The sequence below is a fragment of the Protopterus annectens genome, chromosome 7.part0, assembly GCF_019279795.1.
Source record: "Protopterus annectens isolate FY-2018-M chromosome 7.part0, PAN1.0, whole genome shotgun sequence".
NCBI classification, from domain to species: Eukaryota; Metazoa; Chordata; order Ceratodontiformes; family Protopteridae; genus Protopterus; species Protopterus annectens.
The window spans coordinates 1,655,008,882-1,655,080,970 of record NC_056739.1 but is presented as its reverse complement, the minus strand read 5'-3'; positions in this window follow the sequence as shown (position 1 = coordinate 1,655,080,970).

Here is a 72,089-nt window from a genome sequence, read left to right as displayed (position 1 = left end):
TGATGATGGTCATATTCAGGCACAGATGGTGTTGTCAGGGGCTGAATCTGTGCCATCGGTTGACATCCCACAGTCATCCACAATGTCCCCACACACAGTCACAATGCCCACACATGCCCCGTCTCCAGCAGCCACAGATGATGGACAGTTGGCAAATGGTGGTATGGAACAGGCTACTGTGGTGACTATGGCAGGTGTGAGTGTAGACACTGTCCATAGCCAGAGTGCAGGTGAGGTCCCACACAGGCAGATGGACAGAGTTGCTCACAGGAGGACTGCTGCTCATCAAGCAGCTGTCACAAGTGCCTCAGCAGGTGGCACCAGACACATGTTTCAGGCTGTCATGGATGGACAGGCATGTAGTGAATGCAACACCAGACAAATACTCAGGGTGGTGGATGCAACTCTTCCTGATTTACGTGGTGACATATGTGACCTTCTTGAGGCCACATGCAAAAATACTGAGGTCATGAATAGACAGTTGGGTGAGACCTTGGCAATCCTAGACCATGGCATGTCTGTGCTAGAGCATGTTGTGGGAGATGGGCATCAGCCACTTGGACATAGGTCAGCATTAACATCAGCTGAGAGTCTATGGGGCTGTGCACCTTTGCACTCCCATAGTGGCAGTGACACCAGCACTAATGAAGGGGGGGTTGCTGTCCACATCACAACTGAGCAGGCCATGGGCATGTGGTTCTGGCCAGTCTAGCAGACAGCAGTTGCCATCAGGAAGCAGTACTGAATCTGGCCTTAGGGCGGGTGGTGCCAGTGAGACCCTCACAGGACCAGTTCATGTGTCCATGGCCTGAGATGGTGAACTGGACACCCTGCCATGTACTGTCCACAGCTGTCAAACATACCCCTGTGTAGGACAGCCACATGGTGTGACTGTGTGTATACATGCACACAGACACATCTGTAACACAGGCTGGTCACCTCCAGACACACACAGCACCTCTGCACAGCCCATCTATAGGATACCTCTCTAAACATACACACACACACACACACACACACACACACACACACACACACACACATGAATGTCAACCGTATGGCCCAGCCTAGGCCTCTGGCAAACCCACACTACACCCTGTGCATATGATGATACCTGTGCCATATCTTTGTCATCCATACCATCGATGCAGGGACAGGCTAGTATGGGTCTGATGCACAGGGTGAATTTAGTACAGTGTAGCTATGTGATACTGTGTAAGGTGCTGTCTGCTTGCAGTTGTTATGGGTACACATAAAGGTGTGTGTACCTTATTAGCCATGATGCATTATTGCTGTTAGTACCACTGACTAAATGTAGTGTGACATTCTGTATTCTGTGCTCCAGGCTGTGGCCCTGCAGAAATTACTAACATGGTGTATGGCAGAGTGAAAATACATTGGTTTGTGTTTCAGGTATATGTGTGTCTGCAGGCTGTGGCCCTGCAGACATTACCAATGTGGAGTATGGCAGAGTGGAAATATATTGACCATTTTGTAGCCAAGGTACAGCTTTATATGTACATCTACCAAGTGTAGATGCATGCAACAGTGTGTGATGGACACTATTGCCAGACAGTGTGACCTGGCGTACATACCCCTTATCACAAACAGGTAACCTTTAGACATGTCACCTCAGTGTTGTGTAGTACCACAGGCTCATACATATGGAACAGGTTACTGGAGTGCTGTCAGTCAGTCCCTCACCAGCTTAGCCATTAGATTGACCACAACAGATTCATGTGTTAGCACCTGTTGCCCCTGCCATTTCTTTCCCATACACTCAATCCTGATGCAGTTGGTGAGGGCATACATGGTACTATGTATGACAGGTTTGTGGTATGTATTCCTGAGTTCACAGGGTGGAACAGGGAGACAAAATGATATATCCTTTGCATACACACAGTAAATACTAACACAGGGGATGTGCATGCAGTAACACAAGCATAGTTGGCAATGGACAGATTTGTAAACCCTACATATCTACTTTAATGTACTATAGTGCTACACACACATGACATGCCCAACATAGATTATATGTGTGGGACATAACCCACTACCTCTTATAACACATAATGTTGTGAATGCCTTCATGGATGGTGAGATAACCCACCAGAAATAGCAATTGGAGTCATCTATTGCTCCTATAAGCCTGGACATTGTATCAGCATGACGTTTCAGTCAGATATGATATCTGATGCTTGCATCTGTGTCAGTATACTAACTGTGACCTGTTTGGCAACAATATCACACACATGGCCTTTGTTACGGGACACAGACCACATATGGGTTGTAAACATCCAGATATTACATAGACATCTGTACAAATGACTAGACTGGCCTGTACAATGGTTTAACATGCTGCATGTGATGCAGATGCCATTAACATGCAATATAAAGTAATTCCATCGGGTGGTGGTAAACAGGAATGGATGGTACACACATACAAATGTTATAACCCACACGGGATATGATTCTAACCTAAACACACACAGTTGCCATTATTGAGATTAGAACCCCTACCTATCTAGTTATGTCTATTATAGTGTTACGCAGTTATCAGACATGCCACAGAACTTATATGAATTCAACTTGTCCTAAGGTATGTCTAGGGTGAATGACATCAACAGACCTTGTAAAGGAGGGTGATGGGAAGTGTACAGGGTGGTACACAACTTAAAATGATATAACCCCACAGGATATGATTCTCAACCCAAACACACACACACACACACACACACACACACACACACACACACACACACACACACACACACACACAGTTGCCCGTACTCAGGTTAGAACTCCTACTTATCTAGTTATATCTATTATAGTGTTACACAGCTATCAGACATGCCACAGAGCTTATATGAATTTATCTTGTCCCAAGGTACTTTTAAAGTGAATGACATCAACAGGCCTTGTAAAGTAGGATGATGGGAAGTGTACAGGTTGGTACACAACTCAAAATGGTATAACCCACAACCGATATGATTCTTAACTCAAGCACACATACACACAGTTGCCAGCATTGAGATTAGAACCCACTACCTATCTAGTTATTTCTACTATAGTGTTACGCAGTTATCAGATGCACCACGGAGCTTATATGAATTCAACTTGTCCCAAGGTACTACTAAGGTGAATGACATCAGCAGACCATGTAAAGTAGGGTGATGGGAAGTGTACTGGGTGGTACACAGCTCAAAATGGTACAATCTACACATGATATGATTCTCACACACACAGACACACACACAGACACACACACACACACACACACACACACACACACACACACACACACACACACACACAAACACACACAGACACACACACACACCCATACTTACTTGCCACTATTGAGGTTAGAACCCCTGCCTATCTAGTGATTTGTACTACAGTGTTATGCAGTTATGGCATGCACTACAGAGCTTACTGAGCTGACAACTGGCCAAAGGTGCTGATAAGGGGAATGACATCAACAAGACTGAAAAAGTGGGGCAGTGGGTGGGAACTTTATCAAAATACTTCTTACACACAGACACACACATGCCCACATGCACGCAAACACACACGCCCACACACACACACACACACACACACACACACACACACACACACACACACACACAGACACACACACACACACGCACACACACGCACACACGCACGCACACGCACACGCATGCACACACATGCACACACATTCACGCACACACACACACACTCACATGCACATGCACACATGCACATACGCAAGCGCACATGCACACACACTTGCCAGATCTGAGAGTAGAACCCCTGCCTATCTAGTGATTTGTACTATAGTGTTACATAGTTAACGCATTCACTACAGAGCTTACTGGGCTGACAACTGGCCAAAGGTGTTGATAAGGGTAGTGACATCAGCAGGACTGATAAAGTGGTGCACTGAGTGGGAACTTATCAAAATACTTCTTCTTCTTACAAACATACACACTTACGTACATTTGCCAGATTAAAGAGTAGAGCCCCTGCCTATCTAGTGATTTATACTATAGTGTTACACAGTTATTGCATGCACTACGGAGCTTATTGTGCTGACAATTGGTCAAAGGTACTGATAAGGGGAATGACATCAGCATGACTGATAAAGTGGAGCACTGGGAAGTGTTGTGGGTGGGAATGGCCTAAAACTGTTTCACCTACAAACAAACACACACTCCTTCACTCCTACACACAGAACTGTCACACACACATAGAAAGTTGCCAGTAATGAGATGAGAACCCTTACCTATTTAATTACTTGTGCTATAGTGTTATGCAGTTATCACATATGCTACAGAGCTTATAGGGGTGAGAGGTGTTCAATGGTACTTCTAAGGTGAATGAGACCAGCAGATCTTGTGAAGTAGGGCAATGTAAAGTGAACTGAGTGTGAGCAGTCTCCTAATACTTAGACCTACGGGTACACATACACACAGGCAGGTGATGTGATATTATATACACACCCTCAGTACTATTACACAATGGGTCTCACCTTTTATGCTGGCACATGCAACTGTTTACAACTGGTATGCCACTGTCCACAGCAGGACATCACTGTATGCCATTGAGAGCATCTGTGTGTGTGACTCACTCTGTCTGTGTCCTCCTGTGTGTGTGTCTCTCTCTATCACTGTCTCTCAGTCCCCCGCATCTATGTGTGTTTATGCTTGACATATGTTATCTGTTACCCATATATATGTGTGTGTATCTCATGAAACAAATGCAGATATATCAAGTATGGGCCACCTACAGCTAGTTGAGGGTAATCCTGTCTGATGTGTGTGTGTGTGTGTGTGTGTGTGTGTGTGTGTGTGTGTGTGTGTGTGTGTGTGTGTGTGTGTGTGTGTGTTGAGATTAGAACCCACTACCTATCTAGTTATTTCTACTATAGTGTTACGCAGTTATCAGATGCACCACGGAGCTTATATGAATTCAACTTGTCCCAAGGTACTACTAAGGTGAATGACATCAGCAGACCATGTAAAGTAGGGTGATGGGAAGTGTACTGGGTGGTACACAGCTCAAAATGGTACAATCTACACATGATATGATTCTCACACACACAGACACACACACACACACACACACACACACACACACACACACACACACACACACACACACACACAAACACACACAGACACACACACACACACCCATACTTACTTGCCACTATTGAGGTTAGAACCCCTGCCTATCTAGTGATTTGTACTACAGTGTTATGCAGTTATGGCATGCACTACAGAGCTTACTGAGCTGACAACTGTCCAAAGGTGCTGATAAGGGGAATGACATCAACAAGACTGAAAAAGTGGGGCAGTGGGTGGGAACTTTATCAAAATACTTCTTACACACAGACACACACATGCCCACATGCACGCAAACACACACGCACACACACACACACACACACACACACACACACACACACACACAGACACACACACACACACGCACACACGCATGCACACACATGCACACACATTCACGCACACACACACACACTCACATGCACATGCACACATGCACACACACGCGCGTGCGCACAAGCGCACATGCACACACACTTGCCAGATCTGAGAGTAGAACCCCTGCCTATCTAGTGATTTGTACTATAGTGTTACATAGTTAACGCATTCACTACAGAGCTTACTGGGCTGACAACTGGCCAAAGGTGTTGATAAGGGTAGTGACATCAGCAGGACTGATAAAGTGGTGCACTGAGTGGGAACTTATCAAAATACTTCTTCTTCTTACAAACATACACACTTACATACATTTGCCAGATTAAAGAGTAGAGCCCCTGCCTATCTAGTGATTTATACTATAGTGTTACACAGTTATTGCATGCACTATGGAGCTTATTGTGCTGACAATTGGTCAAAGGTACTGATAAGGGGAATGACATCAGCATGACTGATAAAGTGGAGCACTGGGAAGTGTTGTGGGTGGGAATGGCCTAAAACTGTTTCACCTACAAACAAACACACACTCCCTCACTCCTACACACAGAACTGTCACACACACATAGAAAGTTGCCAGTAATGAGATGAGAACCCTTACCTATTTAATTACTTGTGCTATAGTGTTATGCAGTTATCACATATGCTACAGAGCTTATAGGGGTGAGAGGTGTCCAATGGTACTTCTAAGGTGAATGAGACCAGCAGATCTTGTGAAGTAGGGCAATGTAAAGTGAACTGAGTGTGAGCAGTCTCCTAATACTTAGACCTACGGGTACACATACACACAGGCAGGTGATGTGATATTATATACACACCCTCAGTACTATTACACAATGGGTCTCACCTTTTATGCTGGCACATGCAACTGTTTACAACTGGTATGCCACTGTCCACAGCAGGACATCACTGTATGCCATTGAGAGCATCTGTGTGTGTGACTCACTCTGTCTGTGTCCTCCTGTGTGTGTGTGTCTCTCTCTATCACTGTCTCTCAGTCCCCCGTATCTATGTGTGTTTATGCTTGACATATGTTATCTGTTACCCATATATATGTGTGTGTATCTCATGAAACAAATGCAGATATATCAAGTATGGGCCACCTACAGCTAGTTGAGGGTAATCCTGTCTGATGTGTGTGTGTGTGTGTGTGTGTGTGTGTGTGTGTGTGTGTGTGTGTGTGTGTGTGTGTGTGTGAGAGAGTGTTGGGGTGACAATTAAGGTGTACATAGCTGTCTGTATGTACAGACTTATATACACAGTACAATCATATATTCTGATATAGGTTCCAACATGTCCTGTGATTCTCTAAGTGTAGGAGCATGCCCAGTATGACCTTCTATAGTTAGGGTGGGACTCCATTCCAAAGATAGGTGTACTCCAGTCCAGGGTTTTGTGTGCTACAGCCATTCCTCTCAGGAGTACACATGACTTTCCTCAGGATACTGGGTTTGTTTAGCAGACATTTTTGACATATCTGTAGTCTGACACTGCAATGTATTGTGTCATTACCTAGTGCCAGACATCCTCAGATCATCGCAGTGCTTTACTAAAGGAGAATACTAGTTGTATGATGCATACACCAATATTATGAGAGCAGCCATGTACATTCTTGCCCAACAAGGTCATTTGTGAGGTGTGGCTACAGCCAGTTGAGTGATGATGCACTGTATAAACAGTTCAACAACCTGGTGATATACTGGCTGGGGATCTCCTGTTTTTGTGGTATCTTTCTAACCTGAGATGTCATGTTCTTGTGTGGCCATACCTCTCACCTGTACATTATTTGGCAGGTTGTTCAGGTGTTTGGCTAGAGGCTTCATCCTGTCTACGTACACTTGTGTTTTTATGACAAGTTAGTTACATATAATTAAAGAGCGATGTTACAAAATAATGACAGCCATTATTGTTTCAGACTACATGACCTTCAGATAATTCCCACTACTGCAAACCCCTCACCCTACCAAATTTCTCAGTATGTAAGGACGGTATTTACAACACATGCTTATAATTGTGCCTTTGTTCCACTCTTATTTCTGCCCTTGTCCAGACATATTGATGTCAGAGGTTGGAGGTTATGGGTGTGGGTACAGAGTGCATTCTACTGTGCAGGCATGTCCATTATATTTATTTATTTATTTATTATTTATTGACATTTGTTAACCAGGTTAGTCCATCTGGGTCATGGACCCTTTTCAGTGGAGAGGCAAGGAGAAAAGCTCTAGTTACAGACAGTTTAAGTATACATAACAGTTTAGTTTACAATTAAAAACAATTACTGTTAGCAGTACAGTTTAAAGCAATTCACAGTGATAAGTAAAGAGGCATAACAGAGGTAAGATCAGTAACACAAAAAGTACAAATAAGTACTGTACTTCAATATTTTTTTCACATAACTGATGTATAACTGATGTGGTAAGATTTATAGCAAGTTGTAGTATTTTAGGAATAGTATAAATTATGAGGTGTGAGACATGAGAGTGCATGAATGGGGTGGAAGGGATATCTAGAGGTGTAATGTGAAGTTAGAGAAAAATATGTGGGAAATAATATGCTGAGAAGATTGTATGTGACTGTGGTAAAAAGGAATAGTATTGGAGTGGTAAAAATATGCTGAGAAGTTGTATGGAATTGTGGAATACAGAATAGTATTGAAGTTAGGTAGGGCCATGACAAGTACAAGTTTTATTTCTTATAAAGTGTAGTCTGAGTTCTTTCTTAAATTGTATAGGGTGTGTAATGGAGAATAAGTGGGATGGGAGGTTATTCTAGGCTTGGGATAGAGTGGATTTATATAGTAGTCTGCCAATGTTTTTTTGGGTTGGTAGATGTCAAGGAGTTGTTGGTTAGAAGTACGAAGTTTTCAAGTTAGAGTGTAGATGGATACCAAGGAGGAGAGGACAGGGCAGGAGGATGATTTATAAAGTATAGAGTGAATAATTTGTAACTGAGATAGAAGGAGTTGTTGATGGAGTTCTAACCATTGTAGTGAGTTGAGTGTGAGGCAGTGTTGTGAGTTATTTGGGATTTTGTGATGACTCTTGCTAGTTTGTGGTAGGTTTGTTGGAGTTTGGCCAGGATAGTGGATTGAATATTAATTATTATTGGGGTGGCATAGAGAAGGGAGGGGGAGAAGAAGAGCCTGAGCCAGGCACAGTCTAGCATCAGAGGTTAGGAATCTATGGTTTTGGTAGAGCATACCCAGCTTTTGGTGATTTTTTTTATACTTTAAAGGATGTGTAGGTTATATTTATGTTATTCATCAATGATGGCACCTAGAGGTTTTGTGTTTGAGTCAGATTGTACGGTGGTGTTATTGGAGCATGAGATGAGAAATGTAGATTTTAGGTGATAGTACTTGGGAGGAATAGCAGAAGTTTGCTTTTTTGGGGGGTTTAGAATGAGTAGATTATCAGCTAGCCATTTTTCAACAGATGGAAAGGTGTCCTGGGTGAGAGTGTGAAGGTCAAAAATATTGTTGGACATGCAGATAAGTGTTGAATCATCAACATATTGGATTAGAGCAGATTGTTTGCAGGAGGTATGAAGTTCATTTGTAAAGATATTGAACAGGAGGGGACCCAAGATGGAGCCTTGAGGCACCGCAGTTGTCACTGGGAGGTAGGGTGAGCAGGAGGAGAGCCATCAAACCGATTGCTGTCTATGAGACAGATAACTAGAGAAGAAGGCTAGGGTGAAGGGAGATAGATTGAGGTTGGAAAGTTTAGTTAGAGGTAAAGGATGAGAGACAGTGTTGAAAGCTTTTGAGAGGTTGAGGAAAAGCTAGGAGGTTTTTGTCATGGGCCTCAGCTATTGTATGTGTAAATGACAGGAGGGCTGTAGAGGTTCTGGGATGGGAGTGAGGAGGTTCTTTTGGACAAGATAGTTTAGGAGTTGTGAGTGTATACATTTTTCCATAACTTTGGAGAGAGGCAAGAGGATAACAATTGGATGAAAGTTTGATGGGTCTGCTGAGTTCCCCCCTACCTACATAAAAGCAAACTTAAGAAAAAAAGGATTATTGAGAATAACCACTGGCAACAATACCTAAAAAGCATTTATATTCACAAAAGTCTTAGTATCTCAGCTACACATCCTTCAAGATGTCCATTATATGTGTAAAAGTTTCCACATAGCACTGTGATTTCCAGGTATGTCAGTGGCAGAGCAGTGGGTGTCACTGACATGCATAACAGTTGGCACTGCAGTTATCTGCACATGGCCCTGTCAAAGAGAGCACTGTACCTATGGCACTACAAGATGGCTGCCAGGAGAATGTGCTGGCCAGATCCTGACAGTATTAACCACACATACACATAGCTCATTGACCCCTGCATATTGTGGGCAGGCAACATGTTTTCATGTTTATTGGTACAGCCCTACCAATGTGTGCTATGCTATTTCCCTGAAAACATACATGTTACTGCATTTCTGTGGGTATATGGGGGGCACCTGTCAACTGTACACATTTGCACAGACTGTGCTGATATTTGCTTTACATTTTGGTTCCATTTACCATACTATTGTGCCCTCTCTTGGGAACTAGAGGCATGTCAGTAAAGAGCACAGGTTAGATTGTAATGGCATACATTTGAGTTTCAGACTTCTTACCCTTCATAACCTTACTGCAACTGCGAGTCCTGCTGTGCTATCACTGTGTGAGTCTGTAGGGGGTAATTCAACATTTTTGCCATTTGTATGCCTTTACCAGACATTTCTTTCTGATTTTCTACAGCTAAACAAACTTGGAACAATATACACCAGCACAGAAAATCCAAGAAGGTTCCACAAGTCACAAGCTAATGTCGAAATGCTCTCAATAGATAAAATTTATCATGAGCGCTTTCGTCCGCATAAATTGATGAACTTCTTCAGACCTGTCTGTGCACCATAGTGCTCCAATATGCTTACACCACGCATGGTACACCCCATTTTCATGTCTGTTGCTCCTCCTACTTACACAATCATGCTATAGGACCTACACGATTAGGTGCAGTTTGGCGCTTAGAAGATTTATGTGATTCAGTAAATTTCCTCTCATTTGCATACCCCACTGCCTTAGTTCATAGTTATTGCACTACCCCAGAGCCTTTCCCCTTATCAACCACTGTATTGTTTTGACATCTGCATGCCATAGACTATTATGGAAAAATGCAGATTTCCCTTATAATTGAGTTTTCACTTTTTTTTTAATTTTGGCACAATCCCATTTTAGTGGTGCTGCCTTATGCTTAAATGGCCGAGATCGGCCAAAAAAAAAAAATTTATTTTTATAAAACTTAAACACATTTCCATGCCAATGGCCATATATCTGGCCATTGGCATGCCTAAAGATTATAATACATGCTTTGTTTTGAGCTGCCATGTCTCCATTTTCGTTTTTGCAGAAATGTATTTGGCTAGTAGCTGAATACATTTCTGCAACTAACACTACTCTTGCACTGATGCCTGTCTGTTGCTGAATTGCTAATTCACCTCATTTACATGGCTTTCACCAGCAAATGAGGTAATTAGCATTATGCAGTGGTGTTCATACAGGAATAGTGTAGGCAGGCTCATGCACATCAAAACAGTAGTTTACTGAATCGCTCGGCAGCCATATTCCGTGCAGGAGCAGCTACACTGTTCCTCCATGGAGAAATTAGTTTAATGAATCCTAGGGCATGTTACAAAGACATTATTGAATTTCACCAAGTGAAACATTAGTCATCACCAGGACATATCCAGCCCACACTGCAATTGCATACGTTTTGCAGTCTTTTCAGTATGGCACTCTACATTTCAGCATTCCTATACACAATAAAAGATATAAAAACACATATTTTCATTCAGACACACACACACACACACACACACACACACACACACACACACACACATATACCCACACACACACACACACACACACACACACACACACACACACACACACACACACACACACACACACACACACATACCAGTCCCTATCATGTCTGCTCTCCCATTTTACCCCCACTCCACTCCCATGGTACTGAAGTGCTAATAGTCGCTGGAGGAGGATAGTGTATCCCCACAACCCTGATCACCATATTACTGTTGGTATTGTTAGGGAACTTTCAATCACAGTATTCCTTAGTGTCTAGTAGTTCCCTATCCCCTGATCCCATCACTGCCATTGGTGCCATTACAGTACTTAGGAGTATTCCCTGGTGCCTAATAGTCCGCCCACACTGCCGAATATCTGTACTACCATTAGTATCATTATGGCTCTTTAGGATTATTGCCCTGTGGTCTACTGGCTCCCCTACCATGTTCGTGGCAGGAGGTTGAACACAGCCTTTTGACCATGTTCAGTAGCTTGATGTGGTGCTGATCTACATGGCCAAATGATTTCTTGAATTGCTCAGCCATGTAGATGCCCTCATGGAGGTGGTTCTGGGGAGAAAGCACATGATTAATTATCATATACTACATCCCCTGGAATGTCTCATTCACGCTTAGCATGGCCGCCGGGCCAGCCCTTCATGTTGCTGCATATCTTTGTGGTAGAGGATTGTGCGGCATCATGTTTGGGAGATTGCAGAATTGGAGAAAGGTGCTGAGATGTGTTTAAAGAGGTGTATACATCATAGTACCTTCTTCAGTCCCCCCATAAGTTTCTATTTACTTGGTGCGAGAGTTTTTTTTTTTTTTTTTTTTTTTTTTTTTGTTATGCTGATTGTACATTTTATCTCTGTATACTAATTTGAGGTGCATGCATCCCTTTGGTGTGTGAATATTTATATTTAGATCTCAGTGATAAAGTCCATGATTTTGAAGTTAAAAAACACCCTCCAATGCTGCTAACTTTATCCCAGTGTTATTTTTCTCCATATAGTATTACTTAGATGGTTGTAAAACCAACACAAATGCACAGCTCAGCAAGCGAGTCTTCTATTGAATAATTTATTACTTAAAACGCATTTCGTTTGCACCAAAGCAAACTTCTTCAGAAGTAAAAAAAGGTTGCAGTACACATGACTTTTTAAACAGTGGAAGTGACGTTTATGCATCAGCAATCACAATCAATTAAAACCTCATAACTGCTTAAAGCAGTATGTAAGTATAAATACATTAACCAAGTTACATCTCCAAACTAAACACCTATAAAATAGCATATTTCAATTTCAAAATAATAAATAAATATATTCAACTGTAACACAGTTAAAATACTGAATAAAATTAAACTACACTAAAACACTAACCCCGGGATTCATGAAGCTCGGCGCAAGAACGGCATTAGGCTTGTGCTGACCGTGCAGCGTAGAGAGGGCGCAATAGTGCCATATGCATATTAATGAAGGTGCGCTGCCACCACATCCATGTGCATAGGAAACGTGCGCGACTGCATGGGGCGTGTCCAAGTGCTGCACGGAGGCGTGGACATGTCGGCTGTTTATGTGCAACCTAAATGCTGCATAGTACAGCCTGCCTCTAATAGTAATCACACCTGTCAGTGTCCGTGGATACTGAAACATATGCAAAACAGAAAAGACAGTTTTGCGAACACAAAAATAAGAAGCAAACACAAATGCATGTAGCTGAATATTGAGTCCCCATCCCTCGAACAAATGACATTTAAAACCCCGTGCCCGTATTCCATTGTAGTATCGATAGTTATACCAAGTGGAAGCGAAATGCATAGTGTTCACGTGCCACCAATAGCTAGGCCTAGCCCAATGGTCAGGGTTACCACCTGTCCCACATTGTGAGGGACAGTCCCCCTCTGGCCAGTTGTGTCCATACCAAAGCCATTATAAATGTAAAATATCCTGCGATCGTAGGACATAATTATGTCCCACATCTTATGTAATAGTAACATACAATAGTTATTTCCGAATGTAAAATACCTACATGTTACAATAAACAGAATAAGCAAGTAAACGAAACAGAAGCAGCTAAACTGCTACAACAATAAGCTTACGTTTAGGCATAAAACAAAATTACTATCTGTTGTACTGACCGCGGGGATGTGTTGGCCTGAAAAATCTGGTGTGTCCTGAATATATCCCATCCTGACCATATGAACAGGTGGCAACCCTACCAATGGTCAGAGCATTCACACAATAACTGGCCAGCCTCTTAATCCCCCCTAAATCCAGTGACCTTTGGAGGAAAGGTGGTGAATTGCACTGAATGAATAATGACAATAATTAAGAGTAATAGATGTCTTTTACTTCAGAAAATAAGTATTAATACATATGCTCTGATTCTGTCAACATTTCAAGTTAACAGTACTAATATTTTAAAAGTGTCTGTGATTGTCCCTGATTTGTCCTTGCCTTGTCCCTGTTACTGTTGAAATTAGTCCCTGAGTGGTTGAGAGGTCTGTACACATATGTACACCAACCAACTGTCACATTTGTTGCCAGTACTGTTGAATACCTGTAGTGAAGTCATATATCCTAGCTACCATCCATGCGGAATGTACCACGGATGGTGTAGTGGTCAAACCAGTGACTAAGGTGTGTCTGTTTCTGGGTCCAAGCCATGCAAGGGCCGCTAATTTTATGTGATACCCAGAATAATGTCCGTCGGATATAGGGAGGTAAAGACACATACAAACAGACATAAGCGGGGATGCACGGGGACATTCAACAGTATGGGAAATGTAAATAGGTATGTAGGTGTATATGTATGTGTATGTACAGACAGAAATATATATATATATATATATAAATTAACATGGTCACAATAAAGCAGTCGTAACGAATGTGAAGGGAAACACCAGCGGAACCCCACACCCCACATTATGTAGTGCCGACATATCAAGCTGGTCAGAGGTGGGAAAACCCCTGTGTCTGTAAACATAGGTAGAATAGTAACATTGGGACTAACTCTGTCCACGTGCTAATTCTGACTTTCAAATGGGTACAGGGCTGTTCCGGTCTCCAGTCGGACAAGTCGAAACCCGGATGACTACATGAACACCCTGACAATCAAACACACGTATGTGCCAGGACTATAAGCTTTGGAGTTCTGAATATCCTCAAAGTGAGTAAACATGCAGCATGGGTCCAGAGCAGTAGGGAATAGGGAATGGTGCATGTATAGTACTGCGGTTTTCCCAGCAGAAGACTGGATGCCTGCTGTGTAAGTGAAGTGTTGAGGCATGTGTTTGGGTAACTACGAACCATGGGTACACATATAAATGAAGCAGAACACCAATAGTGTAGTGGTTAGAGCAGCCACCTAACGTAAAGGCATTCCCGGTTCAAGTTCGACTATAGCACATATCATTTTCCTTGTGGAGTGAATGTCGCTGTGCTGTAAAGCCAAGAGTTAAACATGTAAAGGTGAACGTGTGTTTCGCATGGGTCCATTAACCAGATTCCTTCAATCAAAGGGGTACTGTCATAATGAATAAGGCACACGTAAGCACAAATAAGTGGCAGTAAACGTATGTAACTCACAGTAAGCATATGCGAGTGCACCAGCATGGGTGTAAGCAGCTCCCAGCATAGGAAATGTATGTTTGTATGTACAGATGTAATTTATATACATACATATATGTATATATATATATCTATATATATATATATATATATATATATATATATATATATATATATATATACATACATATATATATATATATATATATATATATATATATATATATATATATATATATATATATATATATATATATATATATATATATATATATATATATATATATAGAATGAACGCTGTAAGAATAAAGCATACACAAGGGTTGTGAAGGGAATCGAGAGCAACTAAGGTATTATATAGTGCTTGCAGCGTATGTCAGGTAAAGCTGCCCAAGAGTGAACAGAGCACCGCTATTCACACCACAGGCAGGGTTCTACCAGTGGGCATAACATTGTTGAACTGCTACGTCTAGATTACACACAGATGGAATGTAGTCCATGTTGGGACCACCTACACTTGTAAACCGCAAATGGCCATAATCCATAACTCCCGGAAAGGCACGTATGTGCAAATATAAATGGCGGGAAACCCTGTGAATACACGAGGCAGGACAAAATGTGTGTAGGGCCCCAAACACTCTGGAGAGGGCAATGTGTAAAGGTGTGTCATGGCTGCGATATCAAGTGGATAATGGCTGTTACGTGTGGAAACTCAACACGGGTGGTGTGGAGCAACTATGGGTATGCGATTATGGATCCAGGAGTGCCAGGGTTGGTTGGGCCGGTTCCATTGGACTGTCCCATGTAGGTCAGCTAGTACGTAATAGGTTTATATGCATACGCACATGCAGACAACAATATGTTGAAGTACATTCTCTGTAACACATGCACTCCATTTATTGACATAAATAATATGAATGTGCACAGACAAACAAAGACAGTAGCTGGAATTATAGGCTGTGCAGATGAGGAACAGGTTAAATGACACTGTATCACATCACAATTACCATCGCTAATCCGTACAAGAACATATTGCAACATCTGTCCGCTGTATAACGTGCTAAATACCGATTACAAGATAACCGGAGTGAAGTGCCGGTGTCATAATGACTAAGGCAATAGTATGCTGGTGAAGCATATATAAAACCCAATACGCATGTGTAAGTGCATATGAGTGAAAAATGTATTGGTCAATGGACACACAGATGTATATATATATTCATATATATATATATATATATATATATATATATATATATATATATATATATATATATATATATATATATATATATATATATATATATATATATATATATATATATATCTATATATATATATATATATACACACACACACACACACACACACACACACACACATATATATATATATATATATATATATATATATATATACATATATATATGTTACTGTAAATATACACATGTACATACCTAGGTTATGTTACAGCAATGTTCAGACCGGGCATATGTTAGTGGGAGGTCCAATAAACAAACGTTTACCTCCCACACACCCCCAGCTAGGCCGGTGAGACATACAGACATGCAATAAAGGTAAATACACCGCTGCTTTCCAGATCACCAGCAGGAAACTACCAGTGGGAGAGATCTGCAAGGTCTACATTTTAAACATGGATCACGGGGTCCCTTGTGGGATACTAAAAATTCACCTTGTGGGCAAACCTGTGGTGCTTGACGCGACCAGGATGTAGCTGTACATGGAACAGTAGGTTGTGCAAGTCTGATAACACATGGGTTGACAAAACGTACATGTGTCCCAACACAGGGAGAGTGGGCAGTGTGTAGGGGTGTGTTCATACCCCAGCTGTGCTCACAGTAAGGATGAGTGCTGTAGAGGGGTGTCAGGTAGGGGAATCATGGGTATGCAATCAGGGGCCTAAGTGTGCAGGTGTTGGTTGGCAGAGATGTATTAGGCCCACCCCGTGGAAGTAATTAGTATTCCGATGTGGGTATAGCAAATGCCCATACCTCCCTAACCTTAAGAGCACATCTAATGGATAGTCCGTAAACCACTGGGGGAACACATAGGGACCATAACAGTGAACTGTACCCAATTAACATGGACGTCCGTGATTATGAATCAGACTCTAACACAGTCCCAACTAAACCCTTCTAGAACTAGTGATATTAGGTGGACACGTGGCAGAATACACATAATGAATAATGACAACATGTATGAGTCATAAACAGCATGTACCTCAACAAAGGTGTATGAATACATATGCTCTGGGACTGTCAATGTGTCAGGTTAATAGTACCAATCATCTAAATGTGTCCCTGAGGGTGTTATGCAGTGTCCCTGATTCAGTGTTCATTCTCTCCCATTTGTATGTGAGGTCTGCTAGTGACGGAAAGCACATATTCCGCTGACTACCTTAGGTAGATGATAGCATAATAGGTTGGAGTTACCACCTGTTCACCTTTGCTTGGGACACCCCCTTTTGGGCAGTTGTGTCCTGCAAAATAAATGTTATTATGGCACATGGCCTGTGATTTAGTGCAAAGAATCCATATCTTATCTGTAGTGGTTGCATAAAATGATTATGTTGTATCTGAAACACCTAGATGTTATAGGAAACAGTATTAGCAACTATAATGCTACAAGAATAACCTTTTATTTAGGCAAAACAGTGAAGTACTCTATTTTCTACTGGCTGTGGGTATGTGTTGCCCTACCAAATCTGACATCTCTACATATAGGTCCTATAGGGCTGCCACCTTTCAAAATGGCCAAAGTGGGACCTGTTCCGTAGAAATGTCAGACGTACCAGGTCAGGACATACCTACAGCCATGCATAGTACAGAACTATACATATTTGCACAAATAAAAGCTTAATCTAGTAGCAGTCCACTTGCTTATGCTATTTCACATAACATATAGAAGTGTCATATATACAATAACTGTTACATGCAACTATTAGAGAAACATAGAATATAATATTGTCCTGAAATCAGGACATTTGCTATGTCTTGATTATTTTTGCATGACATATCCGCCTAAGGAGGGACTGTCCCATGTAAAGTTGGACAAGGGTTAATCCTAAAGTCCCACCTTGGCCAATTTAAAAGGTGGCAAACCTACAATAGGTATGTGGTAGTATGACCCGGCAGATGGATGTGGGTCCCAAAACACATTTACTTGTCTGCATTGCAGAGTATTGGTTCCCATGTATCAGCCAGATGGAAGCAGATTGTAAGAGGAACACGTATATAATATGATTAACTCGCTGGACAGGCCACCGATTCCATACAATCGAACGTCATGCAGTCGCCTAATGGTCAGCCATACCCAATACTGTAGTCATGTAGTCCGATGTAATAGGCATCACAAGGGATCGTGCCCACCCAGTGTGAGTGACACATGCAAGCACCAATGTCGATGCATGTGCAAGTGAGGGAGTAAGCGAGTGTAAGCATGTTTGGCTACCAGTATGCGAGTATTGCACTGGTAAAGAAATGTGGAGGCTAACCAAGTGTAAGAAGCTGTAACCAGAGGTCAGCAGTGCTTAACACCACGCAATCCCATGCACAACCACTCCCAACTGCTTCAATGTGCCTTACTGCCTCCATATCCAATGGGCTTGTTCTGCCCGCAAACAAATAATCGTCCTTTGCAAGTGTTGGTAGCAACACCCTGCACACACAGCTAATGTGAATTACCAATACACCATGGCAAATATACAGACACTAGACAGTACCACACACATACCATATGGCACAGTCATCCAACAGTATAGCAATGTACCGGCAGATATGTCCGGACCACTGGTGTTTGCAGACGTGGCCTTCTTGTGTTTACATGTGTGAGCATGTCCAGTATGACCATTCCACATGTTGTTGACTGACATTGCCATCATACCTTCATGTGTTTGAGCATGCCCAATATGGCCAACTGTATCGCATGTGTTACATGTCCAGGTAGTCTGTACTGTGGTGCTGACCTCTGCATTGTACACTGACAGGTGGAATGCTGTGTCGGCAGGGTATCCATCGGTCATGTGGTATTAACTGTTGCTACATTTCTGCACAGCATGGGGAGACATCCAACTGTATCCACATTCCTACACAGCATGGGGGGGCACTCCTGACTGTTGCTATATGTGTACGTTGGAAGGGGGGCACACCTGACACTTGCATACTTTTGCTACTACTGTTCTGGTATGGCAGGTACTCCATTTCTGTGTGTAGACCTACCTATTGTGCTGGCTAGAGGCATACCAGTGTACTCCATATCTTAGCTTTAATTACTAACATATTAGTTTCAGACATCCTAGCCTTCACAACCTACATCCAACTACCTGGACTGCTGTAGTCTGTCTGTGTGCGTCTGTGAGGGGGGTCATCCATAGGGCCTATTCAGAAGCCATAGTACAGCATTTTTCTGTGTTGGTCTACACCTGCCCTGCTGGTTGAGACTTGTGTGGGCTGTATAGACACACATGATGCTCAGCCCATTACCCTCAGTGGGTTATGACACCCTGTGTACTACTAGCTATTATTGTGACCCCCGTATGTGCTACAGATGTCATGGTGCCACTATGGACATCTACTGTCTGTTGCCTTAACATTTGGCCACCAAATTCCCTTGCATGCTCACATCCATGCCATAGCTACAGGTACCAACACATTCTAATACAACTGCCAATTGGTAGGGTGATTGACATACCGTGAGGATGTGTCAGACCTGAGGATGGTGCTGGAGGGCTGCCTATGTTGGATGCACATAGTGCCCTTCCTATACATGGCTGAGCACAGGTAGTGTCATGTTTGGCATCCCTTTTACTGTCTGAGTCAGAGAGGGTGACATTCCTTGGGTCCCTACTGTGTCAGTGCATATGCTATGCATTGCCTCTTTGCCAAGGCCAGGTCATACTGGGCATGCCTCCTTCCGCCTACTGGGTCCAGCTCAGGTTGTTCCTCCCCCAAGTCACTCTGTGCCTGTACAGGCATTGGCATTGGGGGGGGCTGTGTGGCCCTGCCCCATGCTGTTCCTGCTGCAGCTGTTTCCGCAGGATCATATTGTGTAGCATAGCACATACCATAACAATTTGGGTGCATGTAGCTGGTGAATAATGCAAGGCTCCACCAGATGTGTCCAGACACCAGAATCGTGACCTAAGCATCGCAAACACATGCTCTATTATATGTCTGGCCTGTACTTGTGCCTCATTATGGCGTAGTTGTTCAGGTGTGTGTGCATTTCTGATGGGTGTCATCAGCCATGGCTCCAGTGGGTACCCAGCATCCCCCACTAGGTGACCGTAGGGGATGTCCATATTGGCAAAGCTGTGGTACAGCTGCGTCAGATGCCATATATCGGAATCATCATAGCTTCCAGGGCAGCCAGCACACACATTCAGTATAATGCCCTGGGCATCGCATACGACCTGGCAGTTGATGGGGGGGGGTATGCCCCTGCGGTTAATGTAGGCCCTACCCTGCTCAACGGGTGGTACTTTGATGCATACGTGCGTGCAGGCTATAGCACCCACTACCCCAGGGTAGTCTGCCATTTGGTGGAAGAGAGGCATATTGCTGGTTAACACCTCATGTGTGTTGAGGAAATGTACGTGCTCACTGGCATGTGGTGACATGGCATCCAGGAACTGGTGGAATACCCTGGATGCAGATGCCAGTGAGATCCCCATGATATCCCCAGTTGTGCTAAGGGAGGTACCTGTGGCTAGTATACCTAGGCTTACACATACCTTGGTGTCCACTGGGATGGGTTCCTCTTGGCCTGTTCGATGTGTAAGGTGTGGCTGGCACAGCTCAACAATCTGCTGAAGGAGGCCTCTGTCCACCCCATAGTGGTCCACTATCTCCAGCTCATGTAGACCCCGGTAGGATACCCTGGGTCTGTATAGTCTTCTCTGTCTCCTCACTGAGGGTTGTTCGGCAGCATTCACATCCTCATCACCCTCAGCCTCCTGCACATGGTTGGTCTATGTTGCCTGCTGCAGCCCTTCTCATTTCATAGGATTGTTTGTTAAAATTTCCCTGCATGTATACACCGGTGGTGTAGAGCGTGAAAAAACCTGAGGGGGTGGTGCTTGCTCACTTTATTGTAGTGTTCTGGGCCGGGCTGGTCTGCTGGACCTGTAATCTGCTAATTCGGATAAATATCACATGTTTGCCCAGCTTGTTCACCTTGACTACTCTCCTATTGCTGTTGTCCCTCCCAATTACACTAGGCAGGTATAGACACACACCTAGCTTAGGCATGCTAAGCTAGGAGCAATCCCGAGACAAAGGGCTCCAATCTACGTACAGTATGCCTGACACACCCCCACCCATGCTTTGACCTATATTCGAGTCCTGCACCCGGCTATCTACACACAAACACTCTTGAGACTCTGCATCACACCCTAGGGATAAACAGAATTCACTATTTTCCACCTCGTTTGCATAGTATCGCATTCTAGTGCATAGTTACATGACCCATACTGAGCCTCCGCAAAAATAACCACTGCTTACTATCACACAGACCCACACACAACTGGTTAAAATTGCCTTACTATCACCGTATTCAATGTCCCTTGTTCTTCCCAGCAACTAAACAACTGGACTCTGCACAGCTCGAAACCGGGACCCTGCATACCACAGACATTGTGCTTTACCACTAAGCCATGGCAGATATACATACATCTGAGGTTATCATGTACAGATCATCCAGCATAGGCATTCAACAGTATAGGACATGTATTCCATCATGTAGATTTATGTGTGCTAATGTCCATATATATATATATATACATATACACACCCATATACATATACACACATACGTAGATATAGAATAGATATCTCAACAGCGGACCACGTGACACCAAAGCATTAGACAAGAATGAAAAGGAAACCACATGCACCTCCTGCATTATGTAGTGGTGTTAATTTCAAGGCAAGTGTGTTTCTGTGCGTCACATGCGTTCAGACTGTATTAAGGGTAAGATTAGTGCTGCTGACATTACTCACCAGACCTATTGCCGAATGTATGTGTATGTCTTGCCAACCCAGTCTCTTGGCCGATTGTGACATTTATGGCCACTATATAGGAAAACAACAAAACACGCTCCTCAACACAGCCAGTAGCTAGCCACTCACAGACACCAACACATAGGATATGACTGCCAAACACAAGCACCTGTCATGTCTTGGAATAGAACACCTACCTGTCTCTTCTATTACACTACAGCATTACACAGTTACAGAGCACGCTACTGAGATTACTGGGACACAGCACTCCCAGAGGTGAACTTCTAGGTGGGTGACATCATCAGCATTGGCAAAGTCGGCGATAGGGATTGTATGGAGTGTGAGCAGTCTAAAAGCATTGTTCCATCCCCAGGCAGATGGACACACACACAGTTGGTATGTCTGGGATTAGAACACCACCCTAACTACCTTATCACACTACAGCATTACGCAGTTACAGAACATGCTACCAAGATTACTGAAGCACAGCACTTCCAGTGGTGTACATCTAGGTGGGTGACATCATCAGCATTGGCAAAGACAGCGATAGGGATTGTTTGGAGTGTGAGCAGTCTAAAAGCATTATTCTGTACCCAGGCAGATGAAGACACACACACACAGTTGGAATGGCTGGGATTAGAACACCGACCTAACTACCTTATCACACTGCAGCATTACGCAGTTACAGAATGCACTACTGAGATTATCAGGATGCATTACTCCCAGACTTGTACTTCTAGGTGGATGACATCATCAGCAATGGCAAAATCGGCAATAGGGATTGTATGGAGTGTGAACAGTCTAAAAGCATTATTCTGTTCCCAGGCAGACAGACACACACACACACACTCACACACACACACACACACACACACACACACACACACACAGTTGGCATGGCTGGGATTAGAACACCACCCTAACTACCTTATTACACTACAGCATTATGCAGTTAGAGAACATGCTACCAAGATTGCTGGGACACAGCACTCCCAGAGGTGTATTTGTAGATGGGTGACATCATCGGCCTTGCTAACAGTGGATATAAGAAATGTATGGAGTGTGAGCAGTATAAAGGTATTACTCAGTCCTCAGTGAGGCACACATGCCAAGTGTGGGACTAGAACACCAAACTAATTACTTTATTACACTACAGCATTATGCAATTACAGAACGCACTATCGATATTACTGGAACACAGCACTCCCAGAGGTATATTTGTAGATGGGTGACATCATCAGCCTTGCTAACGGTGGGTATAAGAAATGAATGTGAGCAGTATAAAGGTATCACTGAGTCCTCAGGAAGAGACACACACACACACACAAGTGTGGAAGTAGAACACTGACCTAACTACTTTATTACACTACAGCATTATGCAGTTACAGAACATGCTACCGAGATTACTGGGGCACAGCCCTCCCAGAGGTGTATTTGTAGATGGGTGACATCATCGGCCTTGCTAACAGTGCATATAAGAAATGTATGGAGTTTGGCCTATCTAAAAGCAATTTAGAGTCTACCGGCAAATGGAGACTGACATACACACACACGCCAGTGCCGGGTACGGAACACCTGCCTATTTACAGATTACTATTACAATACTACATATATACTAATCGCGCCACACAGACTACACATGTCAAGGCTGTCAGTATGACCATCTGGGAATGCGGACATCAACAGGGATGCTGGCAGTTAAGATGTACATACCTGTGAACCTGTGTGTTTAAAGTATGAATCCATCTTGACCTGGAGTATGCCCATCTGTGGAATGGACAACTACTACCACTATACAGGGTTACAATGGCCATGCCCATACACCGAGGCACTTAGCCAACACAAGGTGTTACTGGGCATGCTCACATACATAGTAGCACAGGGCTGTTCAGAATGCACTGTGCCCATCTACAGAAGGATATACTGGGCATGCTCATACACTTAGTAGCACAGGGGGCATGCTCCACACACACTTAGTAGCACAGGGCTGGTCGGAATGCACTACTATGTGTCCATCTACACAAGGATATACTGGGCACTCTTATACTCCTAGTAGCACAGGGCTGACTGGGATGCACTCTGATGCTAAACATGGAGGGCCACAGTGGCCATGCTATTACAGGTAGATGTAAATAACACATTGTAATGGGCTCTGGTGTTGGTTGTTGTCATTGTTAGCAGGAACGCTGCTCTACATATATTTGACACCGGTCTTTAACAAATCAGCTGTCATTCTGGGATGACATGGCTGACAGTAGGCAGGCCTTTGTCACATATCACATGCATCCATGATACAAGGGAGTGTGGATATTACCCAAGTCACATCCGCCCACACAGTGCCATTCCAAGGCAAATGTCCTAAACACAGGTTAACTCCCATACACCTACAGGACAACTGCATTGTTTTCTTATGCTAACCAGTGCTAGATGTGTAGCGTCCATATTCACATCTGGCCACTGTAGATCCAACAATGGGGAGTACTGACATCTATGCAGTGAAGAACACCTGGCTGATGTCTCTATAGTGCACAATAGCACTACCACCATATACCTCAGAACCTAGCACTATCACCATATACCTCAGAACCAGACATGTGGGCCATAACACAGGTACGGACCGCTCCAGGTGGTGTACCCACATACATAAAGGCCACTCACATGTACTGACTGGTCCCCCAAGAAAGGCATCACAGATGAGTCATGTGCAGGACACAGTGTCACATGCTGCATTCTAGGATGTAAACTGCAGACACCACCATGCCCTCGGACCACCACCACGCAACCATACATGTTGTATGACAGATGAGTACACCACCATGTGACCCTTGACCTGTGTACTGTACTAAGCTCTACATCAACTGTAGACAGTACACATGCACTGACACAGTTGCATCATGTGTTATGCAATGCAATGATATCACTTTCTGTGACCAGGTCAGCTGTACACATACCAAGGTCCCTAAGTACTGTCCACCATTAGCAGATGTATGTGGCTGTACACCAGTACACACCCTCATGTATGGATATGACATACATGTACCTGCCCTGGGTATGTACATACCACGCACACACACAACATACCTGTAAATAGCATAGCTGTTGTAGTCCTTTGTGCAAAGAGGTGGCTACAGCCATTACACACATGCACATGGAATGTAGGTCCATGGCTGCTGAATGCTAACAGTACATAAGGTGTGATATCAATGTTCAAATATATATTGGAACAACTGGTAAGCTGACAAGTCACTCAATAACCCGTTAGAAAACTGGTTTGTTGGTACCACTTTTTAATGAAATAAAAATAAAAAATACAATAATGCAACAACAGTTCTCCGTACTAAGCGCTTTCACCCACAATCGTATAGGGCATCTTCAGAGTACAACACAATAAAGCCATCCTTAATATAGTTGGAATTAAATGAATGAATTAATTAATTGGTTAATGATGTAATTGTATAATAACATAATTACTAGTAAAGACACTGGAGAAACAGTATAAAAGAAACATCTAGAGAAACAGTGTAAAAACACTAAAATATTTCAGAGTCCCAAAAAGTGTGTCCAATACTGTAAACCTTATATAAAACATAACTTTCATTTTCTAGTTATTATTTGATAAACACTAAATATAAATAAAGATTAATCAAAGTTAACAGTGTTTACCAGTGTTTAACAGATGAAAATTGTTTGACAGATAAAAAAGTTTAACAGATAAAAGTGTAAAACAGCAGACACAAAAGGCGAAATTATAACATGCTGTTGATCTCACAAGATATAGATCTCACAGGTTCTACATATATTATACACATATTTAAAATATAAAATTCATATACATATACTAAAAATATAAATTAATAAATATAAATTATGAATTATGAATTGTGAAATAAGTAGTGTGTAATACTACCACGATCCATCTACATCAGTAATATCTTGAAGAAATTATACTTGTATTTAATTTATTTATAATTAAATAAATAAATAAGTAAATAAATAAATAAATAAATATATAAATATATGTGTATAAGTCCATTCTTCAATAATTTGCTTTTCCAGTAATAATCGATCGTTAAAAAGTTAAAAAATAGTCATGGATCAAAATTTATAATATTAAAAATGTTTAAATGATACTTAAATAAAACATGATTTTAATTTAAGTACACTAGAAATAGAAACAGAATCATTGATGCCTGGCAGCATACAGGCATTAAGCCTAAGTTACCAAAGGCATTCCTTGGCTTCCAAAATGATTTTTTCGCCACCCCCCCCCTTCTGTACATTGTGTGGAGTTCTGTCAATAATAAAGAATAGAAATCTCTTAAAATTTGAACATTTTACGCTATGATTATATAAGGCACTGGTATTTTTGTGTTTTTTAATATCTCTGGCATGTTCTGCTATACGTACTCTGAGCTTTCTATTTGTTTTACCAACATAGAATGCTTGACATGTGGAGCAAGTAGCTACATAAACCACCATAGTTGAATTACAATTACCGTGGCCTGGACATCTGATTGTTTTTCCAAAATTCATTATAGCAACATAAGAGCCATCGTTAATGTATTTACAAAACTGACATGCTCCACATTTACTCATTCTTGACCTTTTGAAATTGTCACTGTTGGTACTAGTTTCAAAAATATCTTTCAGATTTCTACCTCTACTATATGTGATCTTAGGATATGTTCCCACCACTTCCGATACTTCTCCATTATTACTAATAACACTATTCCAAATTTCATGAATAATGCTTGCAGTTTCAGATGTTTTGTTATAAGGTAATATAAAGGTGTCCTGTCTAGACTTAGCTTTTTTATCTTCGATTGCGTTACTGACACCAAATATAATAATAGGTCTGTATAATGAATGTCTTTTAACATTAATCTCTTTCTTAACATTAAAAACTAAGTCATTTGGATAACCCCTATCCAAAAACATCTTAGATAGTTTTTCCATCTCCAAATTAAATGCTTCATCATTGCTAATAATTCTGGACAGCCTCACCATCTGACCCTTAACTAAATTTTTTCTTTTGGTAATATGGATGACAGCTGTCAAAGTCTAAAAAGGAGTTTGAGAAAGTCTTTTTCCTAAATATATTAGATTCTATGTTGTTATTCTGGAATGAGAAAACTATGTCCAAAAATGCACAATCATTGTTGTATATTTGATTCGTAAATTTAAGAAAACTAGATGTCTTACCTAAATATTATACAAATTCAACAAATTCTTCCTTACTACCCTTCCAAACAATCAGTATATCATCCAAATACCTTAAATAAACAACAATTTTATTCCAAAAAGCAGATCTAAAAACATACTCTGTCTTCCAGTGTGTTAAAACCAGGTTTGCATATATTGGGGCACATCTTGCCCCCATGGCCACACCAGTTTTTTGTCTGTAATATTCTTCGTTCAGATATAAAAAATTGTTTTCAAGAACTATTTCCATCAGTTCTGTCAAGAATCTACATTTCGGTCCTTCCATCCCACTAAATTTAATAGGGTGGCCTCAAACATTTCCAAACCTTCTGCGTGTGGAATTACTGTGAATAAATTCACTACATCTATGGTCGCCATAAAAAAATTAGGCCCTATTTTTTCCTTATTTTGTCTTATTAATTCTAGACAGTGCCATGAATCCTTTAACACATGTGGTAGTTTATTCAATGCCTCCCTACAGTGAAAATCTATATATGGCCCAATGGCCTCTGTCTTGGATCCTCTAGCTGAAACAATAGGACGGAATGGGGAGTTCTGTGGATTCTTGTGTATTTTAGGAATTCTGAAAATGGATGGAATTACTGGAAACTCAACTGATAAATAAGAAAACTCATCCTTATTAATAATGCCATCTATTAAATATTCGTATAACAACCAATCACTTTTTATGTATGCTCTATACATTTCACTTTTACTTACTTTTTCGTAGGTGTTACTGTCATCCAACATATTAGTCATCTTATTGTAGTAATCTGTATTTGTCATTATAACTACACCCCCTCCTTTGTCCGGTTTCATGATTCTATAATTGCCTGACGTAGTTATTTCTCTCAGACAAAATACTTCCGCTGAAGTCAAGTTTTGCATATTGTATGTTTTTTTTATTTAGTAGTCTCCTAATCTGACTTTCACATAATGCTTCAAAAATGTGGATCATGAAGTTCTGTGGGGGTATAAATGTGCTGCTGCATTTTATAGTGAAGTTGCCAGAATCAGAAGTGTGATTCATGCTGTTTGAAAAAAAGATTTTTAAATTCAAAATTCTAGTTTATAGTTTTAAATTAATTAGTAGTTTACCTATATCTAGTTTAAATGAAGGCACAAAGGTAAAACCTCTTCTAAATAAAGCTAAAAAATCCTTGTCAAACTTTTTGTCCATAAAGTTATATATACTAAAACCCCCCCTCAGTAACAATGGAACAATAATTGTCACTGTCAATACTACCAGAAATTGCTGCTGTGTCATAGTCTAATGCTCGGTGTCCATAAATTGTTGTGTTAGAACAGTTAATATCTGGCAACTGAAGGGCATAGTCTGATGTAATAAAACATTTTTGTCAGTTTGATCTAATAAAAAGCATGGACTTATCTCCGCCAAGAATTGGCTCTGTGCTGTTCTGTTGTAATTTCTGTTCTGCTGATAATTGTGACTGCCATAACGCTCTCGTATCCATTCTGTCAATGTTGACAGAGGTAACATCCCCTCTGTACTGGTCACCCATCAAATCATACAACAGTCCATGTGTCATGTATGTTATTACACATATCCACTAATTGCAATGCCTACAAACATGACCAAATGTCAGGATTGTAGGACCTACACACCTGTACACGTGGTGTTGTGCATTCAGATAACATGCATGTGCAGTTGCTGATGTATGCAGGTGGCATGTATCCTAGTACATCATGCAGCTGCAATGCAGCCTCAACATTGCCAACTGTATATGGTGATATGCTGAATGTACAGAAAGATGTACCACAGGTATGGGCAGATGTGTTGAAATAACTAAGTGGCGAGGCATCTTTGCAGATGGATGTTTGCTGTGGAAAGCTCACAGGTGTGTCACAAGCGGTCCTACAATACCCTGTGTAACTGGTAAGCAATGGTTTTGTTAATTGAAGGACATAACACACAACTTAGACAGCAGTCAGGGTGATAGCAAAGGTAATTCACTTGACACCGGTTAATAGATATGATGTCCCTAGTGCATATATCAGCACTGTTGTCACAATCGGACCTACAATACCCTGTGTAACTGGTAAGCAATGGTTTTGTTAATTGAAGGACATAACACACAACTTAGACAGCAGTCAGGGTGATAGCAAAGGTAATTCACTTGACACCGGTTAATAGATATGATGTCCCTAGTGCATATATCAGCACTGTTGTCACAGGAAGCATCAGTACAGTTTGTAATGCGTGCAATACTGCTTTACATCTGACATACATAACATGAGCTAGGCAGGTCTGAGATTCACAGTACTGGCATGTGTGGTTGCGTGTGTGTCCATATTTGTCACGTATTGGTGGAATACATCTCAATTGTTACTCACTCTCCTGTACACTAGTGTACACATCTGTACAGACTGCACTGTATAAAGCAGAAAATAAGCAGGGGCATGTATCTCACACATGTGAGGTATCTGTATGTGCATGACATAGTTGTATTAATTACTGAATGCCACAGTATGTGTATGTAGGGCTGACTGGTCCCTGGGGTGAGGATGTATGTTACCATACTGAATTGATAGGACCCCTCCCACCATCCAGGCGATGCATTCAACTATCCATGTTGATATCCCCATTCTTAGGCCGTACTGACTCCCTGTAGATGTGTATTCTCTGTGGTGCATCATGTAGGTGCACAGTACTGTAATGATGATTTGCACATAGGCAAGGGTCCTCAGCACACCAGTAGCAACTGTGTGCGAGTGTGTGTTACTGTGTTCGTGAAGCCGTGAGTGTGTGTTTGTGTGTGTGTGTGTGTGTGTGTGTGTGTGTGTGTGTGTGTGTGTGTGTGTTACAGTGTCACTGAATACATGTGTGTCAATGCCTGAGTGTGTGGGTGCAGTTGTGTGTTGGCATCCTGTCATGGGAACGTGTATTACTGATTCCCATTGAGGCATCACACTTCCCACTAGCCTCTACCCTTGTAATCAGCTAGACCTCTCTTTTATCTCACCACTCCATGTAACTGTATCTGTGATGTCACCCTTTCTGGATGTCACGTCTCTGGCCACAGTAGCTTAATACACAGCTATCATGCTCTTGGAATGGTAGACGTGTTTGTAACGTGGGACATTCTCACTGGTATGTGGCAGTTACATGGTGCATGTTGGTATATTCATACATATCTGTGAGTAGTCCACATTGACATATGGGACACTTAACTGCAAACACTGACATCCACCGGCACGTGCAATTAGACCTGAAGAAGGACAGCAGAACAACATGGCCAACATGCATTTACTGCTGTTACACAAGACACTTACTTTTATCAGCATTGTACACCTGTACTACATGGTATATCTGCTGACTGACAACAGTCCTCAACATTTGTAAACTACACATCACCCTAGTCTGTTCATCCAGTGTATCAGACCATATGAGCATGTCCCTGCACTGATGGTGTGGATGTCAGGGATGCAGCACAGGCATCATCATATGCACAGGGTATTAATGTTTGCCAGAGGCCTAGGCTGCACGATTCGATGACATCATGTGTGTGGGTTTGGGCCTTTGATCTAATTGGGAGTGTGTGGATGTTATGCATGTGTGTGTTGCGGTGCCCTACATATGTGTCCAGTGTGTGTGTATGTCTGCACACAGTTCTCCCATGTGTCTGGCCTACACAGGGGTATTATTGACAGCTGCAGACTGTACAGGTGAGGTATTACAGTTCATGGTGTCCCACCATGGACATGTGACCTGTGCCTGCCAGGGATTGCATGGGCACTACCAGACAGAGGTGCAGATTGGGTACTGTCTGATGTCACTAGTCCACTGGAACTGTGTCCCTGTTGGGACCATCCTGGGCGACATGCACATGGCCTGCCGTGTCGTGGTGTGGACAGCACAGCACCAGATGCACTGCTGCTGCTACCACCACTATGGGAGTGGGCATGTGAGGTAGCTCGTACACGTAGACCTGACACAGGTGATGTAGCAGGCCTACATCCACGTGCCCGACGCCTCACTCCTACCAGATGTTCCAACACAGACAGCTCACGCTCATAGATTGTCATGCCATGGTCAAGGACTCCAACCATGTCACCCAACCGTCTATCCAAAGCATCAGCAATCATCTGTTGAGCATTTACCATTGCCTGGATGCTGTTGTTTAAAGAACAGACAGAAGCCCTCTGTAGCCTCTGGTCTTCTCTGTTGCGCCATTCAGCACATGCGTGTGCCTCCATTACAGCCTGAAACATGCATCTGGTGACACCAGCTGCTGTGCTCTGTCATGCAGGAACATGTTGGCCAGAGGTCCTCCTACGAGCAGAACTGACCACGTGCCTGTGTGGGGCACCACCAGTAGTTTGGCTGACACCATGGTGTGCAGGCACACCTTCCATAACATAACCCCTGCACTTTCCTGTTCCAAGCTACCACATGCCAACTGACCTTCCTCTATGGCCACTGGTGATGGGGTATATGCTGGTATGGGATCTGTGTGCAGGGATGGGGTGGATATACATGGAATGGCAACCAATGGCACAGTTTCAGTCCCTGATACCTCTGCCTGTGATCCAATCATACGTTCATCATCACTGCTAGAGTATGTGGGGACACTAACATCTGATGTACTGCAGGAGGGCAATGCATCTACATCACCTGTGAGGGCAGACAATAACTGTACATTACAATCTATACAATAGACACACACGCACACACGCATGTGATATGACAGAAGGCATGCGACATGCATGTGATAAGGCAGACGGCATGCAGCGCAGACAATGATAGCAGTAGTTATCATACATACCTAGGTTGCACACAGCATGCATGTGTGAAAGCAGATGGCATGCAAATTACACAATCATAATAGTGGTTAGCATACATTCCTGTGTTACATCATGTGGACCAGCACAGGTTAACAGTACACCTACCTGATGTGTGGCATATGACCTTGATAATCACATGTAGTTTGACATGTGATCTGCTGACCTGTGCAATGACATGCATACATGTTTAACACAATGGTATCCTGTCGAATATACAGTGAGGCAATGGTGTACCAATTCAGTGTTGTCTGTCTACCCTACAGATATACTGCAAATTTAGCTAATGTGCATGGCCATTGCAGGGAATCATGAGGAGTCTCTAGTGCTATACAGTGTGAGTTGCAGACAGGGTTCATAGCCATGACTGTATTCAGATACAATGCATATATACTGTGGAATGTGACCCACATCACTAAGGTGTATACACACTAAACCATGATGTGGAAGTTGTGACACAGGCCACTGATGGGTATACGGATGACACCCCTGCACGTCCGCAACCATATTGCTGCAGCCTGGCAACTATGGGCAGACGTGGCAAACACGTCTATACACCATGTCCTACATGACATCTGTGTACCACACACACACACACACACACACACACACACACACACACACACACACACACACACACACACACACACACACACACACACACACACACACACACACAAACACAAGGAACTAGTATGGCATTTATGTCCATCACCAGCAATGGGAATGTACTGTATCTCTGGCCTGATGTGGATACTGTACAGATAACTGCTGTCATGTTGCAACACCCTTAAGATGTTCAACACATCCTATGTGGTGGACTGATGTTACGCCTACACAAGATGTGCACAGGCCTGTAGGATGTCTAGTGTTCTACATCTACATTATGACCATTATACAAAGGCCATGGCCGAACCATGTGTAGCCATTGTATGACAGGGTGTACACACAAGCACAACACTTCTAGTGTGTGTGTTGCTCCATGTCTCTGGCCATCCACCATGGCCATGTGTGTACATGTGTTGTCCAAATTATATTGATGGGTATCTATTTCACATGTCTGTGTTGTCCCATATGACATATAAGCTCCACTGACAACAGGGTTATGCAGATAGAGGGTGGTATGTGGGATATGTTTTCAGGTTAGGTAGGCAGTGTAGCAGCCAGGCCAATAGATGTCATGGACATGTCAAGATAGCACATCACATTGTGTGACATTCATAGCAGCCCACTGTGTAGTACTGTTTGTATTCACCACATGTGTAGATCAGATCCGTTGTGCATTCCTGAAGTGAACAGCACCTCCACCATTGTATGCACAGCTATCAACACATCTGGCAATAAAGTTTGTGAGGATTCATGTCGGTGAGATGATTCACCTAGTTTGCAAGTGTGGCACATGGATAGTCATTGTGATGCCTTGCAAGTCCGACCTGTATATTGTGACAGGACCACATATTATGTGTACATGTTGTGAATGGCCACATGGCAGATAGATGTATGCATTACAGTTCCTGATAAATAATAACACTCTCACCTGCAACGGGCTGCTGTTGTCACGGAATGCCAGAGGTACCTAAATAGGAGTAACACAGCAGTATGAGCATAATCCACTCCTGTATAAAGGCTACAAGGAGCAATGTGCATAACACATACACCAGTACATTAGACTATACTATGGTGTATGCACATGTGTGCATACACAGAGTAGCATACTATAGTATGCTCCATGTGTGTATACATGCCTTGTATATGATATTACATTACAATATGTAATGTAATATCATATACATGCCTTGTATATGATATTACATTACATATTGTGCAGTGACACATGCAGCTGTATGGAATAAAGTTGTTATAGGTGCAGTACTGACTTACCAGGCAACTCCAGGCTCAGTGGTTGAGAGAAACCCACCTCCACAATATTGGCTAAGGCTTGTGGATGTGGTTTTGCAGGTGTCCCCAAGTTGCCCAGTAGCTCCTCGGTACATGTGAGTGGGGGCTGGGTTGGTGGTCCACCATCTGTTGCACCTTGCTCCCTAGCGATTGCATTTGCATGCTGTTTTGCCCATCTAATGAGGTCTTTACATTGTCTGCGCACCTGCTGGTATGTGCAGTTGTGGCCACCCACATCATTAACCCTCCTGCGAAGTTCCATCCACAGGGCATCCTGCTGCCGTGCATCCTGTGGCACAAGGCTGAACAGGATGTAGTGATTATCGAGTAGGTGTGGGATGATGGCCTCATCCTCCAAGCGTGTAAAATGGGGAAGCCTTGCACACGGCATACCTGGAAGACATAATGATGGAGACAGGTCACAGTACCTCAGAGACATACAGAGCTACAGCTGAACATACATGCGTACCACATTACTTCAGTTTAAATAGTTGTATTTGCAATCCTACATGACACTGACGTGTTTGTGTCACACACATGTGACACTCAATGTTGAGCGGATATTATCACCATATATATATGTGTGTGTGTGTGTGTCACCTGATTACATTGCTTATACTTCATGTGGTTTCTGTCTTGATGTGGGCATGTCTGTTTGCCTGTACTGGTGTTCCTACCTATCAGCACATGGCTGGATGTGTTCACATTAATGCAGTTGACCTTGATGCAATGTATATTTCACATATAAGGGCTTACGCTGCCTTAACAGATATGACCTGTGACCCTGCAGACATGCACACATAAGGTTTTACATGTATGTGTTCTGCCATATACATCTACACGGCACTGTACAGTGATTCAACATCCTGCCATGTATCACCTGTGTTGCACATGTGATACACATGTGACACTGGCTAGCCAGATGGTATTTGCTGGGATGGATATCAACTATGGCATGTAAAGTCAAAGTCAACTAGTGAGCTATATGCCATGGGCCATGTATGCATCTAGGATGAAAGGTTACCTGGCAGTAGCCGACAGGCGAGTCTGTGGGGCCAGGTGGAGCACTGCCACATTAATGATCCACAGGGTTAATGATACATATACTATGCATTACCATGCAGTCATCACACCATGTCTGAGAGGGGAGCGATGTGCAGCTTTGACAGACAGGAAGGCATAGTATGGCAGGACTATGTCAAGTGTATGGGACAAGGATCTGTTCAGCATGTAGTAGGTGGATGTCCATGAAGTATGTGTTCGAGATCAGGATGAGTATATGTAGCATGTCCAACGTCACTGGGTTGGACATGGATTTATTCAGGGTATGCATCATCCTACATAGTGGAGATGGGGAATGGGAAGGCTGGTGTAGGCCATCTGCACATGGCCAATACCCCTTAAAGGAAATATGTGATCTGATATGGGTCACTTGAGTGGTCTGTATGGCTGGACAATGATCTCTATATTCATGAATGGCACCCTATAATTATTAGAGTTACCACATATGACTCCCTGATGGGTGTGGTGATGTAGCTATCAGAGGAAAGACAACTGCCCAGCTGCATCCCTCACACAAAAGTGTCCATTATGATGACTGCTGCCTAAGTGGTAGTTCATGGGTACATGGTTATTAACATAGGGGTGACAATACGAGTCAGCTATTGCTCCTAGGTCATACTCATTCGCATACCTCAATAGGCAGATGCCTTCTGTTTTCCTGTGAGGTATGGACTACAATGAGGGGGAATAGAATTCATTAACCCTGACATACTGTAGCTGCCACTGGTGTGATGATCATGTATTACTCAGACACATTCTGTAGTGTTGTTTATGCCAGCAGTCCTGTTGCTAAACACTCCTGTGACATAGGAATGTACATCTAGTATACTGAGTGTAGGTGCTACACAGTATGGGTGATGATGTCCTATGACCTGGCAAGGTTATGATATGCAGTATGACATCAACCATACTGTCATCTACATCTGTACTGCTGACATCACTTAAGTGATCAAGGTTCATGGCCTTCCAGACCAGACTCAGCAGGGTAGTATTGCAGTACTTCCCATTATCAGTGGTGTCCCCCCCTTTGTTGGGTTGTGATACCTGTTGGTGTGCACCATTCAGTGTGTACACAACCTGACATGGAGCTATGTTTTACATGATGTGTACATTGAGAGCATCTTGTTTTGCCATACGTGTATGATACAACCTGTGATATGGGCAGGTCCCATGCAGACTGAGTGCAGCTTGTACCTGCATAGTTGTGGGTACAGGGGCCCTGTTGTGTACATGGATATATGCTTGTGTATCTGTTGGGGGGAAGGGGCTGTGTTTTTATATTATCCAAGACCCTATCTGAATTGCTTATTCATGCTAAGCACTTGTTCAGGACTTGTAAACAGTAAGTAAGCTAATGATTACTATAGCACTCAATCTTCCACATCACCTACAGGTAAGGGTGAACAGGTTTTGTACATACTTTTCTCACTTGCGTAGAGTAATGTAGCTGTTGTATTCACTTTCCTCAGTTATCTAGGTGAATGTAGTTCTATATTCAGGCATGTCCAAGTGTCAACTGCCAGTGTTCTCACCTGTCTATCTGATGAATCTGGACATCTTGAGGCAATGTACACATTGCCTCATGTACACAGACAAGCCTCTCCGCCTACGACCCAACACTACAACCTGTGAGAGATGCACTCATCTAGCCAAACTGGAGGTAAAGGTCTTTCCAACCAAGCATGACCCTGACTGTCATGTGGAGAAGGTACACAGTCGCACAACACCACACTCATCACATAAGCCTCACTGTATCTACCCCACCAATAACTGGGAAAACTACTCATGTACCAACACATTAGCTCAACGGTTTCTGGAATTCATAAACACCAATGTCCTGACTCAACATATCCACATACCCACCAGGGGCAACAATATCCTAGACCTAGTCATTACCAACATGAGTGACTGGTGCTCCACACATGAAGCCAACTCCTCATTGGTCCGATCAGACCATGTGCTGAACACCATTTATATCCACATCCCTCACCTACCCCCCATTAAGCAAACCACAATATAATATGTCTACAAGGCCAACTACATGCTTCTTTAGGCAGACGTGGTGGACGTCATGACACCCATGCAGATGAACAGTACTGTTACAACTGCTGAATCCTACACAAATGCACTCTATAAGCACTTACAGGAGTGCATGGCTTGTGCCATCCTAAACAGAACCAGGACGCTATACTCATAATTAACTAAACCAATCTGGTGGTCCCCTGCCATAAACATATTGTACTACAGGAGGAAGGCACTGTTACAAACAAGAATACAATACCATGCGTGGAGGAGATCCTTGGCCAGCCTCAGTAAGATGGTGAGAGCCCTTATACGATCCTCCAAAGCTAGGTACGAAAACTTTAACACAACTAATACCAATAACAACCACAGAGCCTCGATGTCAACAACCAGATCTGTTCTGAGTTACAGCACAAAGGCATGAACATTACAAAAACAATGGATATTGGCAACATCCTGGCAGATCCCTCTCAAAGCTGCACACTCTGAAGGCAATATCACAGCATCCATGGGACTGGACAACATCCCAGGCTACGTTTTACATGAACTTCGGATCGTACTGTCTCCTCACCTATGCACCATGTTCAATAATAGCCTCACATCAGGCATAGTGCCCCCTGAATGGCACACAGCAACAGTTATCACACTCCACAAAGGTGGCTCCACAATGGACCACGGGACCTATTTCCCTATAGGCCTGACTAGCCTGGTCTGCAATGCTATGGTGCACATAATGGATCACTGTCAGAGATATTGGGTACCTCCCAACCTTTGACTCCTCCCTGTTTGGCATTGTTAAGGCCAGACCATGCCTCCTAAACCTGGTGGGCTTCTTAGAGACAGTTACCAATGCATTAGATGAGGGTAAGGAGGTCTATACAGCCTACTTAGATCTCTCATAGGCTTTCAACACCATTCCTCCTTCTGGTATTATCAACATACCCATCTGCCTGAACATTAACCCCTACATCACATGATGGTTTGCAAAGTGGCTCATGGACAGAACACACACAGTAGGAGTTGCATACCCTAGGTCCTACTGTATACCAGTTACAACTGCCATCCCCCAGGGCTCAGTCCTAAAACCCCTCACGTTCTGTATATACTTCTCTGATGTACAGACAAGCACAGGAGGGCTTTGGCTGAAAAGGTTTGCAGGATGACTGCAAACTATGGGACATAATTGTTTCCCCAGCTGTTACAGACACCGTCTGGAAGAGTCGCACTGAGATGGATACCTGGTGTTAATATCATGGCGTCAAGCTGAATGCCTAAAAGTGCATAGTCATCCCATTTGAATAAAACTAATTACCCATGGACTACCACATAGGTGCTAGTCCCCTACATACAAAAAAGGTAATTCGGGATCTGAAAACACCAGTAGATAGCAATCTCTCCTTCGATACCCATAATGACAAGGTGGTTAGAATGTCCTTCTCCATGGCCCCCCTAATCTCTAATGGGTCTGCATCCAGATCAGAGGGGCCATTGTGACTCTATACATGTCATATCAGACCCATTAATGGATACAACACCCCATTTGGGATATACCTTACAAGACAACTGCAACAGCTTGGAAGACCATACCAATACCACACCAAGAGGATTACTGACCTCAAACAGATGACCTATGCAGCCCAACCTACCAAACTCCATCTGTACTCAGTTGCATACCGCATGCTCACAGGTGATCTCTGCTTGACATACAAGGCCCATGTCCAACCCTGTATTGCTGGATATGCTCCACATAAACAGAATCCCCTGAGAGCCACATGCTCTAGGGATATACACCTAACCACAACGATGAGCAGGAAGTGCTGAACAGATAGATTCTTGACCCGGACACTCCCTATGCTTTGGAACGTGATTCCAATGTAAATCAGGCAGGGCCCCTCATGAGCACTCTTCCAGGGAAATGTTGCCGTGTGGATGGGAGACAGACATGTACCCGGGGGTCACTGCAGTGGCTCTGCTGGACAGAGGCACAGGGAACTATTGGCTCTGCCATTCAGAGTCACAGGGAACCAACCTATGAGGGTGGCAAAAGACAACACACGCTAGCTAGGCTGACAGATACCCTTGGTAAGACAGCCTAGTACCTACCTTTGCACATATTACATGTCTTATGTGCATGGATAGTTAAATAGCTCTTCCATTTTACTTTGCTATCATGCTGATAAACTGTCAACTCACTAAAAGACATATGTATCCTGTTATTGTGTATTGTAAATGCCGATTGACATAACTAATGTTTGCCGATCATTACAGTAATGCTATGTAGCTTGTAATACATACCTGCCTACAATACTGTACATTACACAGTTATTGGCACAATATCCCACAATGCAAAACATACTTGCACAGTAGCCCAACTTTCCACATGTTATTCTATGTATTACACCCATACATATGGCTACAGTTACAGTATATCAACATATACTATCCCCTGTTATAGCACATACTTGTTGGACCAACCCTGTCACTGACGTCAGCTGGTGAGGAGCATTTCTGTTCAAAGCCCTTGTACAGCATCCCTTGTGGTGTATGCGGTGTTTGCCTTGTGGCCTACAGCAGTACACACAAATACTACAAGCGTGACTATGCTCAACAATACATCACTACAAGATAACTGTTTCCACTATATGGATTGCGTGCACTTTAAATACTACAGAATAGTACTACATACACAGACATACTGACTGTTCTACATACCTTATTAGTAACCCGATGACAGCTGATTCAGTCCTTTTTGGTTTGTGTTTCAATGTTATTTGTAATGTTCCGCTGGTATATACGGATAGTTTGAATGTGTGATGACACATCCTTTTCTACTTACATATCGGTAACATGTGGTATCCGGTCCACCAATTGCTGTTCCAAAGTATTTAATTGGATGCACATCAGCTGTGCAGCTACTCCATTAGCCGATACCATGGCAACAGAGGTGTATAAGTGAGTACTCCTTTTAGCATTGTCCATTTGCCTTACTTTTGAGGGAGACGGCCTAGATGTGTTATTGCGATATATTTCAACAGCTACATGGAGACACACAGAGCTATATTAGCTTCATGACTCCCGTGGACTGTGTGTAATGGCTAGATGATTTAGTTCTACATGTGAGTACAGCTGTTATATTTCAGAACAGTGCTACTTATGCAGGGTTTGTTTGTACCTGATACTTCTGCAGATGTTTAAGTCTGGCAAGGATGTTTGGCCAGCTCAAGGCCATATGGCTATGCATGAACTGTTATGTGGTGTACAGTCTGCTCACCAGACATCCTTGATTTGGTGTACAAATGTAGCATACTGTGCTGTTACTCACTAATTGCTAACACATCCCGGTGTACGCACAACCCTCTGAAACGGGATTAGTGCAAACAAACCCTATTACATCAGCAGCTGTTCCATTGTATAACAGCCATTATTTCACTTAGGGCCATGTTAGTGTGTCTCTGACAAGGTATGTTAAGGCTTCTGAAGATGTCATACAGTGTGTGAATGATTTGTGATGTTATTACAGTTTGTATTGTAATATGTTTGGGTGTGGGGGTGATGTTGGTGGGTGTGCTTAGCAAATGCAGGTGTGTAGGAACTGGTTTTATACATAATTGCTATGTGCGTGAGGGTTCCTTCCCTATTTGAACACCTATCCTTTTGTGGACTAATACAATGATATTTGCAGGCTGATTCATTAAGGCACTGTTGTGTGGTTCCTGTATAGCATGCAGGTGATGTTAGTCCTTAAATCCCTTCGGTAATACATCTGAATGTAATAACGTGTTGCTACATGATAGCTGTGTATTTCTGTCCTAGGTATTTGCAGTCATCATAGTTGTGTTGGTGACTGACCCTCTTTGGCTAGGGTTGCCACCTTTACATATGTCCATAGTGGGTCCTTTTCAGGACATACATCTGATTTTACAGGCTGACATAAACCCATGGTCAGTACAAGGGATAGAACTTTCCTTTCTTACCTAATTATAAGCATATTCTTGTAGCAGTTTAGTAGTGTATCCTGTTTCCTGTACCATGTAGGTACTTTAGATTCAGAAATAACTATTGTATGCAACTATTACAGTACATATGGGACATAATTATGTCCTACAATCCCAGGACATTTTCCACGTTTAATATATTTGGTCAGGAAACAACCACCCAAAGAGGGAGTGTCCCTTGCAAAGTGGAACAGGTGGTAACACTGTTATTGGCTCATGTCCATAGCACATATTTGTAATGGTGTATAGGCATATACTCTCCATATCCTTTTTTTCATAAAAGTTGGTAGTGGCGGAATGTGTGATTGCTATGGTCTATGTTATACACATATGTGAACACTTCAACTGCTGTATATGGGAGACCTATGGAATTCCGAAACCACAATGTTCCGACGCACACAGTCCCGGGAACAGACTCCCATACCCCACATTACCGACATCGACAGTAACTTGCGAAGGTAACATGAACATGGAACACACACATGCACACACAGGCACACTGCTACCCAACACATCCAAACAAACCATCCTACACTACATATGAGCAGGTGGCCAAGCCCCTCTACACACCCCATGTAGATGTCTGTGCCCCACACACCACCCACTACTTTAATATTCTACATACTAGGTCGCACAAACAGATGCACAAAGCTAACCCAAAACCATGCATTACAGTCCCCCAACAACACACACCACACACAGAACACACACTTACACACACTACAGCCCTAAGAAACACACGAACACATAGTAACCTACCCAAACCGCAACACCAGAAACACTGACTAACTATCCATTAACATCATGAGATTACACCTCGTGCATCTGGTGTTTCGGTACTGTGTTCTTTCGGACCTGAAGCATGGGGATTATGTGCGTCGGTATGTAAAGCAGTCGGTATGTGGTAGGTATCCCATTTATATATACCTCCATTGTTATGTAGATGTTGTTAACCTATCTATATATCTACATATATATGTATATCCCCATATATCAACATATCTCTCTCACTCTCTCTCTCTCTATATATATATATATATATATATATATCTATATATATATATATATATATATATATAGATATATATATGTATATATATATATATATATATATATATATATGTGTGTGTATATATATATATATATATCCTATTTCAACACATTCCTACCTTTTGTGTTTTATCCTGTCAGTATACACGACTGCCATTGGAACATCTCAGGTAGCTTAGTGGTATGTTATTGTGATGAATGTGTACAAGGTTGCATGTTCTAATCCTGGTAGTGATATCTTACCTCTCAGAGCAGGCACTGGTAGTGCAAGGGTGATGAACGCACATTTCAGCTTATTATTCTGTAGAGAACTACCTATATATGCAAGCTGTGTTTAAGGTATACTATGTAACATGTACACATATGGGTTGGGAGGGTGGCCTAATGGTTAAGGTGTTTGCCTTGAAAGCACAAGGTGTAGGGTTTGAGTCTTACAAGGGATAATTGGCTAGGCTTAAAATGGCTCGCAAGGGCAGTTAGCTTAGTACTAATCTATGAACCTAATCTATGAACATCTGTGAAGATTCCTGTCAGGGATACTCCCCATTATTTGGAAACATATCCATGATTACATTATACAAAATCCCTCATTAACACTCCGGGGAATCCTTGCAGGGTGGGTGGTGAACAGTAGCTACACCCCAGTGATCCCACAAGTGGCTCTGCTCCACAGAGGGACAGTTAGTTGATCGATGGGGTGGTGACAGCAAACATGTTTTGCCTATGCTCATGAGTGGCCTCGGCAGTTGGGCATGTACCTACCTATGTATCTATGAACCTGTAGATACAGTATGGACACATGCTGATAGCTTAATATACTGTTCAGGTATTGACTTACCTTGTGCCAATGGTGGTTGTGTGTACAATAGTTGAGGGCTACCTACGTAGGATGCACACAATAGACCACATATACATGACAATTTACAGGTGGTCGTGTATGTGTGCCATCCATGTTTGCTGTGTGTGCAGGTAGAGGAGGGTGTCAGTCCATGAGTGCCTACACTGTCAGTGTGTGTGCTATACATTCCCTCTTTGCCAAGGCATGGGCATACTGGGAATGCCTCCGTCTGCCTACTGGGGCTAGCACAGGGTGTTCATGGTCTGAGCCCCCCTGTGCCTGTGGGTCCCTTGGCAATGGTGGTAGGCTGTGAGGACCTTCACCATTCTGTCCCTGCTGTAGCTGTTTCCACAGGATCATATTATATAGCATGGCACATACTATGAAGATGTGGGCACATGTTCCTGGAGAGCACTGCAAGGCTCCACCAGATATGTCCAAGCAACAGAATCACGATTGTAGCATCCCAGACATGCGCTCTGTGATGATTCTGGTTTCTGTGTGTGCCTCATTATGGCATTCTTGCATGGCTGTGTGTGTATTTCTGATGGGTGTCATCATCCACAGTTCCAGTGCATAGCCAGCATTCCCCACCAGGTGGCCATATGGGATGTCCCCCTGGAAAATACCTGATACAGCTGTGAGGCATGCCAGATGTGGGAGAAGTGATAGCTTCCAGGACTGCCGGCACACACATCCATGATAATGCCCTGGGCATTGCACATGATCTGGCAGTTGATGGAGGGGAATCCCTTGTGGTTTATGTAGTGCCTACCCTGCTCACTGGGTGGTGACTTGTTGTGTATGTGCGTGCAGTCTATTGCACCCAGTACCTCCGGGTAGTCCGCCACACGGTGGAAGAGATGCATATTGCTGGCCAACTCCTCCTGTGTTTGTTGGAAGTGTATGTGTTCATTGGCATGTGGTAACATGGCATACTGGAACTGGTACCCTGGATGCTGATGCCTGTGAGATCCCCATGATATCCCCAGTTGGACTTTGGACAGTACCTGTGGCTAGTATTCTCAAGCTTACACATATCTTCATGTCCACTGGGATGGGTTCCCCTCTGTTACTTCTGGCTCTGAGGCGTGGCTGGCACAGCTCAAAATGTTGCTGTATGATGTCCCTGTCCACCCTGTAATGCTCTACTATCTCCAGATCATGTAGCCACTGGTAGGATAAACTGGGTCTGAACACTCGTCTCCTCCTCCAGTGTCTGAGATGGTTGTCAGCATCATCCTCCACACCACCGTCAGTCTCCAACACATGCTGGTGAATCAAAGCTATGGCAGCCCCTAACAAATACATATTAAAAGTTCCCCGTCTGTATACACTAATGGTGCAGAGTGTCTGGGAATACACAAGTGTGTGTGTGGGGCTTTCACACCTTATACTATTGTGCAATGGATGATGCTGGTGTAATTGGGTGTGTTTGTGCTATTCCAGCTGCAGGGTATCTTAATTATTGGTTTTACAGCAGGTACTGCTATTGTGGGGCTTTTGGTGTTGACTTACACTTGTCTGCCATGATTCATCTATTGCTCTTTACTTATATTTTCAACCCGATTCACCTCTCATTGTCAGGTATGCATCCAGCTGCCGCCTTTTTGTTTTTTGCTTCCACAACCCAGGATTGTGTTGGGAAATGTGTTATGTAGCTGATCTACAGCAAGTTTGCTTTGTTCTGCTGTGACAGTTCTCTTTTCTTTGCTGTACGGCATCTCCCTTTTCCTGTTCTGCAGATAGCTGCTAGCAGCCTTGTTAGCTGTTGTCTATTGTAAGCTTGTAGGTGTTAATTACTCATTTGTAGTCCAATTACCATGCTGCAGCATTTCCTTATTGTCTTCCTGTAACCTTCTTGTTTTACCTGCACCCGGTTTCTGGCTTTTGAGCATTTTTTCATCCATGTTCACATGAACTTTCAGTCACCTTGTGTGTTCTCAGCTAAGCATAGCTATGGTTAGGTACACACCCCTATCCTGCGGCTTTGCTTAGCAGCAGGCAACCCAGATTACCAATGCTCCAATGTGCTTACAGCTATGGCAGTGCACACCTCTCATGATGTCATGTTTACCTCCAGGCCACTCCTTGGTGTTGTATCGCTGCACTGTGTGGTACATCCTTACGCCGGCGGGATGTTTGCGATTCAGTATTACTTGACTCATTTGCATGGCATTGACTAATTCCTAGTTACCGTGCGGAACACTATCACAGACCCTTAGCAACCCTTGTGCCTTGGTTGTGGTGTAGCATGTGTACCATTAACTATTATGGCAAAATCATGATCTGTGTTACATTGCAGTTTTATGACATCTAAATATATTTTCCTTGTGTTCCCGTTTGTGCACCCATGCACTGCGGTTGTACTTTGCGTCAGTGTGGCCATGACATTAAATGTTATTTTTTATGTGTTGTGCGTGTTTTTATGCTATTGGCTGTATATTTAGCCATTGGCATATGTTAACATTGTAATACGTAAGTTTGGTCTGCTTTCATGGCTCCGATGTTCTGTTTGAAAAAATGTAAACCATTTTTTTTTGGTTTACATTTCTGCATGCTTACGCTGTGCCTGCATAACTTCATGAATCGCTATATACCTTCATTTGCATGCTACACTGCTGTACATGGGGTAATTAGCATACTAGCGGCTTATGTTGGTAGTGCACGTGGAAACAGCTCTTACTTGAATCGCTCGATGGCCATATTTGGCGCTAGATTGCAGACTCTACTCCGGCACATGGCGCAAGCTTCATGAATCCCAGGGTACATTTAATACTGCTGTTGTTCCAGCTTATCTTTTGCCAAAAAGACAATAACCAGACGAACAATTAATTTTGAACAATTATATTCAGAAATATATGAGAAAGCAAAAACAAAATATTACAGTGTTTAATACATTTATAATCAGGTTTAGCACCATCATTCTCATCTGTCTAAGCTTTTGCGTTTAGGTATGCAACTAATAAAACACAGGTCATTAAGACCTGGAAATTTATAGGCATTTAATCTGACCTACCATGCAAGTTCAAGTTCTTCCAAGTGTAGGGGAACAGGTCCACCCCACAACGGTTGACATATTTGATCAATAGCCATATAAGTAAATTTGTGTCCATGGAAGGAGTGGATATGCTTAGTCAATGCGTTTTCTAACTTAACTTTAGATATTGCATATTGATGCTCATACACCCTATCAAGGAGCCTATGCTCTGTTTTTCTGATGTAGAATGCTAGGCAAAATTTACATCTTGCTAAGTACACAACATTTCTAGACTGGCAATTACATTTAAAATTCACCCTATACTGGACTTGGTTGATTGTGAAGGAAATGGTAACTTCAATATATTTACATACGCTGCAAGATTCACCTTTGAACATACCTGTAATTCTAGGAGAATTTCTAGGTTGTAATTCCAACAAGCTCTTAAGGTTTCTCCCTCTCCTAAAAATAATATTAGGGGACTCACCCAGCTTATCTAACAGTAATGGGGTGACCATAAATAAATTCCAGTTCTTCTTTAAGATCTTGATCAACAAATAACTGTCCAAACTAAAGGTAGTGATAAAGTTCAGACATGGTTCATTGTTATTTGATCTTAAACAACCATCCCCAGGATTTACTAATCCTCTGTGTAAGAGTAGAGGAGGCTTACACGGAAATACCAGTGTAAGAATAAGATGGCAGCAAGCCATGCATATTAATGAGGGTGCGCTGCCTCAACTCCAAGGCTAACACAGAACATGCACGAGTGTAGGGGGTGTGTCGGACTGCCGAGCAGTCTAAAAATCCACGCCCCTGCAAGTATCACAATAGGGAAATGTCAACTGACATGAGCGAGTCCGCTCAAATGTGTACATACCCAACACTACACTCCCCCACATTCTAAACCTCAGTACAATAATAAAATATAAAACTTTTATTTTTTTTTTTCATTCCCGATATAGCTGCCCGTATTTGTGCGTGTTTGCATGTTTTTGCCCATTGCTTAGCTACAGTTAGCAGTAAGACATCGAAGAGGATAATAAGAAACTTATATGCAAATTAGGCAAAATAGCAGTAGCATAGTGGTAGAACCTTCGCACTAAGAGGAGGCATTCCCGGTTCGAGTCCCACCACTCCCCTTCTTATTTTCTATTGGAAATCCGTATATTCCTTCCATTTACCAATGAAATATTAGTAAAAATCATTGAAATGGCCTATGTAGTAGTGAAGGAATTTTATATCTCTATAAGAAAGTGAAATTGTTATGCATACTGATGAATGCAGAAGTAATGTATCTTAAGCAAAGTGAAGCACTGCTAAGCAAAGTTTACCAGTATTAAGCACATTTCAGTATAATTGCTCATAGCTTAGCAGTGCTTTAACTAGTGCAATATCTTTGTGTGGAGCTGCGCATCGCGCCAACTAGCTCAAACAGAACATGTGTGCGCTTAGGTGCGCACCGTGCTAACCAGTGCAACGTTGGGCAATGTAGAACAACATCTGGCAACATAGAGCAACATCGGACAACGTAAAGCAACTTAGAGCAGTGTAGAGCAACATCGGGCAAAGTCGAGCAAAGTCGGTAAAACATAGCCACACCTCCTAGCTGGTCTGGCCAGTAGTGAAATAAAAATCAATGACAGGCCTCAAACCCGGGATACTGTCCACCATAATCACAGTACTAAACCACTAAGCCATGACATCTTTACATAAGTATGCACTTTCAACACACACATACATATCAATGTAAGTTTACCCATTGCTAAGCAGGTGTACCTTCAGCTGCATTTTTTCAAAACTGGCCAATCACAAATAAGTGCAGGAAATTATGCATATTTAAGCTCCATAGGCGGGAATACTATCCATAACTGGTTGTAGCTCCCATCTGCAGGCAGCAATGGCCGGTGCTGGAGAGGGATCTCATTTTCGAGTGCAACGTTGGGGCATTGAGGAATCAAAAATTATGGTTTGGCTCCTTGTCCACCATCATGAGGATAGACTCCTGCGGGGCCAGTACCAGGGCACCCAATACAAAGCGGAAGCCTGGGATGGTCTAGCTCATGAACTCACCAGTGCCACAGGCGTCCGTCAGACTGGTGAGCAGGTCAGACACCACCATGCAGACCTGAGAAGATGCAAAATGGATCAACTGGGCCAGTGTATCCAGGAGGCCCGTGGGATGTCAAATGCCCCACTACTGAGTAAGTAGCCATGGAACTAAGTATGTAAGAATTGCTATTCTAGTGTATACTGTGGATAGGTATGTCTCAATATCACTTCAATTATTTCACAGCTGCAGGTGTCCGTGCTGTAAATCAGCAAGTCTATGCAGATAGGCTGCTAAGGCTGTGCCACCAGGCAGGTTAGTAAGTATTCTGCATGTATTGTTATGTAAAATAAATGAGAGAGCCTGAAAAATGTGTTTAAACACAATAAATAAAGGTCTAACAATTCTCTAATAATTATTCTGCATGTACTGTCATATAAAATAAATGAGAGAGCCTCTAGAAAAGTGTTTTAAGTCTTTAATAAAGGTATAATTCCAGGAGTGTGTCTGTGTCATTTTCTTTGATATGTTGTTGTATTCTTGCATTATAGAAATAGTACTGTTGTATTAAGTGCTGTTAACACACAGTTGGGTAGGCCCATATAAAGTGGGTGAAGGGAGTGCCAGTAGCTTTTAAGCATATTCACAGTCCTCAACTGTTGGTTCATGCCCAGCATGTACAGGTTAATCTGGCACATGAGTAGCTTGGTATTGTGTACCCTAGAAATGTCATTGTGCTGGCAGAAATTTAGGGAGCTGTTTACATATAATTGATAATTTTCAACTACACATTTCTAGATAAATATATGAAAGTAGAGCTGTTCAGTGTACCATCTCAGCAGTAGTGTGTCTGAGCAACTCACAAAATATGTAGCAATAACATCTGCATCCTGGACAATTTGTATGTCAGATACAGCCCATGTATATAAAGATCTAGCAGAACCCATTTCACAATCTAAGGACAAATGTGTAGTGTAATAATACATGTAGGGGACATATAACTGCAGTCAATAGGAATGTAGTGTAAACTAGAAGGATATATAAGTTGTTAATGGAGCTATCATTTTCCACCCTACTGTATGTGCATAAAAAATGCAATTCCACACCTCAATGGGTATGTCTAATCTCAAAACATTTGTTGGGACATATGTCTTGTAGGTTTATATATATATCTGCATTTATTTCGATGCATGTGCCCTGTTCAAATATCACAATATTGGTAGCCTGTTGCCATCCATTAAACCTGCATGCTGTTGTAATGTCCACTGTTGTCCCATATATGCATGTGTCATGCTTGCTGTTCATCTGTTGGAACTCTGGTGTGTTGGGTTAATGGGAACACTTCTGCATGCTGTGATAACTAATTGGGAATGCTGTTGACTGTTACTAACCCATATTTTCATTAAATCCTCCTAAACATAAAACGTATGGGAAGGCCAGTCCCAGCGGTCCCACATGTCCCACCTCAGTGGCGATGGCACCTGGCACCAGCAGGTCCGGTGCCCAGCCTGGGACCTCCTCCTCCGTTGGCCCTGTGCCACCTTCGGGTGGAAGCATTGCAGGGGATGGGGCTCATGCGCCCCATGCAAACGTGGGCAGAGGACGGCCACCTATCACCCTCCGAACGGTCCGGGCTGTGGTGCGTAGGGAGATCGAGCGTTCTGTCGCTGATCTCCTACACCAGCATGAGGCACAAGTGGCGTGACTCATGTGTGAGCCTGCCCCTCCTACACAGCCCCCAGCACAGATACCCTCTGGGCTGTGAAGGTGCAGTGGTGAATGCCCATGGGTGGGGATCTCAGTTCCACTGTTGTCATCTGTGGGCTCATGGGCTTGCAATTTCCAAACATCCTTCCCTCTCAATGGTGTTCACCCACCACATGTGTCATATTCCGCCCCTGTATGCATCTTGTTTGTCTTGTCTGTTTACCTCCCCAACCTACCTCCCCAAATATACCTACTTCCCCTATCCCACATTCCACTCTCACCTGAAAAAAAGGCATTCTGCTCCCAAAAAAAAATTTACGCCGCATACATAGCTGCCCATTTTGCACACATGTCCGCTGGACACATAAACTGATATTTAATTGGCAGTACAACATACTTTGTTGTCCTCACCCCTCTCACAGGGGTTGAAGGTTTCATATTTCCCTCCAAATTTATAGCATATGCACAGCTGTTGCTGTTAAAGAAATGTGCAGCTATGGGCCTTCCTTACACCAATCCGGCACATCATGAGCTGTTTTCCCTATTTCCCTCTTTGTACCCCATTTTCACCACTTTCCTGCCTCCCCATTTTCTTTTCTTTCAAAGAAATGAGCGCGGGGGTTAGCGGGAGTAAGCACGTTTAAGCAGTAGTTAGTGGGTTTGCGCCAGTGTGCACTTGTGTGCGCTTAGCTAAGCATCACACAAACCCGCGCAAACCTGCTTACAACTGCTAAAAAGTGCCTTAGTCACTCTGTATGTCAGGGCCCTTGTTCTGCTCAGCAGCAAAATAAAATACCTCTGTCAGTCTTGAACCCGGGACCTTGTACACATTATTAGACTGCGTGAAATACCACTGAGCTATGGTAAACATACAACAAATTGGTGCTGAAATCAATATATCATGCATCAGAATGAGTGAATGTAAAGGACAAATAGGAATGCCATAGCACAAATCCTGTTCTGTGGATCTTTACCAGCAGTTCTTGTGGAATTGCATTACATGACTGTGAAAAGAGAACCAGCCATTATAGCAGGAAACAATGTTACAGCAGCACTTTACACCCTCCACACAGTATCATAGCAGGACAAACACTAGCATATCTGATTAGGGCAGAGGCCATACTTCCCAACTGTGACTAATTTTCAGGCATGTCCCTGATTTTGAGACAGGTTTTAGCTGTGTCCCTCTGAATCTCTCTGAAAGCTATTGACATTAGGCAAAAAGGTGGCGAATTACACTTAATGAATAATGACAATAAGTAAGAGTTAGACACCGCTTATACATCAGGAAATGTGTATTAATCCATATGCTCTGGTTCTCTCAAAGTTTCAACTTAATGTCTCTAATATTGTAAAGGTGTACCTCACTTCTACCTACTTTTCCCTGAGTCTGTTCAAATATGTACCTGAGTGTTTGAGAGGCCTGCAGAGGGAGAAACACACATACATGTCAGCTATTCTGCTGTTACACACTGTGCAAATAGCTTTGGAAGGAGTTCCAGAAGCATACCCCTATGTAGGAGTACAACACTGAAATACCAAGGGATGTAGCCATGTACTTGTAGCAACCAACTGTGACAATGCCAGTGTTCCATTGCTGAAAAGACCGGTGTGGTGCACAGACAAAGAATAACAGGCTAACTCCTGGCTACCATCTGGATAGGTCCACAGTTGGGAGCTACGCAGACAGACTACTTGCCTTGGTAAACTAACAGGTAAACAGCAACCCTTTAAGTCCAGCAAGATAAAGTTCACACATTAATACATAATGCTCTCTGTCCTTCTGCACCCCTACCCAAATGTACAATAAACCTGCGTGTTCAGTATCTACCAAGGATGTAGGTAGGCATACTCAGTACTGCAATCTGCCCAGTTTTCTTGAGCAGCCTGTGCTAATGTCAACACTAAAAAAGCACAAACTGTTGAAAAGTGAGTAAAGTAATATTCACAGTATAGCAGTTCACAAACAGTTCATGTGCCAAATGAATACATCTCAATAACTACTTTTGTATGGCAGTTAATTGTATAAGTAGAAAAGAAACTACATACACCCATGTTTCTTGTGTTAGCATTTGTAGGGATGAGTACAATTCTACACTGACAACTGTGTAGTGGAAGTGGCAACATTCAGGTCTGAGTACAACATTTAAATCACTGGCTACACCCCCAGCTTTAGCTATAAGAACTATACTAACCTTCTGACTTACACAACGGTGTCCACAGCAAACAAGCATGGGCCCCACTTTGGAAAGCTGAAAGGGCTATGACTACCTGACATAGCAATTTATAGCATTGGGTTGCTATGACAGTGAGTACTGAAGTTACCACACAGCAGGCTGCATGTAATTACCAAATGGTGGCCACCAATTGGTGCAGAGGCCATCACATGCACATGTGCAGATACCTATAAAAGCAGGCTGTACTTGCTGGCCACACATGCAATCATCACATTGCAGACGCTGAGGGATAGAGAGAGAGACAGAGACAGAGAGAGAGAGAGAGACGCACACCCCCACTCACACCATTGGAAAAAAAATAAAATTAAAAAAAAAAAACAAATTAAGCCAAAGATACAGCAAACTGAAAACTATGAACACATACAAAGGAAAGGTATGCAACAGATATGTATTTACTGGCATGCAGTAGATGCATTTGAAGACTACTCTGCATACTTTGAAACATCAATATGTGGCAGCAGTACGTATCTATGCACAGATGCCCTAATCTAGCATTTGCAGCTATGTATACACCCTGTAATATTACTGTGTGCTCACACATGGCACCTGTTCATGTTGCAGCAAAGCCCAACAAGTCAGCTGTGAGGTACAGGTACAGTATGGACCTTGTGTGTGTATGGCACACACATACAGAGAGATATATCTGTGTCAGATATATTAGCATCTGTACTTGTGCATAGAGCAAGAGACATACTGCAACTGTTTCTGAAGGGAGGTCATATATATGTTGGTGAAGGTTGTTATGTGCATATTTGTATGTAGATAGTTGTGTGTGGCAAACAAGACAGCATACAGTGCTGGTATATGACATGTGGTGGTTAAACGCTGTGGGTATGATTTGTTAGGTTTACAGTGTTGCAGCCAGTGAGGCCTGCTAAAGCCACATGGGCTGAGAACACCTTCAATGCATTTCGCACAAGACTGTGCAATATTATTACATAACTGTATACCTCACATACTTCGCATAATTGATATTCCCATGATGAAAGGTGGACTGTATATGTGCCTATATCTATATCTATATGTACACCAATGGATGTTTATATGTATGTGTGTGTATATATATATATATATATATATATATATATATATATATATATATATATATATATATATATACATACATATATATATATATATATATGGGGAGAGACAGAGTCATATTTACTGCGACAGATGCCTGGTGCCATGTCCTCAAGCTCAATGTCTGAAATTCATTGGCATCCCTTTTGCTAAAAACTCTGTACCCATGAACTACCACATAGGTGGTAGTCGACTTAACACCAAAAGTGTGATAAGAGACCATGGGACACAGGTGGACAGTAGTCTCACCCTTGATAATCACAGTGCCACACTAGTCATGTAATCTTTCTACATGGCACACCTCATCACAAAAGCTGTGTCATCCAGGGAAAAAGAGGTCAGTGTTCCCCTCTACTCATCACTCACAAAACCCATTATAGAGTACAATGCCCCTTCTGGTATGTACCTCACAAGACATCTACAGCAACTGGAAAGGCCACAGACATACCTCACAAAGAGTAATACTGTCCTCAAACAGGTGCCCTATGCAGACTGTCTCACAAAACCACAGCTAGACTGTGTCACATACCAGCAACCCAGAGGTGACCTCTGCCTAACATACAAAGCTATGTCAAACCCAGAGCTGTTAGACATGCTCCACATAAACAGATCACTATCCCTACAAGCTACACACTCTAGGGACCGAAACCTTGTCACCTCAATAGACAGAACATGCTGGAGGGATATATTCCTATCTCAGAGACATCCCGTACTCTAGAACAAACTACCTATCAATAGCAAACAAAGCTCTTCAGTAGCACTCATCATGAATAGTCTTGATGATTGGATGGGAGATAGGAAATACACCCCGGGAATCACCTCTGTGGCTCTGCTTGACCGGGACACATGAAACTAAATTACTTGGGTGTCAAAGGCCAGGGTACCGTCTGGCTAGGCTTCTAAAGGCCATAGGGCCAATAGCCTATAACTTACCTATGAACCAATACACACCCACATGTACTTGTTGCAATAATTGCTATGTGAGGTTGACTGAGTGTGATGGTGAATGTGATGGTGAATGTGTCATAGTTGTGTATATGTGGGATAGCTTAGTGGGAAACTGTTTCTGTCATGGTATTATGTGTCCTAGCTCTGATCCCAGCAAAAGATGTGTATGCTATTGCTAGCCAGAAAAAGAACTATGGCATACAGTCTGACGTAGTCCCTTTGGGTTAACTGGGGTGTGCCATTGGAGGATAAAGCAGTATATGTATGCTCATTGATTGGTACTGCTGGTGAATCAAACCCCTATATGAACTTTAGTACTACCTGAAGCTGTAGGCCTAAACAGCACAGCATGGTGTATGTCCACATTGCTTGGAAACTCTGTTTTCTGTGTTCCCTGTAATCCTCACAGATTACATACCTCAGGCATAAGGGTTTGTAAGTACTGACACACAGTACTGTATGGTACACACGTAAAGCTCATCTGGGTTGCCATGCCTCTATGCCCTGTATGTATGTCTGATGTGTGTGTGGGTCGGCCTGTAACATGCCCTCGGTCATATGTGTGTTACAGGATATAAGTGGGTATCTAGCAACATGTATAGTCTAGTACAGCAGCATGCCTCCTATATTCACGAATGTGCACATATTGTAGGCAGGGTGTTTCCATCAACAACTAGTGTGGTATACTGGTAATACTGTAACTGGACTTTACAATCATTGCAATGGATTACATATTCCGTTATGCATTAGCTGGACATATACCTCCTGTGGCTAGGTGGTGCATTGTGTCACATACAGTGTGCCATGTACAGTTGCATAGTCTTACATAATGGTTTCTCTTTGTTGCTGTGCAGAAAATGTTTTAATATATAGAGCATGTCAGGCACTGTCAGGCAGTTGTGGGTTGAGCACAGATATGTGGTATTGAAAGTGTGTATCCTCTGACAGACGATAGTTTGCTATTTATGGCAGTTCAGTGATATCTGTACTGTAGAATGTTAAGTGTGCCACATGCTTGCTCACACATATTGTTTTATTGTCTTCCAGGGTCATGTCCCACCATCGCAATCCTGCCTATAGCCGTGCAGAGGATGAGATACTAACCAACTGTCTCATCCAACAGTACACCCTGCTATTTTCAAGAACCAGCCAGGACCAGCATGAGCGGACTGAGCTGTGGCAAGATGTCGTCCATAGGATAAATGACATAGGCATGCATAACTGGACTTATGAGCAGGTATGACATCACTGCAGTGATTTACTTAGACATGTCTGGCAGTGTGCGTCTGATGTCCGTAGGCAACAGCTTGCCACAAGTGATGGGGTTGCCACCCATCCCCCCTCACCAGAGTGGAGGAGCTGCTCCTGAGCCTGGGGGCTCCCGACCAACAACAACAACAGCACACATGCATCATCTTGGAGGCCGGAGCCCCCCAGCAAGTTCACATGGAGCTTGCATATAAGATGGCATATCTGTAGACTACTGTTACCTCTATTGTTAGATCATGCATATGTTAGATGTGTACTGTGTAGTTAGAAGATGTGGAGCCTGGTGTTGTTCAGTACTGATAATTTGGAACATGATGTGTAGGCCTGTGACTGTCAACCATTGTGCTACTGTAAGATTGCAAACCCACAGTAGCAATGCCACAGTTGTTGCCACTGACAAACTGTTTCATATCCTTGTAGGTCCCTCTGGTGTGACAGCAAGGCAGCAGACCCATGCTGGTGAGTGTGTTCTACATTTAATATTGCTAATAAAATGTGCATGTCATAGGTGAGGTGTAGGCCATATACACATGCAGCACACCTACGCATAATGCATGCTGTGCATGTTTGTTGTGAGACTATGCACATCTCAGTAACATGAGTGGCTGCCTCAAACACATGCAATACACAGAGCATCCCAAACAATTGTGGCTACACTATAGTGGACATTGGATAGGCAGTTAATACACATGCACACGACATACACAACTCTATCATATGCAGTACATGTTAATTTGCTACACATGGTGTATTCAGACACACGCTGTAAGGTCACACTCCAGTATCCCAAATGTCATCCACACAGCACACATAATATACCTGAGGGATAGAGGCCTATCATGGGGCAGTGCGACACTCTCCAACACACAACACATTCATGTTAGGCAATGTTCCCTATTGGGCACCTTACATACCCATGTAACAACTGGCTGTGAAATGGTGAATGTAGCCATGGTACTGCGGTTCAGGTACAGCATGATAGGTGCCAGTCTGGCACACATAAGTAGCCTTGATTGACCACATGAGGCTGCATGATGATGGCTCATGATACAACACGCCATCCAATTACAGTAACCACAGTACTACACATAGCATTCATTGCTATACACCTCAATGTTGTGTGTGTGCAAACATATGCACCTATACACAATATGCATAGCAATCCCCATTTGCACAAAGTGACACATATATGTCTTGTAATGCTATTGAGTGTATAGATCACATGACACACATTGGATATGTGTGATGTTTAATGTTGCAGTTGTGCTGTAGCATGCCATGTCATGGCTGGCACTGGCATGTCCACAATATGGTGTACACTCACCATAACTACTGAACAATGGCTATGTTGAGCAATGGTATTCCATCAGGTATACACACACCACTCATCCTGTGTGTATACATAGCATGCATGAGCTAAACTGGTGTCCACAATTATCTGCTAAAGACACAGACACTCTAATCAGTAATGGATATCTATGTAACATACAGATAAACATCCAGCCATGGTATGTATACCTGTGAGTGATGGTGCACAGCACATTGCAGAGCTTGTAATACTTGCACAGCAATGTTGTGTTCATGTACACATTGCATTCCAGGGTGAGGACAATCACTGAACAACAACACGCATGCATCAAAGCCATGTATACTGTTATTAACAAAAACTGTCTACATTCGCACTGCATGCTGTTGAGCAACACACGTCCTGCATGCTGACACGTGTGATATGACTGTTTGTCTTGTGATACTGTACCCCATAATCAACCGCTATTGGGTAAGTTCTGGATTGCTGGTCGTGTGTGTGTGTGTGTGTGTGTGCGTGTGTGTGTGTGTGTGTGTGTGTGTGTGTGTGTGTGTGTGTGTGTGTGTTTGTGTCTCTGCTTTAGTGAGGAGTGTATTTGTGTGCATGCATTCATGTGTGCATGTGTGCATGTGTTCATGGGTTCATGTGTGCATATGTGCATGTATGCATGTGTGCATGTGTGCATGTGTTCATGTGTTCTGACATCATGAACAGGTCGTAAAGTGTGTTTCCTGTCTTCCTCTTACAGGTGCTGAGGTTGGGCTGGTTCACTGCAGCAGGGAACCTGATGTCACTGGCTCAAATAGTGATAATGAGGATAGGTGTGTTGAGGCACAGGCATGTTTGCCAGGGTCTGTCATTGGGTCACCAATCAACAGTACACAGCTGTCCAACCCATCAATGCACACAGTCATACTGCCAATACATCCCTCATCACCAATGCCCTTAGCTGAGCGACAGCCTACAGTCGGCAGTGGGCAGTACAGTGTGGTACCTATGGCACATGCATCCGGACACAGCAGCCATACCCAGAGGTCTGGAACGGTACCACACAGGCAGATGTCCAGGGGTTCTCGTCAGAGCACTGCTGGTCATCATGCCCCTGGCAGACGTGCCACATGTCTTACAACCTCACGCATGTTCCAGGCTGTCATGGAGGCACAGGCACGTATGGAACAGTACACCAGACAGGGACTAAGGGCACAGAGGGCACATAACACTGCTTTAACTGACAGTATCCATGACATAGCAGGTGCCATCCATAATTACACTGAGGTCATGGATAGACATTGGGGTGAGACATTAGATGTCCTCTGCATTAGATGTCCATGTGTCAGGACAGTGCGGGATAGGTGAGACATAGACATATGCCAGCAACATCAGCAGCTGGAAGTTGCCATGGACGTTCCTCAAGTCACAACCGCTCCCGTAGTGCCAGTACCAGCCCCAGCAATGTTGGGGGTGGGCTGTCCATAGACCATCCTAGAAGACCATGTGCACGTGGCTCTGGACAGTCCCAGCAGGGACCTCGGTTCAGTGTACATATGTCTACCTCTGAGGATAGTACTCAATCTGGCTCAGTACCTGATACTGTCAGTAGCACCCCTGCCAGGCACAGGTACCGTATCCATGGCTGGAGACGGTGATCTGTAAAGCCTAGCAGGTACAGTCTGTGGCTGTCCCAGAAATCCCAGTATATGGTAGCCACATGGTGGAACTGTGTGCCTGCAGACACACACATACACAGACACACACATAAACCAGACACCTAGGGCTAACATATACCCGCACACATTACATCAACATTGGGCCATACCAATACTCTTGGCCCTCACACACACACACACACACACACACACACACACACACACACACACACACACACATGTCAATTGTATGGCTCAATGTAGGCCTCTGGCAAACCAGCAACACACCCTGTGCATATGATGAAACCTGTGCCACCTCCTGTCATCTGTAACATTGATGCAGGAACAGGCTAACATGGTGCTAATGCACAGGGTGACTTTATGGCAGTATCGCAATGTTAGCATGTTTTCAGCAGTAAAGTGTAATTTTATCCTTGAAGGTGTGGCTGAGCAGCCATGATGCATTAAAGCTATGATTGTCAATGTTGTATTGTTTACACCAGTGTTAATCCCAATAGTGTATTGTCCACCCACGTGCTACTTGGCTGATGTGTGTAGTATTGGCAGCATGTGTTAGAGAGTGGACAGTACGTGTTGGATGTGTGCAGAACAGGTTTGCAGGTGTACATTTGTGAACATGGTGGAGGTGCACTGTCTGCATGTGTGTGCATAGTGGACACATGGGCAGGGTGACATGCCCTGTATTACAGAGTGTTAACACTCCATAGTTTCTATTGGTGGCCGGTATGCATTGTACTACACACACTTTGGAACTTGGGTACACATGTGTGTATGACATGGTTTGACACTGTGCTCTGGGTGATACTGTTACTATCTGTCATTGGTTTGCATTCTGGTAGTATACATAACCTCTACAGCCTGACCATAAACAATCATTATATGATGTCTTGACAACTGACAGACAGATGTAGGACACACAGTAACATTTGTACCCTTCAGGAACTATACTATGCCAGTAACCAGTGGTGTTCACCTGCACCCATTCCTGGGACCACTCCTGATTGCCATATAGCTCACTTAGGTACAAGCAAACACAGTAGGGATATGTCCGTCCACATCTGGGAATGCATACTCTGGCCTATAATGCATTCTCTAGATGACACACACACATCCTCCACAAGGGTATCATATGGACAGATACCTTTGTCAAACCCATGCTGTAAAACTATAAGCCACCTAAAGCATGGTCATCCACCTTTACAAAACATAGTATCCCCATAGTACTACATAAGTAGTAGTCCCCAACATGTTGACAGCTACCGATGGGTACATACAGCCAAGTGTTACATCTTCTCTCCTTTGGTAATCCCATTTCCAAAGGTATTTTGAAATCCCTTGGTGAATCACATAAGCAATAAGGGGTCTGCATGCATATCCACAAAGGTTGTTGTACACCTATAATGAATAGCCATCATTGACAGACTTTGCTGCATTTTAACTGGTCTGAAATATACCTCAGGCATAAACCCTCACTCACACTATTCAATAGAAACCATAATGAGTGTGCGTGACACAGATGACCTAGGCCAGGGATCACTGCAGTGACTGGGATTGTTACAAGCATACAGATGTGACCTAAGGTCTGGAAAGCAGCAGCACACTCTGGCAAGGATAACAGATGTGTTCATGGAGAAAGCAGGGTTCCCACCTCTGAAATAATTGAGGTCACATGTACCGATATGAATTTGCCACACAGCTACCTGACGTGCAATGCACATACTATTGTCATTGTGATATGTCATACAGTAGTAAAAGCAAAACCTACAACACAGTCACCAACGTAGAGCACACACACACACTCACCAAGTGCAGGATTCAAACCCCTACCAAATTACTTAATAATACTAGAGGAGTACACATTTATATGACACACTATACACATTACTGGAAGTTCTCTTTTCCACAGGTATATTTGTAGGATGGTGACATCATTAGACTTGACAAAGATGGGTATACCACATTTAAGGTGTTTTAGTTGTCTCCAAAATGTTGCTTTTCTTCAAGGAGATACACACACAGTGGTCAAGTGCAGAATTCAAACCCCCACCTAACTACTTCATAATAATACAGCGGTATGCATTTACACAACATGCTATACACATTACTGGGAGGTTTTTTTTCCACAGGTATATTTGTAGGATGGTGACATCATCAGACTTGACAAAGATAAGTATACCACTTTTAAGATGCTGTAGTTGTCTCCAAAAAGGTTGCTCCTCTACAAGGAGATACACACACACTCTCATATAGTTATCAAGTGCAGGACTCAAACCCCTACCTAACTACTTAATGATACTAGAGCAGTATGCATTTACACAACATGCTATACACATTACTGGGAGTTCTTTTTTTCCACAGGTAAAGTTGTATGATGGTGACATCATCAGACTTGACAAAGATGGGTATACCACATTTAAGTTGTTGTAGTTGTCTCCAAAAAGGTTGCACTTCTACAAGGAGAAACACACACATACAGTTGTCAAGTGCAGGATTCAAACCCCTACTTAACAATACTAGAGCAGTATGCATTTACACGATGCACTATACACATTACTGGGAGTTTGCCTTTCCACATGTATATTTGTAGGATGGTGACATTATCAGACTTGACAAAGATGGGTATGCCACATTTAAGGTGTTGTAGTTGTCTCCAAAACGGTTGCTCCTCTACAAGGAGATACACGCACACGCACTCTCATTCAGTTGTCAAGTGCAGGATTCAAATCCCTACCTAACTACTTAATGATTCTAGAGCAGTACGCATTTACACAACACACTATACCCATTACTGGGAGTTCTCCTTTCCCCAGGTTTATTTGTAGGATGGTGACATCATCTGACTTGATAAAGATGGGTATACCACATTTAAGGTGTTGTAGTTGTCTCCAAAAAGGTTGCTCCTGTACAAGGAGATACACACACACACTCTCATACAGTTGTCAAGTGCAAGACTCAATCCCCTACCTAATTACTAGAGCAGTATGCATTTACATAACGTGCTATACACATTACTGGGAGCTCTCCTTTCCACAGGTATATTTGTAGGATGGTGACATCATCAGACTAGACAAATTGGGTTACATTAGGTGACATTAGGTGGGCTACATAGAAGGAATTTGTAGACACTTTGACAATGTGATCATCACAGGAGAGTTTACTGTCTACCTGTGTCCCCAGGGCCATAATTACATTCTCCGTACATACTGGATTCCCACCTATGTGGTCATTTGTGTGCACTTTGTTTTATCCAAAGGGGATGACTATGCATTCTTTGGCATTCTGCTTGAGGGCATTGTTTTGACACCAGGTATCTGTCTGTGTATAACCCTTCTGTAGGATGTCTGTGTCAGCCGTGGAGTCAATTATGGACCACAGTTATCAGTCATCTGCAAACTTGTTCAGCCATACTCCTCCCATGCTTACCTGTACCTCTGAGCAGTATCTACTGAACAGGTGGGGTCCCAGGACCAATACCTGTGGGATGCCATTTGTGACTGGTTTAGAGTCGGACATGGCACCTGCAACTCTGAACATGTGTGTTTGATCTGTGAGCCAGTTGGCCACCCATCCTGTGACATAGCTGGTAACATTCAAGCTGGTAAGCTTGTCCATAATGCCAGAGTGGGGAATGGTGTTGAAAGGCCTTAGTGAGGTCCAGGTGGGCTGTGTGGACTACATTCACCTCCATCTATGTCCTTGGTAACTGTTTCAAATAAGTCAACTAGGTTTAGGAGACAGGATCTACCTTTAACAAAGCCAAGTTGGGTAAAGTACAGTGTCTGGAGGTCCCCATTGTCTCTGTTTATGGGTTCCATGATAATTTGCTCCATAGCTTTGCACATCAGGCTGAGTAGGCCTATAGGGCAATGATTTCCTGGTTCTGTTGTGGCACCCCCTTTGTGGAGCTGGATGACTGTTGCTGTATGCCATTCCTTGGGTACATAGCCTGTGGTAAGGTTGAGTCTGGACAATGAATGTAGGTGAGGGTGTAGCTCCTTTTGGGGCTGGTGTAAGTCGTAGCCTGGGACACCATCTAGTCCCATTGATGCTGTGTTCTTAGGTTTGGAGATGGCTGTTTCTACCTGCATGTCCATGAAGTCTGGTGCTCTGCATTCTTCTGGGATGGACACAGGCCCTTTTGGGGGTGATGTGGGGGGGGGGAGTTTGCACTGAACTTGTCCCCCAGGATGTGGGCAATGTAAGTTGGTTCAGTGTATCTTTTTTCCATTTTGCAGTAGCTGACAGCATTTTTGAGAGTTCCACCTAAATGTTTGGTATAGCTAACGAAGGCTTTGTGGCTGTTATTCTTACATTCCTTGGCAATTTGTCTTTAGAAACTGGCCTTGGAGTATTTTATGAGCAATCATTGTTTCTTCCTAATAATGATCAGTGGTGCCTTTCCTTATGTAAAGTTTGCTCTATCATGTGTTCGTTCCCTCCTTCTGTTGTATAGCTCATTTATGTGCGACAACCACCAGATTGGTTTCCTATATTTGAAGGAGTGCATCACGGTTTTATTTGGCATGTCTCAATACATGCATCCTGTAGATGCTCATAGAATGCACTTGTAAATGATTCTGCAGATTGTATAGCATTATCCTATAGCAAGGGTGCTTTTGAACTTTCCACTTTGGTCTTGAGAAGTGTGCTGTTTGCTTTTGAAACTTTCTTCACAGTGGTTTCCTTGACTTTGGGGGGGGCGGGCGTGATGTGGATGTCCAGTGTGATTACTTCATGATCTGATATTACCAGTGAGGGGTTTATCTCTGTTGTGGAACACTGGTGCCACATGTTGGTGATGATCAGGTCCAGTACGTTGTCACCTCTAGTGGGCGTGGCAGCCAGCTGTTCCAGAGCATTTGAGTTTTTAAACTCTGGGAAGCACTGGGCAAAGGACATTGTACATGAGTAATTCTCCCAGTCAGTGTTTTGGTAGTTGTACTCTCCTCATATATTGGTGTTTGGTAGGACATTTGTATTTTCCATTGTTCTCAGGAATACTGGGTGAGGTTCCTGAGACAAGGTAGGTGATCTGTAGCAGGCTACAATCTTATAAGCAGCTTTGCACAATGTTAGTTGCACTTGCATGGTCTCCAAGGCCTCATGCTGTGCCACTAACCTGAAGGTGTGGGTATCCATAGGGTAAATGGATACACCACTTCCTTTTGCATTTCACTCTGGGTTTTGGGGCCGAAGATCCGAGGGATTGTGAGTGTTTTATGTGGAGCATGTCCAACAGCTCTGTGTTTGACATAGCTTTGTATGTTAGGCAGAGGTCACCTGTGAGTAGGCGATATGCGACAGAGTACAGCTGGAGCATTTTGAGACGGTCTGTGTATGGCATGTATTTCAGGCCGCTAATACTATTTGTGAGGTATTTCTTCAGCCTTTCCAGATGTTGTTGATGTCTTGTGCGGTGCATAGCAAAAGGGGCGTTGTACTCTATTATGGATCTAGACAGTGATGAGTAGAGGGTAACAATGTCCTCTTCTATCCTGCATGAGACACCTTTTGTGATGAGGTGTGCCATGTAGAAGGATTTCCAGATTACTGCAGGGATGTGATTATCACAGTTGTATCCACTGTCCACCTGTGACCCAAGGTCTCTTATTACACTTTCAGTGTTAAGTATACTACCGCCTATGTTGTAGTTCATGGCTACAGAGTTTTTACCAAAGGGGATGACAATGCACTTTTTGGCACTGAGCTTGAAGCCATGGTTTTGACACCAGGCATCTGTCTCAGTGAGGCCCTTTTGTAGGATGTCCACATCTTCAGTAGTTTTGATTATGGCTCCTAGTTTGCAATCATCTGGAAACTTCATTAGCCACAGACCTTCCATGTTAAAGTTTACTTCAGGGAAGTAGATTCCAGACAGGACCTAGGACTGAACCCTGTGGTACTGCACTTGTCTCTGGTCTAATGTCGTACTTGGAGTCTGCTACTTTCACAGTGTGTGTGTTCTGTCAGTTAGCCAGTTGACATCCCATCTTGTGACATAGCGATTTATACTTAGTTTAGTGGGTTTATCTATAATTCCAGAGTGGGGGATGGTGTTGAAAGCTGTGGCAAGATCTACATAGGCTGTATGAACCACCTTACCCTTGTCTACGGTTCTGGTGACTGCTTCAATGATGTCTATCCGGTTTAGGAGACATGATCTGCCTTTTACAAACTCAACATGGTTGTTGTCCAGTGTTTGGAGATTACCAATGTATTTTTTTATAAGTTATATGATGATACATTCCATGGCCTTGCAGAGCAGGCTCATCAGGCTAATGGGCCATTAGATCCTGGGGACCATGATGTCTCCCCCCTTGTGTAGTGAGATAATCGTCACTGTGCGCCAATTAGCAGGCACAAAGCCTGAGGTGAGGCTATGACTGAACATGGTATGTAGGTGTGGTGCCTGTTCATTCTGTAGTTTGTGTAGACCACACCCTGGGATGTTATCTGGTCCCATGGATGCTGTGTTACTGGCTTTGGAGAGTGTTTTTTACCTATGCAGCCATGGTGACAGCAACTATGCAGTCTTCAGTTATGGAGATGTGCTCTTTCATTGGTGAGGGGGGTAAAGTTAGCACTGATCCTATCTGCCAGGATGTTGGCAATATCACTTGGGTCTGTATATTTAGTGCAGATCTGAGTGGTGCCATTGAGATTCTTGACATAGCTATAGAATGCTTTGTGGTTGTCTTCAGAATCAGTGTTAATTCTGTTTTCATAACTAGCTTTGGAGGATTTTATCATGGATCACAGCTTCTTACTGATGTGGACCATGGAGCTCCTCCCCTCATGGGATTTTACCCTGTTTTGCAACAGTATTTTCCTTTTGTAGAGCAGTTTGTTTATGGCAGGGGAACACCAGATTGGCTTCCTTTTCTTGGAGGTTAGCGTCTTGGTTCTGTTTGGGATAGCATGATGCATGCAGTCATGTAAGTGCTTATGAAGTGCAATTGTGAAGGATTAAGTAGTCATAACTTTATTGTCCATTTGCATGTGTGTCCTGCAGTTCAGCACTTCTGTCTTAAGAAGCATGACGTTGGCGTTGGAGAAAATTTTTAACATGGTTTCCTTAATGGGGGTGTGAGTTCAGAATGTGGATATGTAGGGTGATTAGCTTATGTTCAGATGGGACCAATGAGGCGCTGACATCAGGTGTGGAACACCGGTCACGCAGGACAAACAAAACCCCGTAACCAACATAAATAATCACAAAGTGAGCTAAATTCTACTCATTGCCAGAAGTCTCAGTCTCCAGATGCACACACTCAAGGCACTTCTCATTATGGAGAATATTGATATCTGTGCAGTATCGGTAACCTAGTTCAAGGCTCCAGACAGCACACCAGCACTACCAGGATACTACTCATTCCATACCTTCCAGCATCAGAACCTGAATCATAGCACATAGGGTGAGGATGTATCCATATTCAACAAGATACCTACACCTCTCTCTACATGCTCTCTACAGGATATGTACCCATAGAATGTTGCACAGCAACGTTCTTCACACTCCACAGGGGTGGGGCCACAAAAACCCCTTGGCATTCATGCTCTATGAGCCTGACAATTGTGTTCTGCAAGGCAATGGAGCCAATCATAATGGAAGTCAACAATACAGAGATTGGGAACCTTCACACAGTTGAGCACACACAGTTTGGCTTGGTCAAATGCCGAACACGCCTCCTGAACTGGGAGGGTTTCTTTGACAGTTACCCAGGCTATGGATGATTGAAATGAGATCCACACAGCCTACCTATGCCTCGCTAAGGCTTTTGACACCATTCCCCAGTCAGGCATCATAGATGAACTCACCAACCTGGCCATGAATCCATACATCACAAAATGGATTGCAAACTGGCTCACAGATAGATCCCACACATTACGAGTTGCTGCCTACATGTCAGACTCTACACCGATAACAACTGGTGTCCCCCAGGGTTTAGTCCTGGGGTCCCTCCTGTTTGGTATAGACTTCTCAAATGTACATGCCAACACAGTAGAGTTGTGGTTGACTAAGTTTCCTGGGAATTGTAAAGTGTTTGCCATAATAGATTCCCCGGAAGACAGACATATTCTCCAGAAGGGACTCTATTAGTCAGATGTGTGGTGTCAGAATCATGGCCTCAAGCTCACTGTGGAGGAATGCATAGTGATCCTCTTTGTTGAAAACAAAATACACACAAGCTACCACATGGGTGTTACCCCCTTAAAAATGACAAGGTGATAAGGGATCTGGGACACAAGTAGAAGGTCATCTTTCCTTTGACAACCATGTTGCCAAAGTGATTGGGAGATCCTATGTGGCCCACCTAATCAACAAAGGGTTTGCATCAGGATCCAAAGAGGTAGTGTTGGCACTCTACTCTTACATCGTTAGACCCATCAATGAGTACAGTGCACCATTTTGGATGTACTCGACTTAGCATATACAGCAGCTCTAGAGACCACATAGGTACCTCACCAAGAGGATTACTGGCCTCAAACAGTTGTGTTATGCAAAACGAAAAAACGGAGACAAGTAAAAAACAGTACTTCACCAAAACCAAATTACTTGCGGAGGAAATAAGGCAAACAAATTCTTCTTCAACTTCTTTAATAGTCCACAAAGCCACAGCAACACACCAACCAGGAACACAGCAATTCCACAGAAAAAACAAGTGCACATGAACGCCAGACCTCTCCACAGCGTTTTCGTTTTAGTTACTTCCTCGGATGTAACAGAGTACATACTGAGGTTTCAGATCACCTTAAATACACACATAAATTATACTAATTCAATAATTGACCAATAAATTAATTAAACAATCAACCCTACATTTAAAACTTTTAGTTTGAAAGTGAGTAAATATGCTACCTAATAAACTAACTTTCTTATACACATTCCTATAAACAACTGCTAAACTAAAACGAAAACACAGTGGAGAGGTCTGGCGTTCATGTGCACTTGTTTTTTCTGTGGAATTGCAGTGTTCCTGGTTGGCGTGTTGCTGTGGCTTTGTGGACTATTAAAGAAGTTGAAGAAGAATTTGTTTGCCTTATTTCCTCCGCAAGTAATTTGGTTTTGGAGTTGTGTTATGCAACACAACTGGTAAAACTACATCTGTTCTTCATTGTGTACTGCCTACTCAGAGGCACACTTTGCCTAACATAGAGAGCCATGTCCAACACATGACTGTTGAAAATGCTCCATCTACACATAACAACAATGAGTCACCCTACACATTCCAGGGATATGAACCTCATCAGAACGATGAATACAACATGCTGGTGGGATACAGTACCATCCCAGACACCTGCCTTACTATGGAACAGAGTCCCAATGTACATCAGACAGAGCCCCTCGCTGACAATCTTCAATTGGAACCTTGATGAGTGGATGGGAAACAGACAGTTCATGCCAGACATCACATCAGCAACCACACTAGAAAGGGGCTTAGGGTACTATTAGAACTAGGTCTTGGGAGACTATCCAATGGTGTGGTGAAAGCTGCACAACTTGCGTGGGCTGATATATGCCTTCGTGGAGATAGTCTACTACATACCTATGGACCTATGTGACAGGTACATGTCTACAGATAGTAGATGTGTACTTCATTGTACAGTCATGTTGTACAGCAGGCACATGGACCACATACACTGTAATGCTTACAGATACTGGTGGCTGTTCTATACAGTGGGAGAGATGTGCACCTCATGTCTTTCATGCCATTGGGATGTGTGTTGGGTGGGACAGTCCTGGATGGCTCCCTGTCATGGTCACCCTCTTACACACATCTCTGCCCATCCATCTTTGGCTTATTATACTGTGTTCCCCCTACATATATATATATATATATATATATATATATATATATATATATATATATATATATATATATATATATAGGTACATAGGTAGGTGATAGGTTATCTGCCTGAAGGCAATAGCTATCGCCACCCATGGAGTTGGTTCCCTAGGCCTCTGTGTAGTAGAGCTGATGAAGTGATCCATGTTGTGACAGTTCAGTTTCACATACACTCATCAAGACTCCTCTGGAAGAGTGTCAGTGACGGTCTTGGCTTAATGTCGGTTGGGAGCCTGTTCCAAAGCAAGGGAAATATGTGAGTTAGTCATGTATCCCTCCAACATGTTCTATTTAATGTTGTGATTATGATATCCCTAGAGCATGTGGTACAGTGAGCTTGGGTTTACACCAGATAGTGCATGTACATCAGTTCTGCATTGGACATGGACCTGTCTGTTGGGCAGAGATTTCCTGAGTAGACAGTATGCAACAGAGTACAGATTGAGTTAAATTCAGTCTGGTTGCATGGAGCAACTGTTTGAGGCCAGTAATCCTCTTGTTGAGGTACTTCCGTGGTCTTTCCAGCTGCTGAAGGTGTCTAGTCAGATTCATCGCAAGTGTGTTGTGGTACTCTCTCACGAGTCTGATGACTGATGCAAAGTCCTTGGCAGTTTGTGGGAACACATACCATGATTTTCTAACCACTTTGTGAATATGTTTCTGGAAGTAGAGATGACTATCCACGTGTCCATAGATCCCTTATTATTACCTCCATATTTAGGGTGTTGACACCTATGTGGTATTTGTATGACTGTAGCTCGAGGGCATAATTTTTACACCGCATATGTCTAACTGAGACCCTTTTTAAGGATGTCCCTGTTGTCCCACACATCGATTATGATAACTTTTTTGCAGTCATCCACAAACTGCTAAACATAGCCCTCATGTGTTTGACTGTATTTCTGAAAAGTATACACCAGACAGGAGGGGTCCCAGGACTGAGCCATGGGGGACAGCAGTTGTTACCAGCTTGAACAGGAGACCGCACTTCTTACCTTGTGGGATCTATCTGTGCCCCAGTTGGCAATTCATCAGATGACATACATATTTATGTACTGGTTATTTATTTTGTGGATACAACATGTGTCTGGGAAGTTGGAAGAGGGCTTTCCAAGGTCTATGTGGGACGTGCGTAGCTCATTTCATTGATGTATGGGTGACTGCCTTGAAAACAGTCTAGCAGGTTTGGGAACCATGATCTGCCCCTGACCATACTGAAATTGGTAGGGTTGGGTGTTTGTAGGCTCACAATAGCTCAGTTTATGAGTTCCATCATGATGGACTCCATGGCCTTGCAGATCAGGCTTAATAGGCTTATAAGACAATAGTTCCTATGGTCTGTTGTGCACCAACACTTGTGGAGTGTGCCAAATGTTGCTGTAACGCATTCAACAGTTTCATATCCTGTACAGAGGGTGAGACTCAACGGACTGTTCAGGTGCAGGGTCTGTTTGTTTTGGAGTTCACATATGACACAGCTAGGGAAGCCATGTCATCCCATAGATGCCGTGTTTTTAGGTTTGGAAAGTGCTGTTTAACCATTGTATATGTGATTTATGGGTTTTCACAGTCTCCAGGTATGATAATGGGCCCTTTAGTCAGTGAGAGGGGGGTTAATATGTATGAACCTGTCTGAGAAGATGTTGGTGGTGTCAGTTATGTACATGTATTAATTTACAGTTTGCACTGACTCAGAACATATATGTATTTACATTGATATTTATGACATTGCAAAATAAAGCTTCATGGTTCTCTATGGACTCATTGACAATATTTTTGCCATAACATGGATTGGATAATGTTAGGAGTGCTCATTGTTTACTGATGATACTGATCGGAGATTTATTGGTCTTCTTTGAATTTTCACTTTCTCTGAACAAGTTCACTACTTGTAGCACATAGTTTGATTATGACAGGAGTCCAATATATTGTATGGGTCTGTTTTCATATCACTGTGGGCGCAAGGCAGGATTGGTAGATAGTGACATGTTTCTGGGGTGAGAACTGCAACTGCCAGATATGTGTGGCCCACTGCTGTACTCAGACATGGCCTAAGTGTGTGAGCATGTGCAGTATGGACATATATACTATATGTGTGTGAAAAATCAAGTTGTTTTTTACTTCAGGGCTCACCTTTGTGTTGTACATATATAGGAAGCACGCTGTGCCTGCAGGGCTTCCATGAGTCGCTTTGCATAGACTTATCAACATTTCTACATACAGGGGGGGGCAGCTATTATTTGTACATTTCTACCTGGGGGCACACCTGATTGTTACTGTGGGTGTACATTGGATGAGGGGTTCGCCTGTCACTTATACACATTTGCTAGGCCTGCACTGCTATGTCAGGTACTCCATTTCAGTCTGTACTGTTGCCTATCATACTGGCTTGAGGCATACTACTGTACTACAGAACTTAGCTTCTAATTCCACGTTTATTAGTTTGTGACTTCATAGCCTACCCAACCCACATCACACTGCCTGGCCTGCTGTTATCTGTCTGCATAGGCCTGGGGGGATGTTCAGACGGCATGATGCAGCATTTGTTTGTGTTTGCATTAGTCTACAATTGCCCTGCTGTGTCTGTGCCAGTGAAATGCTGTCATAGCTTAATGGTTCAGTACTGTGACTATAGTGCACAGTATCCTGAGTTTGAGCCCTATCACTGCTTTTTATTTTCCTGCTAGACAGATCTGACTGGTTAAGGAACAGTAAAGCAGGTGTGAGCATGTTTAGCCGAGTTTGCCTGACTTTGCCCAACGTTGTCCAACGTTGCCCAACATTGCCCAACGTTGTGCTAGTTTGCGCGGTGCGCAGCTCCACACAATTGTGCTTAAATATGCTAAATACTAGTAAAATGTGCTTAACACTGCTTTATATTGCTTAATATAGGGCAATCATGCCTCAGGTTGTGCTGCAGGGCTGCCTATGTTGGATGCACATAATACACTCCCTATACATGTTTGAAACAGGTATTGTCAAGTTAGGCATCCCTTTTATTGTATGTGTGAGTCAGAGAGAGGTGTCATTTCCACAGTTCCTACTGAGTCAGTGTATGTGCTATGCGTTGCCTCTTTGCCAAGGCCAGGGCATACTGAGCACGCCTCCTTCTGCCTACTGGGGCAGGCTCAGGTTGTTCCTCCTCCGAGTCACGCTGTGCCTGTGCGGGCCTTGACAATGGTGGGGGGCTGTTTCGCCCTGCCCCATGCTGTTCCTGCTGCAGCTGTTTTTGCAGGATCATATTGTGTAGCATGGCACATACCATGACAATTTGGGTACATGTAGTTGGTGAGTACTGCAAGGCTCCATCGGATGTGTCCATGCACTGGAACCAGGACTTGAGCATCCCAAACACATGCTCAATTATGTTTCTTGTTTGTGCATGTGCCTCATTATGGAGTTCTTGTTTGGGTGTATGTGCATTTCTGATGGGTGTCATCAGCCACGGCTCCAGTGCATATCCAGCGTCCCCCACTAGGTGACCATCAGGGATGTCTCCATTGGCAAATCTCTGGTACAGCTGCGTCAGATGCCAGATGTGGGAATCATGATAGCCTCCAGGGCAGCCAGCACACACGTTCATTATTATGCCCTGGGCATCGCACATGACCTGGCAGTTGATGGAAGGGAAGCCCTTGCGGTTGATGTAGACACTACCCCGCTCACTGGGTGGTGCTTTGATGTGTATGTGCGTTCATTCTATTGCACCCACCACCTCAGGGTATTCTGCTATTTGGTGGAAGAGACGCATATTGCTGGCCAATGCCTCATTGGAACTGGGGAAATATACATGCTCACCGACATGTGCTGACATGGCATCCAGGAACTGGTGCAGTACCCTGGATGCTGATGCCTGTGAAACCCCCATCATATCACCAGTTGGCCTCTGGAAGGTACCTGTTGCTAGTATTTGTAGGCCAACACATACCTTGCTATCCACTGGGATGGGTTCCCCTCTGTTGGTTCTGTGTGTGAGGCGTGGCCGGCACAGCTCAACAATTTGCTGCAGGAGGTCTCTGTCCATTCTATAGTGCTCCACTATCTCCAGCTCATGTAGCCCCTGGTAGGTTACCCTGGGTCTGTACACTCTTCTCCGCCTCCTCACTGTGGGTTGCTCAGCAGCATTCACAACATCACCACCCTCAGCAACTTGCACATGTTGGTTTATAATAGCAATGGCAGCCCCTAACATTTTG